General features: G+C 32.2%; 3 protein-coding genes across 8 annotated transcripts in view; 2 read left to right on the forward strand and 1 right to left on the reverse strand.

Moving 5' to 3' along the window:
• The first annotated feature begins 834 nt into the window (after positions 1-834).
• LOC134719133 (U4/U6 small nuclear ribonucleoprotein Prp3-like) lies at positions 835-34817 on the forward strand. 2 transcript variants are annotated; one of them, XM_063582104.1, is made up of 20 exons: positions 835-947; positions 4886-5037; positions 5980-6089; positions 9656-9766; positions 12177-12263; positions 13642-13763; positions 15114-15140; positions 15882-15975; positions 21842-21939; positions 22807-22894; positions 23557-23658; positions 24586-24644; positions 25199-25281; positions 26308-26451; positions 26831-26930; positions 27810-27923; positions 29692-29810; positions 31053-31139; positions 32472-32530; positions 34638-34817. In XM_063582104.1, exons 2-20 carry the CDS (start codon positions 4893-4895, stop codon positions 34791-34793), a joined length of 1905 nt encoding a protein of 634 aa, XP_063438174.1. In that variant the 5' UTR covers positions 835-947; positions 4886-4892; the 3' UTR covers positions 34794-34817. The 2 variants fall into 2 exon arrangements, with proteins under 2 accessions (XP_063438174.1, XP_063438175.1); XM_063582105.1 differs by lacking the exons at positions 835-947; positions 4886-5037 and adding an exon at positions 5132-5198.
• A 6493-nt stretch (positions 34818-41310) lies between these two features.
• On the reverse strand, positions 41311-55748 carry LOC134719134 (protein KTI12 homolog). Its single transcript, XM_063582106.1, has 9 exons — positions 55569-55748; positions 53703-53754; positions 52640-52692; positions 52167-52222; positions 50579-50658; positions 47243-47402; positions 43853-43915; positions 42953-43021; positions 41311-42307 (listed from the first exon to the last, which is right to left on the reverse strand). The coding sequence occupies exons 1-9, from the start codon at positions 55708-55710 to the stop codon at positions 42164-42166; spliced, it is 819 nt and encodes a 272-aa protein (XP_063438176.1). The 5' UTR covers positions 55711-55748; the 3' UTR covers positions 41311-42163.
• Positions 55749-61156: 5408 nt separating this feature from the next.
• Positions 61157-72089, forward strand: part of LOC134719135 (uncharacterized) — a 14887-nt gene continuing 3954 nt past the window's right edge. Inside the window, exons 1-5 of one of the 5 annotated variants that reach the window (XM_063582107.1) lie at positions 61157-61313; positions 65110-67007; positions 67984-69198; positions 69684-69906; positions 71311-71394. In XM_063582107.1, the coding sequence (XP_063438177.1) occupies positions 65154-67007; positions 67984-69198; positions 69684-69906; positions 71311-71394 (3376 nt within the window). In that variant the 5' untranslated portion in view covers positions 61157-61313; positions 65110-65153. The other 4 variants (XM_063582109.1, XM_063582108.1, XM_063582111.1 and 1 more) reach the window with 4 other exon arrangements.

Below are 72089 nucleotides of genomic sequence, written 5' to 3' on the forward strand. Positions count from 1 at the left end.
GAGCATGTACATGTAACCAAAAAAAATATGCAAGAAATGACATAAAACAGACTCTGAATTAGTACAAGAAATTGATGTAGAACTCACAAACTGAAGATAATCAGAAATACAAATGTTTTTTTTTATTCGAGTCAGATTCTTTTTATCGAAGCCCTTCAGCGCTATCAATTAAAATTATTTAGTCAAAACTTAACACTAGTATAAAGGTATATCATAACAAATTGGCAAATACAGCCTTATTACCTAAAAAAACTACTGTGTACAGAGTTACATGTGCGGTTTGGGAAGTTTTTATGTTTTTTTAGATATATAAAAGTTAAATTTATTTTGCATTTTGTGAAAGATAAAATCATTTTTGGTGAAGATCTGCCGATTCAAAATATTTTTTTTGTCGTATGCTTGAATAGATTGTTTATTCATCAATTTGGGAATCAGAATATTTTTTTCAGGAAAATACCATTACCCCTCATGCCTTTTCATGTTCAATGTTTGTTCCCTACACATTTTCCTTCTGAACTTATAATTTTATTTTAGACATAAACAATATATTAATGTAGCCTAGGACATTCGATCTGAACATGCATGAAGGACGTTAAACAACTAACAACCAATCAATATACTAGGACATTGTCTTAGTATGAAGCTGGGATTTAAGGTAGCGCCTTCCTCATATTAAAAAAATGAATTTACTTAAATATTCATAAAGTTTTACTTTTCTCATTAATTAATTTTCTAACATTATTTTCCTTATCAAGTTGCGCAAATCCCGGAACTTGCTTTTCCGTGTTGTTTTATTTATTATATAGTTTGTTGTTGTGTAAGTAATTTCAATTGGTCGAAACAAACCAGTCAACCAATCAGCGTGTCCGTTTCAAGAGGTATCGGCTAGCATTTCGACAATAACACGATCTTTTTTTCCAAAATACTGTTAAAAAATATAAAATACTGTAAGTAAACATGTCAGTGCAGCATATAATTCAGGTTGACACAATGATTTTGCCTGTATATAAAAATAGATAACTATCCAAATGCTGATATTTGTAAAACGAAAACCACAGTAACAAGTTTTCCTTGGAAATTATTCTGATTTCTGTATCTATAAAAATTATTTTGATATTTTACATTTTTTTGTATGGCCATCAATTATTTTTATATTTGACATCTTATTCAAAATACAATAAGAATTTGAGTTAATACTTAAGTAATATTTGTACCTTTCATGTGTAAACAGAGAACATGTTTCTCCTTGCAATATAAAATCATCTTTGACTAAACTTAGTCTAAAGCTTATTTGAGCTTATGTTTGTACTGTTTGTCAATATAACGAATCCAAATAAAGTTTTACTTACTTACTTGTTTACTATTCAGGGACCTCTGTGATACAAGACAATGTATTTACTGACTGAGCTCAACATGCTCAGTCAAGAAGAACTTCTCTATATTCATTGTACATGTATGTAACTATCCTGGCAGAGTTCTTCTTTTTTAACCATGATTTTATTGTTGGGCACCAATGTAATCTTAGAGCATGATTCTTTTCTCTATAATTATCGTAGTCGTTTGTCTCCTCTGGTACTTGAACCCAGGAGCCGTGAGTGAGCATGTATACATGTATCCACTGAGCTTTTTAAGTACTTCACTAGCTCAGGCTTAAATTAAAATATTGATTGTTTGCCCTTTACAGACTGACCCTATAACTTCGTTGCGCCTGAAAATCTTTTATTTGTATTTACCAGCAAGATTTTATTTTATTATATTTTTTCGTTCCTACCAAAAATCTTATATTTGTATTTCCCGCTCAAAACTATTTTATCCGGAATTCTCGGGTTTTATCTTTAACGTTTAAGGTCCAGTCCGTTTGGTATCACCTGAGCGTTTGACATGAACACTTGCATTTGAAGTTTCAAAGCATTTGTTTGAAATCGATGTTCAGAATGTGAACGCTTCCTGAAATTATGATATGATGTACGCTACTCTGCACCTTTATTCTTAAAGAGCAGGGTTCATTTACAAATAAGTTCGTTTGATACAAAATTATCAACGCGTGTACAAACTAATTTGTAAACGGACGTTGTATTCTATGTAGGGATGGCCTTTTGTAATTCACAGATCAGAAGAATGATTATGTTAACGATGCTGCTATATTATTTATATCTGATATGAATCAAAAGTGACAAAACCCTGTAAAGTGGAGAATATCTGGCAGTAAAATCGTCAAGTTGTCCAAACAGATCATTTATAAATGCGATGTAAAATACGTGACAATTGTCAGAGTTTTCAGTCTTGTAGCATTTTTATTGGAAACAAAGGCACACACGATGTTTTTAACACTCTAGGGACCTTTTCTACTAGTAATGTATGTCTGTCCAAACATATCTTATCAGTACAAAGTTATCTTTTACAGAAAATCTTAAGGTAAGCATACAAGGTAAGTAGTACAGAATATAAGTGCAAGTTCAAACTCTTCAAAGTTCCAGGCATATAAACGTTGAAGATATGCGGCACAGCTCTATATTTTAAAAACAAAATAGTACTGTGCATATGAATTAGCTTAACATTTTACATGATATTTTTTTTAAACTGATAGTCCCAGAAAACTTATTTGCAAAAACAAAAAGGACACAAATGACATTATGCAGAGTTTGTATCTATAAAATAAAATATTATACCTACCTGCCTACCATTGACAAATAATATACTGAGCCAAGTTATTTTTTTTGGGAAAAAAATAAAATATTTTACCTACCTACCTACCCTGTTTCAAAACATAGGGTCGGAAAAGGGCAAACAAACAATATTTTAATTTAGGCCTCAGTCGCTTATGCTGTTTTCACAATAAACATTTGAATCCACAAGCCAAAAACTCATTTTTAACAAAATTTTAGTTGGATTCTGTTGGCTTGTAGAGAAGAACTTCACAAGCCCAACAACAATTTTACAAGCCATGACTGTAGGACTTGTGGTTTAATGTGAAAACTGCATGTTATGGCTGGTTATGTATCTATCACATATACCAATGACCTATCAGTGATATTGTTTGCCTTAAATTACTGGAGATTAAAGGCTTTTTCCCCTGGAGAAAAATCCCAATCTGAAAAAAAATGGCAAAAAATTGTTCCCTAAAAGACAAATTTTTCCCCAAACAGAATTTGTAGAGTTATTTTTCATAATAATGTCAGTAGTAATTGTGCATGAATACAAACTGAAATACACCCATTTATATGTTTTTCGTGCCTAAAATGACAATATATCCATATTTGAGGGTCTACATGAATGTGTCATCACTGATAATAAGGGGTCTTATTTCAAATGAGGGTTTACCTCTTGAAAGGGGATCTGCAACTTGAAGTTCCAGTAAAATTTATGGTTTATTATAAATTTCCCAATTTGATCAAAATGACGCATGATTTCCAATAAAAAAAGGCAAAGGTAGTTTTCAAAAAAGCCAACAATATCACTTAGGGACAGTGTACATCAAATATGGAGTTCCAATTTTGATTTTATGAAGAAATTGCCCCAGTTGACCTGGTGTCATTCTAGAGAGATGTCAGGGTTCTTGCTAAGAATTTTTGAAGGCGAGTCCAGGGACTTATCATTTTTGGACATGGTCAGTCCCATTGTAGGAAGAAGATATTTTATTGCAATATAATTTATTATTTTAGTCTCCACAACCTTATACATGTTATAGGGTAATGAAAAAATCATTAAATTCAGACTACTTTTAAACTTTTGGTATAAAATTATGATACATGTGTTCAGTTTATACACAACATTTCTTTAAATCTTTTTTTTGACTCATTAATTTTCAAAATGGTGTGTCCAGACAGATTTTCATGAGTCTAGGACTCATGGACCCGCCTTAGTGAAAATTCTGATTTGTGAATTGAAGTTTTTTGAATTTTGACATCTGAAAAAGCACCAGTCGTTAGATTATAAACAGTATATATTTAGGTAAAGATAGCATGAAATGCAATCAAAACCTTATGGGACTGACTTGATATCTAAATGTTCCAAGGCTTATCACTACCTTTTTTGATACAAAAAAATCAAGCGCATTGATCATGTTGATCAAAAAAATTCTATACATCCTATCAGTCAACATTTCAAGAACTTTATGATTTACATATGCTCAGATATTCAAGGCAAAAAAATATTGAGATACTTGTCAAAAAAATTACAAATATGTAACATTTGCAAAGTGCATCAATCTAATATCTGTTATAAAAATAGAATGATGTCATTGTTAACATCATTTATTTATAAATTGGAGTTTTCTTTCCTTTGTCTAGAATTGCTGTTAAATCAACTACAACCAATGCAACAATTAATTTTACTTCCCACTGATAAATTGAAGTAATCTTTACCATTCAGTGCTTTCAAGCACTTGGATTATATGAGCATGATGAGGCAGGTGTTAAGTACAGTTAAGTATAAAAAAAAGATGTGGTATTATTGCCGATGAGACAACTGTCCACCAGAGACCAAAATGACACAGACATTAACAACTATAGGTCACTGTATAGCCTTCAATGATGAGCAAAGCCCATACTGCACAATCAGCTTTAAAAGGCCCAGATAAGACAATGTAAAACAATTCAAACGAGAAAACTAACAACCTTATTTAAAAAAAAAGATGAATGAAAAACAAATATGAAACACATAAACAAACGACAACCACTGAATTACAGACTCCTGACTTGGGACAAGAACATACATAAATAATGTGGCGGGGTTAAGCATGTTAGCGGGATCCCAACCCTCCACCTAATCTGGGACAGTGGTATAACAGTCCAATATAAGAACGAACTATAAAAATCCGTTTTACATTTGCCTTGGTATTTTGTTAACTGCCTACAGCGCTTACAGTGCTTTGATTATTTTGCAGAGAGAAAATGTCTTTATCCCGTAGAGAATGGGATGATATGAAATCCCAGTTGGAGGGGACTGTCAACAAATTTCTGGGATTTTCAGAGCCAAGTCTTGTTACTGCAGCATTGAATTGTATAGACAAAGGATATGAAAGAGACAAAGCAATTCGTAAGTAATATTAAAACAAAAGGGAGGTAATAAAAGAATAAAGGGACATAATTAAAGGAAATCAAAGAATAAAGGGAGATAACTTAAGGTTTTCAGAGCCAAGTCTTGCATGGCAGCATTGAATTGTATAGACAAAGGATATGAAAGAGACAAAGCTATTCGTAAGTAATATTAAAACACAAAAGGGAGATAATCAAAGAATAAATGGAGATAACTAAAGGTAATCAAAGAATAAAGGGAGATAACTAAAGGTAATCAAAGAATAAAGGGAGATAACTTAAGTATCAGATATTTGTTAGGTTTCTCATTAAGGTGTCATCAATAATTATTCATTTTACGTCATGCTGATTCCATGCCAATGTGGAACATTTATTGCTTTATAATTTGTTTTCTATTTTGAGCTCCCATGACAAATAAAAGCAATTAATTGTTATCAAATTTTTATTAGTTTTAAACTTTAAAAAAAAAAGGAAGATACAAGTTCATGTTTATGTATATCAAAAACATATGTATGTTCAAACAAACTAAAAACATACAAGGCTGACAAAGACCAGAGAATTGTCTAATTGGAAAGAAACAAAGGAAACATAAGACAGGTCTCCATAGATATTTCATTTAGCATCTGGTATACAGGGGAAAAAGACTAGAGACTAACAACAGTACACCAACACAACATATAAAAACTACATAAATATTGCTATTTTACGAAATTTTCCTTTTGATCTTGCTGACTGATAATTTCCTTTCTCAGTGAAGTCAAGTAAAATATGAAAATTATTGCTTGAAACTTAGGGGGCATGTGGCATTGCTAATGAAATTGATAATAAATTGACAACGTCTTACTAGGTAAAATAGCGATTAACAGATTATCATTGATCAATGTCGTTGATATGATCAACAATAATCCATAAATATGCATCAATGTTCTATTGTTATTTTTAGGGAAATTATCAGAAATTCTGGACGACTCCCAATCAGAAAAATTTGCAGATAAACTGTTCAGAGTTTGGGACGAATTCAAAGCTAGTAGTAGAAAAAGACAAAAGAGAAAGGTAAGCTCAGTATGAATGAGGTAAACATATTTACCTCTCATACATTTATCATAAACTTAGTCCCACGATTTTATAATTTTTTCGCATAAAATTTTGTATAATCGTCAAAAAATTTATCATTTTGTAAGCGTTGTTGTGAAAATATGTCAGCTTATTAATGAGTGTGTTTTAAAGCCGAAGTTTAACAATTGTAAACAATAAACATTACAAAGAAGCATGGATATTCAGTAAGAGCTGCATAATCATTCTAAACTACTCGAAGGAATCGAAATTTCAAACAGAAAGTTTTGAATGAATTGAAATTTTTGACGGTTACCGGAAACGGAAATGAACAACATCTGAAAATCGTAAATTTCTAAAAAGGAAAAAAATTGGGGCGGGACTATTTCAGAGCGGCGGGCGAGGATGAAAATCTATCAATTAATTTTAATTGGCCTAACAAAACTTTAAAGGAGTAGGGGCTTTAATGGCCTAAAATGGCCCCAGATTTACAAGATAATAAAAATTCTAACAGAGCAGATTTTTCTCCATAAATTATTAGAATATGAGTAAATGATTTAAAAAAAATGTTTTTATTTAACTAAAAAAGGTTCAATGACGTCACAATGGTAGGTGCAAATGACGTCATAATTGGGAAAATAAGCAAAAATACCGAAAATTTGATGGTTTTTCTAAATTTTGACCACCGCACCATGCTTGCACCAATTAGAAATTTTAACATTTAGACAAGTTAATACATATCAAACTTCGGATAAAAAATCTTTTTGGTGCAAGGTTGGTGCGATAGTTTATTTTATATTTTTCATAGCCAAGCGGAGCAATAAAAAGCTGAAATTTGCCGTCCAAATTAGACCTTTTCATCTCACAAAGTTTAGTTTATACATTCTTATACCTATAGAAACTTTTTTCTTTTTTTTTATGAATGTAAAGTTTATTCCTTATTATATTTCCGTAAGTTCATCTAGTTAAATTTCTTTAAAAAATCCGACAGCAATAGGCTTCATGTGTAAGGGAGTCAATAACAACTTTGAGGAAATTTTTTTAATTATGAAATTTTAGATAGACCTTCAATATAACAAAATCTGTACATTTCTGATGTTTTTGCTAATTATAAATTTAAAATTTGTTGTTTGAATGGGGCAATCTTCTCTCTCTGGTATTAGGGTCATATCTATGATTTATGTAACGAAAAGTGTGGAGGGGGGGGGGGGGTTCTTTTACTTAAATTTTTATTATTGGCGAGAAACACCAGCTATATTTCGAAAATGAAACTACCTATATTCTAATTTGATGTGTCTTTGTGGTTAATGTGCATAGAGAACAAGTTCTATAAAATTTGATGGTTAAAAAAACGGAAACAGCATAAGGTAGACTATCCATATTATATCCGTATAAACATGTATATATTATTATATAAGTACGCCTGAGCCTGTGACAACTCTACAACAGATTTATTCATTGGATCACCAGAAGTGATTGTGATACATGGCTTTGTACATTATGTATATACAACTCGTCTAAACATCAACCCAACAATGTAAGATCTGTAAATTTGCAAATGTATATATATATTTATGGATAATTGACCTTTCCATGCATAGAAACAAGAGCCTGAAGTCTGTAAGCATTCTACATGTCTGTTACCTTTTTAAAGGTTATGTTTTGAATAGTTTTATAATCATGCGTAAAAATGAAGTGTAAATTTTAAAATGTGACCCGGCTTTGTTGTTAAGCCCCATTTGTGGGCATTATGTGTTCTGGTCTATGCGTCTGTTCGTCCGTGCGTATGTCAGTCTGTTCGTCCGATTGTCCTTGTGTCTCTCTTTAGGTTTAAGTGTTTGGTCAAGGTAGTTGAATCTGACATCAGACTCAGACTTTTTTTGAAGTAAATTTTACTGTGTGTATTGTGTGTTTGATTTTTTTCTACTTTGCCTAGAGGTAAAGGGAGAGGGGGTTTGAGATCGCAAAAATAACATGTTTAAATCTGTCGATTTTTTGGGCCTGTCCTAACCTAAGATTTCCTGGCCATTGTTAGTCTTGCGATTTGGGCATCCATGTACTAAAGACACATTCTTGTTTTCAATAGGTTTGACGAATATATAATGAATATTGTCATGATGATCAAAGACCAAGTCATACGACGCTAAGATTAGTGAAGGCGAAAGTAAACTAGTCACATTGACAAAAACTACAATAAAACAAATAATATATATATTTATATATACCGGTATATATAATGAATATAGAAAAATCTAAGAATACAATTGTATTTGATATAGTAGCATGTTCCAGTTTTGTAATTCTATAGAATGATACGGTTATAAGTCTGGACGACTGAAATAGATAATAAAAATAAGATGAATTTGGAAAAGTCAACCCTAACGATCCTATACATAAGTCTAGAGGGGGTGGGGTTGGAAGGTGTGTACTTCAGTACTTAATTGATAGGGGGTGCCGCTGTTTTGTCACCTTACCCAGTTTTACATTTTAAAAATATTTACTTTTCATAAATTGCATAGGAAAAAAAGTTATATCATATATCTGATAGTTTTCTCAACTTTTCACTTATTCAAGCTTAAAAAGGTGTAAATAGAAGTGCCCCCCGCCTTCAACCCCAACCCCTTCTGGAAACATAACTACTGTCATGGAAATACACTGACTTTTGAAAACACCCTTTAATGCAAGTGTCTGTATCTATTTATTTAAGATAATCAATATTAAGATTTCTTAGCGCTAAATGTGTCTTGTCTTTATATTATTCTTCTTGTCGCTGATAAGTGAGACCCCACCCATCATCAGATGCACAATCTCTATATATCAGCAATACCCGGTGTTTTGTTTTGTTTGTTGCTGTTTCAATATTGCTTTTCCCCTTAATATTTACCTTGGAGTTTGTTTCTTTTTACAATTTACATCTTAAATTGCCTTTCTGTTTCAATATATTTAAAATTAAATCTTGTAAATAGAAAACAAATCGCGGTTTCCATGGGCACAGATATGTTGCTAGGGAGAAACAACAGTGAATTGGCAAAAATGTGCAATTAATTATGTAATATTTAAATAGTGTACAAGTGTAAAGTTCACTACATGCTTAACAGGTTCAATTTCAAATATAGATATATTTAAGCTGTATAATAATCATATTTGATGAGTTTAACTCCGCCATTTTAGTGGTTGCTAGGCAACAGAATAAACGAGCTAGACCCAAAATTCGATTATTTTCAGAAGGTCTATGGTATAGACATACAACATGACAAATTAAATGGAATTTGGGGGTGGGGCCAAAAATGGCCCTTATAGCCCCTAGTCCTTTTTCAAAAAATTAAGGATTATGTTATCCCAGGCATAGATTACCTTAGCCGTATTTGGCACAACTTTTTTGGAATTTGGGATCCTTAATGCTCTTCAATTTTACACTAGTTTGGCTTTATAACTATTTTGATCTGAGCTTCACTGATGAGTCTTATGAAGACAAAAAAAGCTTCTGGTGAACTAAATTATTATCCTGGTACCTTTATTAACTATTGGTTCAGAAGTTTCATAATAAATGGTCTTATTATTTGTAGGAATATGAAAGTGCTGCATCCACAGAAGAAACAAAGAAAAAAAGAAAGTTTGTAGATGATACACCAGAGGCAGTTATAAACCCAAGTCCTGGTCAGCTGACCACAGATCAGGTAAAAATGGCAGTTAAAGGAAGTTTGCTCCTCTTTTTTTTTTAAATTTTTGTAAAATATTCAGAATCCTCTGCTTTTATCCATGTAGTTTCATTCAAAAATTTTGCCCCTTTAACCCTACTCGTCTATTATTATCTATTCATAATTTAATTACATATAGTTTCAGAAGTCATAAAAATCTTATCAAAATCCTTGCTACTTTTTGTAGTTTTTGAAAGAAAAAAGGTGCCAATGTTAAATATATGAAAAATGTAAAAGTATTGCCCGCCAAATTCTAAATGGATTATATTTTGAAAACAAACGCTCTGACCCTTCATTTTTTTTCTGCTTATTTGGATTCTTTATTTGTATACTATCAATTTGTAACAATCTTTTAAAAAGGTTGTTTTTTTTAAACAGAGCAGCGAACATCCTTAATGGTTCAAAATAAATATTGAAGAAAATGTGGTATGATTACCAATAAGACCAATATCCAACATGTCCCAAGCAGGGCTTCCAAAATTTTTCTGAGCCAGCCGGACATTTTATATCTGATCCGAATTTTAATCCCTAAGACAAAGTCACAAAAGGCAATTATGGTAATCAGATGGCCATCCCAATGATTGACACTAAATTAAAATCGATATTAAACTTTACTTTGATATGAATTTGATGTTCTGACATAAACTGTTAAAATTGGCATTGCATCATTCAAAGTGTGCACATCAGCGTGCTCATATCTGCATTAGACTCTTTATTTGTGCAAAATGAAGTTGTCTAGAACTTTATTTTTGTTTTTAAAGTCACATTTTTCAAAACCGGATGTTGAATTGACAATGGTAAAACATGGACCCTAAACGGATACGTAAAATCCGTGTATGTTAACATAGAACTACTGAGCGAAGAAGCTCTTTCCACGTTATTTCTTCAACATATACTTGAAATGAACGTAAGATACAGGTATCAATGATAGTTTTAGCATTTTTGAAGAAATGTAGGATGTATAATTGAATTTCCCACCTGTGCACATGTGCACACATGTTCTTGTTCATACAACGTAGTTCTGGCGATTTTTCATTTAAAACCTTTTTAAATGATTTATCAAATCATTGTTTATAAATTTTATTTATTTTATATTTTAAATCAATTAGATACAAGCTGCTGAAATGTACGAAAATAATTGTGAATGGACCGATTAATTTATACGATGTCCGGTACTGAAAATAGTTTACCTGTCACCTGAGCAGGTAGTTTTCAGCTGTCCAACAACTAATTAGCCTTCATTAAAATTAGAAAGTATTGAAGTAGGCGTTGTTTTGATAGTAATTTTAAATCATCATGTCACTTTTATGACCGGAAATGTATGACTGTTAAAGGCAAAATGTTGGGTCAAAAGATTGTAAATGTATATGTTAAAATGACCGAAAAAGCCTTTGAAACTCAAATGAGATGACCGCTTCATGCTTTGCCCAGCCGGTCTTTTACCGGACATTATACAAATGACCGGAATATATGACCGTTTTGGAAGCCTTGGTCCCAAGTACAGTTGAATTTAAGGTCAACATATAGATTTAAACAACGACTTTTATTAGGTCCTATATTTGTTCTTTATAATATTGTGTCTCCTAAAAAATATTGCACCTGCTTTTTTGTACTGTACGAGTACAAAAATATGGCCTACTTTTAGAAAAAATGCATGTTTACATTTTACAAATTTAGCCAATTCACATTAATACACCTATGGACAAATCAAGAGATGTTTCCAAAACTGTAAATATTACCTTTTTGCACCTGGCCTGATCGCTCTTCCATATCAAAATCAGTTTTAAGTAAAACATCTAAAAATTTATTTCAGCTTTTCTTTCATTTCCACCACATTAATCTAAGAAATGTATGACATGTATGAGAAAAGGAAAGGAAAAACTATATTCTTGGACGGAAAGCCAAACAACAGTAAACAAAACACAACATAGAAAAATAAAGACATAATCATTGAACTATACATTTTTGTTTAAGGGCCAGCTGAAGCACGCCTCTTTGTATGGGGATTTCTTGCTGCATTGAAGACCCTTCCGTTGTTGTCTGCTCTATGGTCCGGTTGTTGTCTCTTTGATACATTCCCCATTTCCATTCTCAATGTCTCATATTTCTCAATGCATTGTTAACAATTTCACATATTTCTCAATCTATTGTTAACAGTTTTTCATATTTGTCAATCTTTTGTTAAACAGTTTCACATAATTTTCAATCTGTTTGTTAACAGCTTCACATATTTCACATATTTCTCAATCTATTGTAAACTCCTTCACATATTTTTCAATCAATTGTTTACAGCTTCACATATTTCTCAATCTATTGTTATCGTTTCACATACTATTGTTAACAGTTTCACATATTATTGTTAACAGTTTCACAAATCTTTTGTTAACAGATAAAGAAGATGATGACCAATGCCACAAAAATGATAGAAGAAAGAAAAGCCCAGTTAGCTGTTACCATGCCAATTAAACAACCATTGGTTTGTATTAAACAAAATGTGCTGTGCCGATGGAAAGATTTCATCCAAGGGCTATTCCAGAAAAAAATGTATGGGGGGTTGGAAGGCACATTGTATTAATAATACATGGATGATGGGTATCAGAGCAACTTTTCACACTATAATGCACTATGATTCTTAATTACAATTATATGGGTGGTGGGTGCTGACAAAAACTGCCTTCCAACCCCCCCATACATTTTTTTATGGAATAGCCCTAATGCAAATGAATATCAATACATTTGGGTCAAAAAATTCTAAGCAAAATCTGTAACTGTTTGAAAATTGAGTTGATATATAAAAAACCATACAAAACAGATCAATATTCTACTTTTATTTTGTATTTAAAATTTCCATAATCAATCAAAGTCTCATACATGTAAATGTATACTAGCACTTTCATAAAGCTGATTTCTATAGTGAGAGAGCCGTGGTGTAGTGGTTAGTGCATCGGACTACTAACACAAAGGTTCCTGATTCGATTCCGGTCTGGGATGAAAATTTCAGGAACTGAATTTTCGGCTCTCCCTTGACACCATTTGCGAGTATGGTCTCGAGGAAACGATGATAGTCCGTCGGAAGGGGACGATAAATGGCTGACCCGTGTTAAGAGAGAGCCATATCTCTTGCACGTTAAAGACATCCTTGTAGATTTCGAAAAAGAGCAGGCTAATGTCGCTACAAGGCAGCACTCGCACCCGCAAGGTGGAAAGGGATTAATATAAGTTGCAAAACTTGTTTCCCAATCCACTATAAATAAATATGTTTAAAACTAAAACTATAGCTATCTGATGCAGCTCAAATGTTGTTTGTTATAACCCATGCTTTTTAAAGCAGGGTTATACTGTGATTAGGACTCAGTCAACAACTGCTCAAGAACCACGTAACATAGTTGTGTGAATCTTTCACAAAACCTTACTCACATGGTTTTCATTTCCTCGTCTTAATTATATAGGGTTTACTTTTTGGATAACTTGGACTTCATGATAATTGCATACAATAGTAAACATTTGTATTCACCTTAACACCATCCTTTAACATAAATTTCTCAGAAAATGGCCTATGTACACCTACAAATTTCTCAGAAAATAGCCTATGTACACCTACGATTTTGTTTTGGTTTAAATTATACTGGAGGATATTTTTACCAAAGCATGGATCTTTGCCATTTCCCTAATAACAATTCATTGAAAATTTCTCACAATCTAAATTGCCATTGTGCACTTCATAATTTGTTTTGGTCTGAATTATTTGCAGTGGGGTTTTCATAACCAAAGCATGGACTACTTAATAATTGTCATTATTAAACAGTTTATTGAAATTTCTCGCATTCTTACCCATGTATTGGTATTGATTTCAGCCCCAATTATCCCGTGATGAAATGTTGATGAATGAAGCGATGGAAAAAGTTAGGAAAACACAAGAACTACAGTCACGGATTCAGAAACAAATATCTGGCCTAGGAACAGCTGTTCCTGGAATGTAAGTAGCTCTATCAGTCCTCAGTTCTTAGATAATTACAATGTATATATGCATGTATATGAAAACAGACAGTTATTGAGTTATGCTAAAAAGAATTCAACATTACTGTAAAACAACTTACTTTCCCCGATACTTTATTTTGAGTTTAGTCCTTCCTAGTCCACTTTGTGCAATTTAGTTTTGCGATTTTCAAATTTAGTCAATGTAATTATGTAAGGATAGATCCAAGATTTACGTTTTCACTACAACTTAGTTTCCTGTTATTTTTCTATTTGCGAAAATAAATTGCACGAGAAAATAAATCACTTGCGAAAATAAATCACTTGCGAAAATAAGTTGGTTTAAAATATTATATGGCCTTGAATTTGTAAAGATGGTAAATTCTACTAGCCATTCAAACTTCTTTTTATAAATTGATAAATGCAAAGTTTAATGCAGAAATGTCATTTGGATGTTTAAATTTTGTATAATTTACCTAAAATACTAATCTTGACATATATTTTGGATAAAATAGAAGCCTTTTTTTTTTAAGAAGGATATTTTACAAATATTTACATTCTAATTAAACATCTTGTCATGCTTGTAGCAAAAAATATCTCTTTTTTTGGTAAGGATATTATTGCATATTTCTAAATAGTAAAATTTTTCAATTTCAAAGTAATGATATTTTGTCAATTTGTTTTATCTTCCTTTTAACACAATGAGTTTCAACATGATTAGGATAACTCTTCCTCTGCGTCAAGTGTGATAGTTCTTGTAAATTTTGTCCTTTTACATACTGCTGATTTATTTTTGTTTGTTGGATACTTATTTTCGTGGGAACCTGTGATCCATGAATTAAAATGTTCAACAAACTAAATGTTTTCTATAGGATTGTACCATATATTTGCAAAACCATGCATGTAATCAAAAATCCACAAAACTGAAAACTAAATTCATTTTTTTTTACATAAGGCCGTTAGTTTTCTCGTTTGAATTGTTTTACATTGTCTTTTCAGGGCCTTTTATAGCTGACTATGTGGTATGGGCTTTGCTCATTGTTGAAGGCCGTATGGTGACCTATAGTTGTTAATGTCTGTGTTATTTTGGTCTTTTTTGGTCAGTTGTCTCATTGGCAAACATACCACATCTTCTTTTTTATATATAAAGAAAATGAATTAATCCACAGTGGCTTGGGTAACTCGTGTGCCTAACCTAAAGATTTATAGAATCATTTCTTTTTATTCATAATAAGAATTTAACATGCATGTACCTTAAAAAATTGAGTAAACATTGGAATTTTTAAAATATACCAAATGTATAAGCAAGTTTGTTTTTATGGTTGTAATATTTATTGTTTTTTCATTTCAGAAAAAGTGTGCCTGGTGGTTTAGCAAAGTAAGTTAATAAAATTTATAATTATAAGTTTACATCACAATGGCGTTATAATTATAAGTTTAGATCACAATGGCGTTATAAGTATAAGTTTAGATCACAATGGCTGCTTCAATTTAAATCTTTAGACTATTCCATAAAATAAGAAGCTGTTACCTTTAAATGAGGTTGTCACTGAAACACCCTCTCTTTGATAAGGGCTATTCCAGAAAAAAATGTATTGGGGGGGTTGGAAGGCACATTGTATTAATAATACATGGGTGATGGGTATCAGAGCAACTTTTCACACTATAATGCACTATAATTCTCAATTACAATTGTCTGGGTGGCGGGTGCTGACAAAACTGCCTTCCGACCCCCCCCCCCCCCCCCCCCCCCCCCCCCCCCCCAAAATTTTTTTTTTTTTTCTGGAATAGCCCTAATCTTAAAATATACATATAATGCTGCATTGCATATGACAAAATTTCCACACATTACTAGTCATTGGAATGTAACCACTGTAACCATATGTGATCCCAACTTTTGTTGATCATTGATTTGTATACATGAGGGAGGTTTTTTTAAGTGCTGAATAAAAATACGGTTGTTGCTTTGACATATTCACCATTTCTTTTCTCAATTTTATTTCATTTGATTGTGACCTTACATGGATATATGGTCAATAAGAGATGACACTGAATAAAATACATTTATTTGATTTTTAACTGATATATATGAACATCTGTCATTTTCTTTGTATTTCAGTCCCCCACCACTGATTTTAGACAGAGAAGGACGAACCATTGACTCAGCCACAGGAGAAGTTATACAGCTTACACAACACACGCCAACACTAAGGGTAAGAATAACTACTTTGAACTTTGTACATTGACATCCACTGAGCTGTGCTGTGCTTATTGTAGCTGAAGCACGCCTCCGCTGTATTGAAGACCCATCGCTGTTTTATGCTCTTTGGTCATGTTGTTGTCTCCCTGACATATTCCCAATTTCTGATCTCAATTTTAGTGTAATGTTTGTATTGCCTGCAATGAAAGTTGAGGAAAGCAAGACTTATAAAGGCGGTGGTGCAGATTTAGAGACGTCAACCATTTTAAAGTTTAAGTTATATTTATAGTTTTAATAGATCAATGATATTTTCTTTTAAAGGGAAACTTCGCAAAAAAATGAAAATTTTATATTATGTTTATTTGACATAAATAATCATAGATTTGTTAAAATTTTTGTTCAATTCTTCTAGATGAGTGATTAAAATCAAAATCAAAATCCCACTATCACTTCTCGACTTATCGCCATTTTGACGGCATCTCCGATACAAATTGTCACGTGGTGAGTATATTTGAATAAAATATCTGAATACCACAAAGCAAAAAAACAAGCATGGCATATCGTATATTCAGTATCAAAATGACTTGTCAAGCGTACAGATGTTCAACTCGGATGTAGTTCAGTGTTTCGACATTCATGCATTAGTAACATATTTTGTTGTTTACAAGTAGTATTTTAGTAAACGGTTAAAAAGGTCACAGACAAAAAGTCACAATAAATTTGTTGATAATTTTTGAATATATACAAGAAAAAAATCTTCAAATATTATATTATTTATTATATTTATTCAATTTAAGTTTATGAACTTGTTTATAAGACTTAAAATAATAGATATTTGATTTCAGTCATGCAAGGGGGTATATATTTCTTGGCACAATGAAGCCATAAAAGGTACATAGCCACTTCGGCATTTTGATTTTATAACAATCATGTGATGTCATGTATATCAATTTAATAAATTCTGTTTAAAACTTGCTTTAAAAATAATATTTCAGAACAAACCAAAAAAAGAATTAATTAATTTATACGTTTACTCGTTTAAAGAAAAATAAACTCGAAACTGAATTATATATGACGTTTTGTTTTGTGACTTTCTGTCGTAAATTCACAAGTTCAATGATCGTATAATTTTTTATTAGGTGCAAAAAAAACGTATGTGTACCAGAGACGTATATAGAGGGATAGGTAACTTCTTAACAATCCTTGTGATAAAAAAATATGTGGAGAATCATTGGAGAAACCACACTGTACACCTTAAAACCTTAAAAGTTGTTGATGGATTTTAATGAAATAATGATTTTCTTAAACTTAAATGATTCCTACATTGATAGAATTAACTATATGAGTCCTTGTGTGTACATATAAAAATGAAAATTACGTAATACATTTAAAGGTTCATTTGCTTAAAATAATAATGGTTTAAAAATTAGACTTTATTTACATGTAGTATAATTACAGATGCTGTTTAACCCCCCCCCCCCCCCCCCTTTCCCGCCTTTTCCATATTGCCCCATAGAAAAGGTTGAAAGGGTGATATGGGAGCGTATGTCTTCCCCGATTCGTGTGGAAACGGAAACTTAATAGATCTTACCACCCCCTTGTTATGCTTTTTATTTGTCTACTAGGTCAACCCAGTTGCGTGGTCCTACAAGTAAGGCTAAGCAGTTTCGGGATATAAAATGTCGACAGCTAGGCTAACGAAATTTGTAATGATTTATTGTCAATTGTAGGAGTAATTTGTCTTACTATATTTATGATAGGAATACATCTAGTGGGTGAACACTAATTTGGAAGTTGTTAAAGCATATAATTATTATAATGATTTTTTCGAAAATAATATGCAAAAAAAGTCTTTTATCTGTAATAAATTTTATTCATTTCGGGTACTTTACTCTTATATAAAAACCGACGATCTTTTGAATTATTGCCAGAGGTCGTGTAATAGTGTCACATTCAGGTATTCTAGATACTTCCTGCAGGCTAATAAACTGGTGACATTACATAATTCCGGACCCAGCTGTTTTACCCAGGTGTGCACAGGTAAAAGTGCCATCAAAAATATAGTCAGGTGTATTATACATCCTGTTAACAATGTATGCCCCTAATATGATTGAAATACACAAGTCCGTCCAAATATGAAATTAAGAGTTTAAAATTTATATCCACAGGCTGAATAATTCTGACATGTGCAAAGACAGAAACAATAACACCGTAAAAGAATCATTTTGACTTCGGCTTCAAAATTAATGTGTAGAAGATTATCTAGTACTGTACACGTACCATGTAAAATGATTTCTTTTTGAATTTTCAATTGTACAAGAGATTTACTTTTCGGGATGGATCCCCAGTCACATTAAAAAGGAGGGTTCCAACTACATGTCTCACTTCAAATGCATTGATCAGCCTAAAAACAAGGGGGGGAGTCCAACCCCGAAACCACTCCCTCTGGATCCACCAATGCTTTTGTACACAATAACTTTCATTATGTTTTGTCAGATTGTTTTATTTGCTTATCAAATGTTTCATTTAAGTTATGGTCTTGAGTTGTAATGAATAATTTAAGAAAAAGAAAACTTCATCATTTTACAACATTGTTGGGAGTAAATCCTAGAGAATTTAACCGAGAATTATGGATGACTATCTTATACTTTCTTGTCCTATTTCCGATATAAGCGGCCGCATTTACGAAATATTTTGCACTTAGGAAATTTGCGTTTACTTGTATGTGAAGAGACAAGCATGCGCAATTATGACACGGAGATGATACTTAGTTTGTGGTTGTCTCTAGATACGGTATTCGTTTGTCTTTCTGTACATGTACATTCAATAATTCAAATGAGTTGTCATTTTTTCAATATAAGGTTTTCTTACAAACTTGTTGCATTGTGTAGTAGCATGATACATTTCCAATGTTCAGTTTTAAGGTCTTGTTTGTAAAAAGGCAGAAGGTACCAAAACGGGAAGCCATATTTAGTATTAAAAAACACACTGACAACGTCATAATAAAACATAACCAATAAACGATCAAAAGACAAAAAAAAACAAAAAACAGATAAAAAACAGATCATCGGAAACTGGTTTAGGTTGCCCAACAAAAACCCCACCAACATCTCGGGAGGATCTCGTGTCAAATGATATCAACGCTCCGTGGTACTGTGGTATACCAAACCTTCATGTTAAAATATACAACAAGCAACTCTATAAAATTAGACCTCAAAATTAAATAGTTCATAAATAGGTTTATTAATACACAAATAATGAAATGAATCTGAAACATTCTGTGAAAAATTGTATTGGTTAAATGATTTTAGAACTATTCAGAGTCTGAAGTGTCACTTTCACATTCTTTGAATCCTTCGTATACCCCATCCAACGATGGAAACTCTTTTCTAATGACATTAACTACACAAGCCGGTAGGATTATTCTGTGTTTCTTGCCAAGTGGTTGACCTTTCCTGACCCAACACACAAACTGACGATAAGCCATAAGCCTGCTTTGTCTGTTAGTAAGTACGTCTGGAGCTCTCCCTCTATGGCGCTTGTATCTCAGGAAACTTATGTAGCTTGTTTCAAAAACAACGGGGTTTAGACAAACTCTTCTAAAATCTGTATTGTCAGTGACACATTCACCCAAATTCATTTTTTCTTCTAATGGCGTAAATTCGTGGCAGCAGAAACACTCCGCCGGCAATGGCATGACTATACAGTTTTTACATGAACACCAATTGGTGTCAAACTTGCGAGGATTATTTATAATATCCTGTTGTCTAGAAGTTTGTTCAGCTTCAATTTGTTGGAGTTCTTCTTCAGTGTACTCCGGTTCTAATATGTACCCGAATTGACCACACTCTTCAAAATTTGTCTCACTTTGGGAGCTGGATACATCAGAACTTTCACTTCTTTTTTTTTTTTTTTTTTTTTCCTTTTTTTTTCTATAGCACTCAGATTGTTGTTGACTTTATAGAAAAATTAACGATCACATTTAAAACAATTGTACACAATTTAACAAAACAAAATATAAAAAATAGCAGGTTATAAAAGATTTGAGTTTAAGTTTAGTTGTGAATACACATGCTAAGAAGGAAGTCAAAAGATAGAGTCAAAAATAGATTACAAAACTTAAAGGTAGTAAAATCATATATCAAAAACACAACTTTCACTCTCTGAACTAGACATTTTAGCTTATAGTATAGATTTATTAAAAAGGCTTATATATCAAACTTTTTTTCTTTTTACAAAAACAACCACGCTCCAATCATTAGAAAACAAGGAATTGAGAAAAAGTTAATTGATAAAGTTAATTTGACGTCTTTTAATCTTGGCTAAATATTAGGTAGAAGTTAAAAGTTACATTAGCTTGTGTATTTATAACAATGGTGATTCCATTGTTTGAATTCAAGGTTATCCAAACAAATCTCTGGGTATTCATGTTAGATTTTGAAGGCCTCGGGGTTGAAACCATACACTGATTGAAATACAATAGAAAGCTCATTGCAAGATTTAATCACAAAGAATTAAAAAAAATCGTTCTTATTCAATTCCGTTCCAATAAGACAAAGTTGACCTTTCAATTTTCTGTCAACATTTTTGATATTCTTGTTCAAATAGCTGAAGAATTAGTACGCGGAATTAATTAAATTATTTTGATAAGGACGTTTCTTCCTGAATATTTCGCTTTGAACGACCCAATTATATAACTGCAGTTGGTAATTATTATCTATTTCAAAAATTCAAGGTCACCGATTCTTATTTTTTTTTTAATTCATTTACTCGTGTTTATAAGGACATCATTATTTATAACTTTATTCAATTAAATTAATTAAGTATTTCTTATTTTTTAACAAGAAATATTCAGCGTTAATAATATATTTAATTAAACTGACCTCATGGAAAATATTTAGATTCCCCCGTTTATCATTCATACAAAATGTTTTTCACACCTAGAAAAGTGAACCGTGACGGCGAGTAAAGATCAAAAGATACAAAATGTTAATCTTTTAATTAACTTGAATTTACCCACGCATTCAACAGGTAGTAACTTTATGTAAGTGTCAAAGTACAATACACATTGTATTTGCAGGCCGTATTTGCACACTATGTAAATGTACTAGCAGCACATATTCACTAGACTGACGTAAAAGGTAAAAAGTACAAACATGCATTTTTAAAATACTTTCAGTTATATATGTTTGTTCAAAATATTCGTCAGAAAAAAATTCATAAAAAAATGTTTATACGATTTACTTGTATCACTTAAATCATTACAGAAAATATTAAAATATAAATCGTACATTCTAATTTCGAGATGAGCGCTGTTCCGTCTTTATTATTAGTTGGTTAATAGCTACACCAAACGTCGTCGATGCGCTTTAAATAGAGTTATAAGATGATTAACGATTAAGATTTAAAATGAGATTATTTTCACTCCCGGCATGCTTTAAGACTTAAACTACGTCACATAAGTCAGGAAGTTTGAAGAAATAAAATTAATAATTCTTAATTTTCTCCTTTATTAGATTTCATATCAAAATAAAACTTGGTGAATATGTTTTTTATGGTATTATGAACATAATAAGATGAAAAGTGAAAAATCGCGAATTATCCCTTTAAGTTGCATGTTCCAGTAACTTTGAACTAATTATAAGAAATGTTGATGTCTATAAGATAGTCTTTATATCATTTTATGCTGATGGCAAGACATTTTCCTGTGTCAACTATTTATAATTCATCTGTCTATAGATATTTCTCTTTTACAACGAAATGCAGAGTTTATTTTAGCAATTGCTTATTTGATTTCTAAGTATTAAAAATTTGTGACTGTAAAACCAAAGATTGATAGTAGCAAATTATTTTTGATAAAATCTAACCTATTTTCACAGGCAAACATCAGGGCAAAGAAGATCAAAGATTTTAAGGGAATTCTTGAGAAACCTCCAGAGGAAATAACTGAGGGCAACTTCTTTGATCCTAGAGTTGAGTATGTATTGAAAAAAGGAGATGTTTAGTATTAAAGGTGGTACCTAACACTACAGGGAGAAAACTCTGTAAAGTCAGCTGAACGTTTTAATTATGTTGTGTTGTAAAGGGAATTATAAGCTTCTCAAGGATCAAAATTGGTGTTTGTCAAACTGCTATATAACCAGTGTAATTTTTCTGACAAAACGGTTGGTTCAAAATTTTCAATTTTTTTATTTTTTTGTTAAATGGTCAAAGTCAATACTTTGTCAAAATTTTTTAAAAATTAAACGAGCAAAATCAATTATTGTGGAAATATAAAGTACCACCTTAAATTAGACGACAACACAAAGACACAACACAATAAAAGACATCCAGAGGTCAACATAGACATAAAATATTATTTTGGCCAATAAGTAAAGATGCAAGAATGATGAATGTATAATTAAACTTTACAATAAAGCTCCTCTGAAGAAGGTCAATGAAGGACTGAAACTGGTCAGACTATGAACCATTGTAAGACTCTGTTAATTGTGTGTTTTCACAGTTTACATTTTCACATTTTCACATTTCTACATAAGAAAATGCCTGTACCAAGTCACGAATATGACAATTGTTATCCATTAGTTTGGTGTGTTTGAGCTTTTGATTTTGACATTGATATGGGACTCTCTGTTTTGAATTTTCCTCAGAATTCATTATTTTTTGTTATTTTACTCTTTTAGAGCATTGCCTATACTTTTTATTTTTCATGAATTTATTTTTACTGATACACATAGTTTAAATGGTTTCATTTAACAAAATCAGTAATGTTGTGATTAGTTAACTCTATGTTAGTAATTCCTCTCTATTACTGATCTATATTTTAAACTTTATTAAATATTTACAGCGTGAAAGCTGCACAGAGACCCAAAAGAGGATTTAAATTTCATGAAAAAGGAAAGTTTGAGCAAGTGGCACAAAGATTAAGGACAAAAGTAAGTAGGATGTTTCTCTACTTTCATTTTGACTTCTAGCTGTCAACAACAAAAATCTAGAAATAAGAATAAGAAGATGTGGTATGATTCCAGTGAGATAACAATCCACTAAAGTTCAAATAAAGTGGATTCAACTATAAAGCTTAAATTTAATGAAAGAGAAATTTGGTAAAAAAACAAACAGAAGTCTACGGCTTACTTTTTCTGTTATAATACAACTAAAAGATTAAGATTGTAATAAAATCTGGAAAATTCAAACAGTGCAATGACATTGATATCAACTTCGTCAAGAAACATCAATCACTGAACATCATGAACATAATGTCCATGTATTCATTATTATCGCTATTTTGTGCATTTTTCCTTTGATGCTTTTGTGTGATAATTTTCATATCATGCTTCTTGCTTGAGATGGAAAAATTATCACTAGAAACTAAGGAGGCCACGTGGCGTTGCTAACGAAATTGACATTGAAATTGACAACCTCGTCACATCTCATAGGTAAAATAGCGATAAACAGATTATCATTGGTCATCTCAACTCGATTGCTTTTCTCACTTTCGCTGTACCAGCTCAAGCGAGAAAATCAATCTCGTTGAGATAATCAACGATAATCTATAAATATAACCAAAAGACAAATAACTTTGATATTTATATTTCAGGCACAGCTAGAAAGATTGCAGAATGAAATTGCTTATACTGCAAAGAGGACTGGTATTGCATCAGCAGCAAAATTAGCAACAATAGCTCCTAAGAAAGAATTGGTACGTTCTCAATGCAGAATTGTGACAGACTTATTGTGTGTTTTTTTGGGGGCGTTTTCATTAATAGGGTAAGGCAACAGACTTATCACGCTTTGATTTAAGAAAGCGTGACACACAATGAGCGACATAGAAGATAAGAAGTTGTAAGTGTTTGTGTTTATATGATTACAGAAGGTACCATTGATCCAAGTTTGCAATATTCCTCATTTTGATTCGGTACCACTCAGGGCTTTTTCAAACAGCTCCACACTAAACAGGACAACCTGCCGAAAATGCTGAAAATATCCAATATAAAGTCTGTCGCCATTCTACACGCGGAAGTTTTTATTAAAAATATTACCAAGTACAAAAGTCATGTAGATGTCAATATCTGTTCTCAACATTGTTTTTCCTAAAATGAGTTACTGTAAACCAACTTATTTTCGCGGATACTTTATTTCGCGTTTAGCCCTTTCGAGTCCATTTCGCGGCAATTTAATTTCGCGATTTTCTAATTAACTTGATGTTGTCAAATAACGAAAGATCCAAGTTTTACATATTGGCGACGATTTAACTTTGCGATATTTTTTTACTCGCGAAAGTTGCGAAAATAAATCGCTCGCGAAAATTAGTTGGTTTACAGTATATTTATGAGATTGAACAAGAATTCTAGGAACAGTTTTTAAAGGGAATATTTTGAGTGGTAAAATTAGGAATAGAAGAAAAATAATTTGAATTTGAAATTTGACGTTGACTTAGGAATCTGCTGTTGCTGTAGAATTATAAGGACACAAATCTCAAGCAATTGGTAAACTTAAAATATAGCTTGAAAGAAAAACTATTAACAAAATAAAAAGAGAGGAAATCATGCTTCAGTTACCTTGGTTTTTTGTTAAGTACATTGTTCAAAATGAAATGGGTTTTGAGAGACATGTTTTTGCTTTACAGAGTGAAGGAGAAATACCAGACATAGAATGGTGGGATACATATATCTTACCATCACACACGTAAGTACACATATATTTTACCCTAACACACATGTACAAGTTTTATTACACATATATTTTACTATCACATTATTAGTACGTTTATTTACACATTCATATTTCAATCGGACTTCAAATTTTATGGAACACATGCACATTGCTAAGAACTAAACCTCTTAGAGTTGGGATTAGTGTAATTAGTCATTCACTTTTTGAGAGCTATGCCCCTTATTTTGTCGTTACTGCACTCTTGATTTTCCTTCCAACTCCATTTAAACTTAAGTTTGCATCAAAAGCTCCCAAAAAATATTATTAGCAAGCTTGAGTGGTGGCATTCATGTCCTTAGACACAACATCATTGAAAATTCCACTTATTTTCTGTGCTGCTTTTCGAAAATAATAAACCCAAAATAAATTAACATATACACAATACTTATTGCCACAAAACTCAGATTAAGTAAGAATTTGTGAATCATCACTTTTACAGTTTTTGAGTAATGTCACTTGAGTAAGCAGGGGCATCATCTGGGTCCATGGACACATCCCCAATTTATTTGTTTAACCTTCTTTTGCAGGTATAATGATTTAGAGAATCTTGTGGAGTCATTAACTGGTATAACAAACCTTGTAGAACATCCAATACAGATGAAACCTCCAGGTATTTATTTGTGAGGGTATGAGGGGGTAGAAATTGGGAGAACAATAATTTAGATGACCTGTCAGAGTTTTTGACTAGTATCACAAACCTTGAAAAACATCCCATAAAGATGACACACTGCTATAAGAATGAACACAAAAATCTACCAACCATACATCCCGGTCATGTCACCAATGTCATGATTGTATATAGTGTAGAATGTGTTGTGTTTATTTGAAATAGAAAGATGTAGATAAAATTATGGATGACATTAACACATGGACACCAGGACTTTGTAAGTATACTGAATTGTTCATGACTTACGACAAATCTTAGTTTTAAGTTTTTTTGTGAAATTGACTATAGGTAGCGCTAACACTTATAAATATTATACAATTACTGTCTTTTGGTGAGGTAAATGTGTGGTTTTATTGACTTTTGAAAAACTGATATTCACTGAGGCTAACGGCCGAAGTGAATATCAGTTTTTCAAAAGTCAATAAAACCACATATTTACCGAAACAAAAGACAGTAAATGTTTTATTCCATATTCCGAGAGAAATTAATGTAATGGAAAATATTGACCAAAACTAATTGTACATCAAACGTTTTTTACCAAAATTATTCACGTAAAAGCACGTGATGTTTTGCGCGGTGAATATCCTTTTTCTGCAGGTGAATATGCTTATTTATTCAATCCCATTCATATAGAAAAACCTACTAATATTTTATCAATATGGAATAAATGTATATATCCCACAGTACTATGACAGTCTTTAACCTCAACAAGGGCTTGAATGATTTAAATGATCGGTCAGAATCATTAACTGATATTACAGAACATCCAATACATATTGCTCCTGTATTTGGAGGTGGGATATGGGGTTCAATAACTAAGTTTAAAATGAGGAAAAGATATGGGATCACAGTAAATAATCTGACTGAATGGCCACCTTTTTTCCTAGCTCTGTAAATCTGTTTTATTTTGAGCCTGGAACCAGGTTGAATTGTCTTTATTTAATTTTCTGTTGTATTTCATTTCCTTAGCTGAGCCTGACAAGGAGCCAGAAATTCCAGTCTACCTCACAAAGAAGGAGAGAAAGAAATTACGTCGCCAAAACAGACAGGAAGCTCAAAAAGAGGAACAAGAAAAAATCAGACTTGGTTTATTGCCTCCACCAGAGCCAAAAGGTGAGGAGAAAACAGGCTTTGTATAACTGCATCCTTCATACTTTGAAGATTTTATTGATTCTTTATATTTTATGCTCCTAATTGTAGGAAAGGGGGCATTAAGTTTTACCCTTGTCTGTCTGTACATCCCAAATTGGTTTCCATTCTCTAACTTTAATTTGCCTCAACCAAATATTAGGAATCTTTATTACAACAAAACACAGATCAAGTTTGAATTTTGGTGGTATCCCTTTTATCTTTCTAGAGTTATGCCCCTTTATTAATGGAAATATTGCTGAATTTTTTGTTGACCTTCTCTAACTTAAATTATCAATCCATCAATCAGGACATATTTGTAGTAGGCTAAAGCTAGTTATTGATATTTTATGTTTTTTTTCAGTACGGATGGCTAACTTGATGAGGGTGTTAGGAACTGAAGCAGTACAGGATCCTACAAAGATAGAGGCACATGTGAGAGCTCAGATGGAGAAAAGACAGAAGTTGGTATACTTTAGTTCTTAGATGAAATTCACAAAAATACTTTATAGTTCTTAGTTGAATTCAGAAATTACTAAATATAAAGATTAGGAGATATGGTATGATTGACAATGAGACAGCTATCCACCAAAATTCAAATGAAGTAGACTAATTTAAAAGTAATGATATTTTAGATACAATCGTTATAGCCAAAATAATAATTACCAAACTAAGAGTTAATAACATATTTTTTTTTATTAAACTCACCACAAAATAAGGGAGAAAGGGGCAATCAAAATGCATAGGTTCACAGTATGCTGTGACCCTATGATTATTTTACATTATACACATTATAAAAACATTATAAAAACAGAAAGGTATGTACCAACAACACAAATAGTTTTTTAAGAAAAAAAATTGGATAAAACTTTTAGATTTTATAACAAATTTAAGAACATTTTTCATCAATTTTATGTGCTTTCTTTACAAATATTCACCTTTTTTGAAAGATTTCAATCATTGATATTTCAGAAATTAATAAATCTAAATGCATTAATTTTGGTTTTCATTTATATATCAATCAGACAGAGATGTGTGAATTTTTTTATCAAGATCTATGAAATAGCCCATTTACTGTAACTTGATGTTAACATCAGATTCTTGACTAAGGACAGGTACAAGCAAATGCAGTGGTTTTAAACATTTTAATGTACCAACCTTCATCCTTACCTAAAAAAAAAGTTAAATGACTGCTTAATGCCAACATGAAGGTTGTCTCAGAATACAAATGGAACAGAACCAGACCTCATTTTGTTGTATGATTAATAAAATTACTCATGATTATTCTGTAATTACAAATTGTGAATAATTTTATTAAAATTAAAATTTAATAAATTTTACAGAGCTCACGAAGAGGCTAATGCAGCCAGAAAATTGACACCAGAGCAGCGACGAGAAAAGAAAATGAGAAAAATAAAAGAAGATACCACGCTTGGTGTTCATGTTTCTGTATATAGGTAAGACTAAATAAATGTGATCTGATACCATTATCATACCCTAGGCAACTTTCTGCTAATTATACCCCTGGCAACTTTCTGCAAATTATAACCCAGACAACTTTTTGCAAATTATACTCCAGGGTTTCTGCTGGCGGTCGCCATTTTCGCATATTGCGAAAAAATAATAATTTTGGCGATTAAAATTCGTCATTGGCGAAAGAATTTGGCGAAAGAAATATATATAACGATTTATTTTCAGCCATCTTGTTTATTTACTTTTTTCGGGTTTCTCTGACTTTACCGATCAGACAATACTCGGAATTCACCTTGAACTCGTTATGATTTTGACAGAAAATCGATAATCAGCTGATTGCATTTATAGCTATCGACATCAAAGGGCTAATTAATAAAGGTGTTGATTGTATGATATGACAAAATTATATGGTTAAATGGCTTCTGTCACATGTTAAAAAGGGATTTAGTAACCACTTTGCGACGCACGTGTTTGAAGCAAATTTTTTACGCTTCTCCTTCTTTTAATGACAGCCCAGAAAAAGAAAACTGATGTCATGAGGGAAAATGTGCAAAAGCAAGAAAAGTCTCTGATTTAAAACTTTATCATTAAATTAGATAATATAGATAATTGATTTGAGTGGGTACTTTATTAAAAAGTCGTTTCTGTGACACACTTGTTTCAAGCATATAGTTTTACTTATCTAGAAATATATTCAAAAGGTTGGCATGAGAGTACCCTTCAATGTAATGACTACACGAAGTATCAGTTTCAAGTGATCATGAAATGTTTTGTTTCGTTGTATAAACCACTTCTTATTAAGGGGAAAAGGGAGGGAAGGGTTGCTAAAAAAAGGAAAATTTTAAAAGAAAAATATATTTGTGTTACTTGGCGAAAAAAATAATAAAGTGGCGAAAAATATATTGTTTTGGCGAAAGAGGTGGCGAAAAAAATAATTGACCCAGGGGAAACCCTGATACTCTATGCACTTTCTGCAAATTACACCCCAGGTAACTTTCAGCGCATTATAGACCCTAGGCAACTTTCATCAAATTATACCCTGGGCAACTTTCAGCAAATTATACCCTGGGCAACTTTCAGCAAATTGTACCCTAGGCAACTTTCAGCAAATTATACCCTAGGCAACTTTCAGCAAATTATACCCTGGGCAACTTTCAGCAAATTATACCCTAGGCAACTTTCAGCAAATTATGCCCTAGGCAACTTTCAGCAAATTATACCCTGGGCAACTTTCAACATATTATATACCCTAGGCAACTTTCAGCAAATTGTACCCTAGGCAACTTTCAGCAAATTATACCCTAGGCAACTTTCAACAAATTATATACCTTAGACAACTTTCAACAAATTATACCCTAGGCAACTTTCAACAAATTATACCCTAGGCAACTTTGAATAAAATATATCCTAGGCAATTTTGAATAATATATACCCTAGGCAACTTTCAGCAAATTATATTCTATGTAACTTTCAACCTTAATTATTACCAGTTGTCAATTTTAAAAATAAATGATATACCATGAACATATATTACCTATAAAATAGAGAATTGTTATTTGTTTCTGTGCCCCACCATAAATCTTTATGACATATCAAGTTGGATATATGATAGTAAAATCAAGCTTAATGACACTTTTGGACAACCGTCCCCAGTAATGTCAACTGCTTTCAGTTAACTTTGTTGTGACAAACAAAACATATGGTGAATATTTATAATATTACCTCATCAAATTTATTAAACTTAATTTTCAGATTAAAAGATTTGAAAAATCCAGCAAAGAAATTTAAAGTAGAAGCAAATGCAAATCAGCTGTTCATGACAGGAATTGCTGTGTGTCATAAAGATTGTAATGTTGTAGTGGTAGAAGGGGGTACGTATAACTACTGAGGAGTAATTGCCCTTTAAAGACACTTTTACAAAATTTGTTCATCAAGTTTGCTAATATTTAAAAATCTTCTCCTCTATATATACTTCTTAACTTTAAGGAATGTTCGTTTAGGAAACTAGTTTAGGAATTGTATCCAAATTTTTGATCCACCAACAAACATGGCCACCATGGCTAAAAATAGAACATATGAGTCAAATGAAGTTTTGGCTTATATCTCAGAAACTAAAGCATTTAGAGCAAAAATATTCATTGATGAAAGATGTAAGCAAAAAAAGACAAGAAGCGATTCAGTCTCTTGGGAGCCTCTTGTTGTAACTCTTCCTACATATATCAGTTTTGCCTACCAATGTATAAATGAGCAAAGAGCATATTAGAATTCTAATCAGAAAGTTTAAAACTTTTGTATTTCGAAAGAGGATTCCTATTAAACTTTTGACAGGCTGCCATTTTGATTTGATGAAGCCATACAACACAGAATATCTACCATTCCAGGATTAAAAATGTGAACTGATACCAGTACATTTAAAGTTAATTTTAAAATTATTTTCTTTAATTTTCTAATGAGCAACAGTTACAAAAATGTCCATTTTAATCTGTGACGTTGTTCAACAGATGTCAGACGTATAATCAGACGTTATAATTTCAATTGATATGTTAATCACATGCAGCCTATTTTGTAATGGAATTAGATCATGGCTTTATTTCCAATCTGAAGAAAAAAAGAATGTCATATAAGAATAAAGAGTTTATGAAATTATAGTTTAATAGATCAAATTAAAGAATAGATAAAATAATATTAAACATACTACCTTGGATTCATTATTAATCGTTGGATACCAATTAATGTTGGTTTTGTGGGAACAGCTTAACCTGAAATTCAATTGTTCAACAAATTTTGATTTTTTTTATAGGCTTGGCTTTGTATGCAGAGATTGGTGAAACCACAAAATCCAATCAAATATTCATGAAAACGCAAAATTTCTATAATCTACAAAAATTGATACCCACAAAAATAAACAAATCCACAAAAAACAAGAAGCTCTTAAGAACCAAATCAACAAACGACAACTACTGAACATCAGGTTCCTGACTTATGACAGGTGCAAACAAATGCAACAGATTTAAACATTTAAACAGGTACCAACCTTCACCCTTATCTGAAACAACAGTGTAACATCACAACATACTATGATGGAATGTTGACTTTTATGTACTTATTTCTAGGTCCTAAACAGCAAAGAAAATTCCGTCGATTAATGATGCACCGGATTAAATGGAATGAAGACACACAGAAAAAATCAAAAGACGATGGTCAGTACTATTACAAAGAGATTTATTAATTATTGCAGATTGACCATATCTGCACTGGTACAAATTTCTAGTACGTTCAAGTAATTTGAAGGTACTTTAATTTGTTGGTATCGCTCTTTTTGGATTTTCAAATTTCCTTAGTTCCATGTTTTTTTGTATTCATAGATTTAATTAGAACATTTAAGTTTTAAATGGAAATTTTACATTGTGTTCAGAATTTAAATCTCAATCCCTAAAATAAGTACCCCACAAACAAAAGTACTTTCACAGTATCAGGTCCTTTCTGTGATCAACAAAATAATAGACAGTAAGATCAAAAGAAAAAATTACAAATTGCTGATAAATCCAAGTCTTTCGGCTTTATTTTAATTTCCCTATTCTGTATGAGACTCAATTTATTTATCTCCTTAATTGCCCTAGATAAGATAAGATGTGGTATGATTGCCAATGAAACAACTAAATTCCGTCGATTTATAATGATGCACAGGGTTAAATGGAATGAAGACACATGTGAAGACAGTCAGGAGCCTCTGGCCTTTGTTAGTCTTGTATTATTTTAATTTTAGTTTCTTGTGTTCAATTTGGAAATTAGTATGGCGTTCATTATCACTGAACTAGTATATCTTTGTTTAGGGGCCAGCTGAAGGACTTCACCGGGTGAGGGAATTTCTCTCTACATTGAAGACCTGTTGGTGGCCTTCTGCTGTTGTCTGCTCTATGGTCGGGTTGTTGTCTCTTTGACACATTCCCCATTTTCTTTCTCAATTTTACTGTAAACCAACTTATTTGTGCAAGCGTTTTATTTTCATGAATAGAAACTAACCTGAATATAAATCTTTTAAGTTAAAACGTTCCTTATTAAACTACATCAAGCATGTCAAGTAAATCAGAAAATTGCAAAGGGAAAAAAGGGAATAAATTATCCACTAGAGACTTAATCATTTAGATCTCTTTTAATGTCCTCTAGCTTATTAGGCTTTAAGAAGTTTTTGCCATAACTTGGCATCTGTTTTACTCTATTGTCTGTCGCCAATTTTCTTTTTATTTTTTTTTCTTAATCTTCTCTGATAAAACTGTAAAACTGATGATTCTATTGAAACCAAGCTTCTAGTGTTTAATCCATATAGAGTCTGTTCTTAGTGGTTATCTCTTACAATCATGCTTTGTCCATCAACTAACTAGAAAACCATATCTAAAGGTAATTTGATTATTTATTTTTTTGTATTTTATTCCCCGAAAAACAAAAATAGGTATTGTTAAACTTTGTTTTTTTGATATAATTGGTGAAAAGTATCAACTTTTTGTATTTGATATACATTTTGTGTTTTGTAGAAGACAGCGACTCAGAAGAAGAAACAGACAAAAGCAATAAATGTTCCTTAGTCTGGGAGGTAAGTTTCTATTTGTCTGAAAAAGAAAAATAACAAAAATACTGAACACCAAGGAAATTTTAATACAAAAAGTCCTTTATAATCAAATGGCAAGATTAAAAGCTCAAACACATCAAATGAATAGAAAAAAAGCTGTCACATTTCAGAATTGGTACAGGCATGTCCTTATATAGAAAATAGTGGGTAAAACATGGTTTTATAGCTAGTTAAACTTCTCACTTGTATCACACTTTCATTCAATTCAACTGTACAACAATGTGTGAACAAAGGAGTAGGTTCAGTAAGACACCGTTTTGGCCCCAAAATATAGCAGATTCCCAAAAATTGTGAAAATGTTATCTTTTAGCTATTTATTGGAAAGAAGAATGCTTCTGCTACACAAATATGGGCTGTTTTTTTACAATACAATGCACATATAACGGGTATTAATATCATTAAGTCATGCTAATTTACTGAAATTTTCACAATTTTAGCATTTTAGTTAAATTTTAGACGGTTTCCATCTTAAATGAAAGTGGCCGCATTCGTGTTCATTCATAATATTGAAATGTAAGTTGTATTTGATGATAATACATAACATATAGTAAGGTTGAGGATGAACACGGATGCGGCCACTTTCATTTTTGACAAAAACCATATAAAAAAGGAATTTTTTTTGCATATTTTATAGATTTTTCATAATTAAGCTTGAATCGGAGCATTTTTAATGACTTAATCAGTTCAAATCTTTGACTGAAACTAATTGAATCTATTGAAATAGACACTTTAGTGTTTAAAAAGTGTCTAAAATCTTTTGTTAGATGAACCTGAAAGGAGTATGTTCGATAAGGTCCTAAAATGGCCCCCTTTTTTAGCGTAAATTTCAAACTCGGATTTATCGACCAATATCACGATAAATTATAGATAATACATTGACTAGCTAGGATATAAACCATTTTGTTGAACATTTTACGTTTCTGTGTTTCATTATGACGTCACAAGTTGTACTCATGTTGATTTTACACGAAAATATCAATGAAAATGGGTAAATTTCCATAGATTATTGGACAGGAAACATAGAGCGCATACGTCGACAACAAAGATCTTTTAAAATAATGTTTGTGAGGACATTTCACATGTCTTATTTGAATCTTAAGCTTGTTGAAGCCTGCGCTCTATGTTTCCTGGTCCTTTATGTGGTTGAAATCTAGCTGATTTTGTCAAATTTCATCAAAATCCCTTATTTTGACCTTTTATGGATGTAAAAATCAACGTGTTAGAATTAAACTTTGACAAAAACTGTTCTGTTTAACTTTCTAACATGTCTTTAAGGCAACTTAAAACATGTATTGTCTTGTAACTATGAACTTTATAATTGGGGCCAAATATGGCCCTTACCGAACTTACTCCTTTGTATTGTCTTGTAACTATGAACTTTATAATTGGGGCCAAATATGGCCCTTACCGAACTTACTCCTTTGAGGCCAAAATCGGCCCTTACCGTACCTACTCCTTTGTTCTTCCTTTCCTTTAGTCTCTGTGACTGAGTGGTCTTAATACATCATTTAAATATGTCACTAGACTTAACACAGCTTTTTTTTTTTAGTCCAAACCTCACATGCGGCAGGTTATTTAAATTCCAATCTAAATTGACTAGGATTGCTAGTTTCCCTGCTGATATTGTATTCTCTATAGGCACTACAGCTATTGAACACCAATAAACAAATGCCTGCCTTGATATAGCCTTGAAAGTGGTGTTAAAAACCAACAATCAATCATTGAGTCTGTAAAATGTAGAAATACTGATTGCACTGTCTGAATATTGCACCATGTGTGCCAATGAGACAACTTTTCATCCAGGTCACAATTTGTAAATGAAAAATCACTTTAGGTCAAAGTACAGTCTTCAACAGGGAGCCTTGGCTCACACCGAACAGCAAGCTATACAGGTCTTTTCACACAGGCACTCATCTCAGAAAAATATTATCCTATATACCTTTATATAAAACAAGGTACTTAACTCGCAATTTAGAAAAATTTTAGGCGGTGACGAAATTCGGTTAAATGCTGATTTCTCGGCTGAAAATCTTATACCCGTGAGCCTCCTTAAAAACATTTTTTTTTACAGGGTACCACAAAGAACCGAGCATTCGTAGAAATTAAATTCAAAGTGTGTCCGACAGAAGCTTTTGCTAGAGAACAATTCAAAAGATTTGGTGTTGAACATTACTGGGACTTAGCTTATAGTGGTGCTATCATGGAAACCACTGGTGATGATCTTTAATTCTGATTAAATATGTTTTCTAAACATTTGTTTAATTTAATATGAAATGTAAAATTGAGAATGGAAATGGAGGATATGGCTAAGAGACAACAATGTGACCAAAGAGCAGACAACAGCCGAAGGCCACCTATGGGTCTTCAATGCAGCTAGAAAATCCAGCACCCCAAGGTGGCCCCTGAATAAAATGTTGTACTAATTCAGTGAAAATGGATGTCACACTAAACTCCAAAATATGTGTCTTTTTAGTGAATGTTCAAGGTCAGAAATATGTCAATAACATTAGCTAGAGGTATAGGGAGATGGTTGAGATCTCATAAAACATGTTTTACCCTGCCACAATTTTGCGCTAGTCTGTAAGTCTTTGCTATCTTGTGTAATTTTTAATTTTAGTTTCTTGAGAAGATCTCGGCGTTGAGTATGACGTTCATTATCACTAAACTAGTATATATATTTGTTTAGCCTTAGGGCCAGCTGAAGGACGCCCTTCCGGGTGCGAGAATTCCCCGCTGCATTGAAGGGTGACCTTCTGCTGTTGTCTGTTCTATGGTCGGGTTGTTGTCTCTTTGACACATTCCCCATTTCCATTTCCATTTTCAATTTCAAGTTTAGTCAAGAACTGAATTTGACATCCTCAGTATGAAAATGATGAGATGTGGTGTGATTAACCTTTAGACAGCACCCCACCAGAGTTCAAATGATATGATCATCATAAAGTGACCTATTTTTTTTTTAAGTGCTGTGTATTTCCTCTCTTAGGGATAGTTGTCTCATTGGCAATCATAACACTTTTTTCTTATTTCTTTTATATAGGCGACCATACAACCTTCAACATTTCATTTACTTCCTTAAATCTGATGGTTTAAAATTCTGGAACTCTTGAACAACAAAAATAAATGAATGGGAGTTTTCTACCACCAATACAAATATTCCATACCAGTTTTTCGATGAAAAAAACTAGAGGCTCTAACGAGCCTGTGTCGCTCACCTTGGTATATGTGAATTAAACAAAGGAAGCAGACAGTTCATGACAAAATTGTATTTAGGTGATTCACCATGATTGTGATGTGTTTGTACATCTTACTTTACTGAACATTCTTGCTGCTTACAATTATCTCTATCTATAATGAACTTGTCCGTGTAGTTTCAGTGGAAAATGTTAGTAAAAATTTACAAATTTTATGAAAATTGTTAAAAATTGATTATAAAGGACAATAACTTCTTAGGGGGTCAATTGACCATTTTGGTTATTTTGACTTATTTTTGAGTCTTATATTGCTGTACATTATTGCTGTTTACAGTTTATCTCTATCTATAATAATATTCAAGATAATATCCAAAAACAGCAACATTTCCTTAAAATTACCAATTCAGGGGCAGCAACCCAACAACGAGTTGTCCCATTCATCTTAAAATTACCGGGCAGATAGATCTTGACCTGATAAACAATTTTACCCATTGTCAGATTTGCTCTAAATGCTTTGGTTATTGAGTTACAAGACAAAAACTGCATTTTACCCCTATGTTTTATAAAAAATTTCGTCGTATATTGCTATCACCTTGGCGTCGTCGTCGTCGTCGTCCGAATACTTTTAGTTTTCGCACTCTAACTTTAGTAAAAGTGAATAGAAATCTATGAAATTTTAATACAAGGTTTATGATTATATAAGGAAGGTTGGTATTGATTTTGGGAGTTTTGGTCCCAACATTTTAGGAATTAGGGGCCAAAAAGGGCCCAAATAAGCATTTTCTTGGTTTTCGCACTATAACTTAAGTTTAAGTTAATAGAAATCTATGAAATTTTGACACAAGGTTGATGACCACAAAAGAAAGGTTGGGATTGATTTTGGGAGTTTTGGTTTCAACAGTTTAGGAATTAGGGGCCAAAAAAGGGCCCAAATAAGCATTATTCTTGGTTTTCGCACAATAACTTTAGTTTAAGTTAATAGAAATCAATGAAATTTAAATACAATGTTTATGACCACAAAAGGAAGATTGGTATTGATTTTGGGAGTTTAGGTCGCAACAGTTTAGGAATTAGGGGCCAAAAAGGGACCCAAATAAGCATTTTTCTTGGTTTTCGCACCATAACGTTAGTATAAGTAAATAGAAATCTATGAAATTTAAACACAAGGTTAAGGACCATAAAAGGAAGGTTGGTATTGATTTTAGGAGTTTTGGTCCCAACAGTTTAGGAAAAGGGGCCTAAAGGGTCCAAAATTAAACTTTGTTTGATTTCAACAAAATTGAATAATTGGGGTTCTTTGATATGCCGAATCTAACTGTGTATGTAGATTCTTAACTTTTGGTCATGTTTTCAAATTGGTCTACATTAAGGTCCAAAGGGTCCAAAATTAAACTTAGTTTGATTTTGACAAAAAATGAATCGGTTGGGTTCTTTGATATGTTGAATCTAAAAATGTACTTAGATTCTTGATTATTGGCCCAGTTTTCAAGTTGGTCCAAATCTGGGTCCAAAATTAAACTTTTTTGATTTCATCAAAAATTGAATAAATGGGTTCTTTGATATGCCAAATCTAACTGTGTATGTAGATACTTCATTTTTGGTCCCGTTTTCAAATTGGCCTACATTAAGGTCTAAAGGGTCCAAAATTAAACTAAGTTTGATTTTAACAAAAATTAAATTCTTGGGCCTCTTTGATATGCTGAATCTAAACATGTACTTATATTTTTGATTATGGGCCCAGTTTTCAAGTTGGTCCAAATCAGGATCTAAAATTATTATATTAAGTATTGTGCAATAGCAAGTCTTTTCAATTTCACAGTATTGTGCAATGGCAAGAAATATCTAATTTCACAATGTTGTGAAATAGCATTTTTTTTTTTTAATTAGAGTTATCTTTCTTTGTCCAAAATAGTAAGCAAGAAATATCTTATTGCAAGAGGTTTTTTTTAATTGGAGTTATCTTTCTTTGTCCAGAATCAACTTAAATCTTTGTTATATACAATATACAATGTATATTCACTTTTTACTACCAACTGATAAATTTAAATAATCTTTACCATTCAGTGATAACAAGCAGTTTTTTTACATCTTAATATTTTATGATGTATTTAAATGAGTAGTTATTGTTGCAAACTCCATTAGAATATTTTAATTGAGATTAGTTTGGGAATAAGGGAAAGGGGGATGTGATTAAAAAATTGGGTTCAATTTTTCTCATTTGAAATTTCATAAATAAAAAGAAAATTTCTTCAAACATTTTTTGAGAGGTTTAATATTGAACAGCATAGAGAATTTCTCTAAGAGAAAACAAAAATTTTAAGTTCATAAGAACACATTCAATCTGTGTCAGAAACCTATGCTGTGTCAACTATTTAATCACAATCCAAATTAAGAGCTGAATCCAGCTTGAATGTTGTGTCCATACTTGCCCCAACCGTTCAGGGTTCAACCTCTGCGGTCGTATAAAGCTACGCCCTGCGAAGCATCTGGTTAGCCATGTGGCCATCTTGGTTGGTTGGCCGGGTAACAAAACACAAATTTTAAACTAGATACATCAATGATGATTGTGGCCAAGTTTGGATTAATTTGGCCCGGTAGTTTCAGAGGAGAAGATTTTTGTAAAAGATCATGGAGATGTACGAAAAAAGGTTAAAAATTGACTATAAAGGGCAATAACTCCTAAAGGAGTCAACTGACCATTTTGGTCATGTTGACTTATTTGTAAATCTTACTTTGCTGAACATTATTGCTGTTTACAGTTTATCTCCATCTATAATAATATTCAAGATAATAACCAAAAACAGTAAAATTTCCTTAAAATTACCAATTTAGGGGCAGCAACCCAACAATGGGTTGTCTGATTCATCTAAAAATTTCAGGGCAGATAGATCTTGACCAGATAAACAATTTAACCCCTGTCAGATTTCCTCTAAATACTTTGGTTTTTGAGTTATAAGCCAAAAACTTCATTTTACCCCTATGTTCTATTTTTAGCCATGGCGGCCATCTTGGTTGGTTGGCCGGGTAACAAAACACAAATTTTAAACTAGATATATCAATGATGATTGTGGCCAAGTTTGGTTTAATTTGGCCAAGTAGTTTCAGAGGAGAAGATTTTTGTAAAAGTTAACAACGGGGCCCGGTGAGCTAAAAATAAGGTGTGATCAGATTGACAACAAGACATATTTTCACCAGAAATCAAATGATGTAGAAGTCAGCAACTATAGATCACCATACAGCGTTCAGCAAAGCAAATTATAAAATACATATAACAGACCAACATGAATAATCATACAAGAAATCTAATGGACTGATTTATGAACAAAAAAAGTTAAATATATTCAGCAATAAATGGTAATAACAACTTGTAATTGTCAAAATCATCAATTAAAGCAACATTCTTTGAGGCAAAGATAAACTAGAGGCTCCAAAGAGCCTGTGTCGCTCACCTTGGTCTATGTGAATATTAAACAAAGGAAGCAGATGGATTCATGACAAAATTGTGTTTTGGTGATGGTGATGTGTTTGTAAATCTTACTTTACTAAACAGTCTTGCTGCTTACATTTATCTCTATCTATAATGAACTTGGCCCAGTAGTTTCAGTGGAAAATGTTAATAAAATTTACAAATTTTATGAAAATTGTTAAAAATTGACTATAAATAACAATAACTCCTTAGGGGGTCAATTGACGATTTCGGTAATGTTGACTTATTTGTAAATCTTACTTTGCTGAACATTATTGCTGTTTACAGTTTATCTCTATCTATAATTATATTCAAGATAATAACCAAAAACAGCAAAATTTCCTTAAAATTATCGATTCAGGGCAGCAACCCAACAATGGGTTGTCAGATTCATCTGAAAATTATAAGGCAGATAGATCTTGATCTGATAAATAATTTTACCCCGTGTCGGATTTGCTATAAATGCTTTGGTTTTTGAGTTATAAGCCAAAAACTGCATTTTACCCCTATGTTCTATTTTTAGCTGTGGCGGCCATCTTGATTTGATAGTCGGGTCACAGGACACATTTTTAAAACTAGATACCCCAAAGATGATTGTTGCCAAGTCTGGATTAATTTGGCCCAGTAGTTTCAGAGGAGAAGATTTTTGTAAAAAGATAACTAAGATTTACGAAAAATGGTTAAAAATTGACTATAAAGGGCAATAACTCCTAAACGGGTCAACTGACCATTTCGGTCATTATGACTTATTTGTAAATCTAACTTTGCTGAACATTATTGCTGTTTACAGTTTATCTCTATCTATAATAATATTCAAGATAATAACCAAAAACTGCAAAATTTCCACAAAATTACCAATTCAGGGGCAGCAACCCAACAACGGGTTGACCAATTCATCTGAAAATTTCAGGGCAGATAGATCTCGACCTGATAAACATTTTTACCCCATGTCAGATTTCCTCTAAATGCTTTGGTTTTTGAGTTATAAGCCAAAAACTGCATTTTACCCCTATGTTCTATTTTTAGCCGTGGCGGCCATCTTGGTTGGTTGACCGGGTCACGCCACACATTTTTTAAACTAGATACCCCAATGATGATTGTGGCCAAGTTTGGTTCAATTTGGCCCAGTAGTTTCAGAGGAGAAGATTTTTGTAAAAGTTAACAACGACGACGGACGACAGACGACGGACGACGACGGACGCCGGACGCAAAGTGATGGGAAAAGCTCACTTGGCCCTTCGGGCCAGGTGAGCTAAAAAAACAAAAACGGGGTAAGTAGAGATCACACTCAAGAAATAATTTTAATTTACCTGAAAATTATGTCAACATTGTGCATTTAAATGTCAGGCTTGAACAGATAATAAAACAAAAACGATTCTTTCAAGAAAAATGTTGTCAGCAAATAACACGAGCAAAAATGGCAAATAGAAATGTGTTATGAGTGCCAATGACACAACTCTACATCCATGTAACAATGTAATATAAAAAGTTAACAATTAATATAGGTCAAAATAAGACCTTCAACACGGAGTCTCATCTCACATCAAACACCAAGCTTTTAAGGGCCCCAACAAGAAAACAAAGGGTCTTATCTATATAAAATATTAGCATTACACTTGTGACACTTGTGAACCACATCAACAAAAGACTACCACTGAACAGCAGATTCCTGACTTAGGAACAAATGGGTACAAACAAATGCAGAGGGTTTAAACGCTTTAAAATTTAATGCTCCACAGCTTTGTGTCCCATAGAAGAGTCGATGTAAGTTTGGTTGAAATTTGTCATGGATTAATCAAAAGTCCGCAAGTTATAACAGGATAATGCTGGACAACAGAATGCAAAACATTTAAACATTACTTTTAAGGTGAAAATCTTTATGCTACAAAAATTTTGAAATATTAATAACATTTTCACATGTGAAAGCTTTATCCTTGAATTGTGTGATCACATCCCACAGGCACTCGTCTAAAAAATAATTCTATATACCTTAATATAACACCTTAAGGTATATATATTGGAGAAAAAAAAATCTGAGACAAGTGCCTGTGTCACATCCCATTCCGAATAAAATAAGAAAAATGAAATGTTTTGAAAATATTTATTTTCTCTGACCATAGTTTCAATATTGCACAAACAAGAATGTTACATCACTTTGAAAAATAGCATTAAATAGTTATTATCTTATTACAGCACATGTACTTTTAACCATTCCTGTCCCAGTATTTATCAACAGATATTTTGTTCACTAAATTTCAATGGCATTTTCAAACACAGTATAAACTTGAAAGCTCCTTTGGAACATTCAGTTATTGAAGCAGGAATAAAACAATGGTTAATCAAGCATTTAAAAAAATGAAAGACAAAATAGTTAATACATTGAAATCTGTCTAAACCAAACCTCTTCTGTACTTTAAGCTCTGGTTTTGGCAGATGTTTGGTTCTACTTAGTATCATGTTCACAACACATTAAATTTCATATAACTGGACTTAAAAAAAATAATGTTTAGAGGGGATTTCAGTTTAGACAGGTTTTACTGTATATATACAGGATAAGTTATACATGCATTAAAGTAAAAAAGCATTCAAACTTAATAATGTGATTACATAATTTACCGGTAACGTAAGTGAATTGTTGACCAACTTGTTTCTTGGGAAAAGTTTGTATTGGTTGTAATTTAAAAACCTTTATTTCATTTTTTATAAAAACTAGCTGGATATAATTGAATATCCAAAAATTGATCTGAAGTTTATTTCAGGAATTAGTTTTCAAAATCTGAAAAAAATTGTTAAGCTAGGACAATTTTTTAACACCTTTCAAGCTCCAATCTTTAAACAAACTCTATGAGGCCATGGATATATCTAAATTATATAACTTAAGACATTTGTTTAGTTATCATCTTAGACAATTGTTTAGATATTGAACAAACATGCTTGTTATCACCTTAGACAATTATTTAGATATTGAACAAACATGCTTGTTATTTTGGAAGTGTCTTCGACTGGATGCATCTTTGTGTAAGTTATAAACTGTCTTTTGTGTCTCTGTAATTCTGCCAATGTATAAACACGAGTCATTTGTATCTGTAGAAAATTAAGGAAAATAATAATAATAAACATAGAAAACATATTCCTTAAAAATACTGATGTTTCTATTCACATATGCTCCAAATTTTATGTGTGTTTGTATGAACTAAATCCTTGGTTAAATTTTAAACCAAAATCACCCACATTTTGCCAATCATTTTCTATCCCTATAAATTTTTTCACACAGCAGAGAGGACACATTGATTCCAATCCAATCTTTGCTTTGGTATTTTTGAAACAAGTCAGTTAAATTCTAAAGAGCAAAACAATAGGTACTAAAGTGCTTGTGTTGCTAACCTAGTTCTGTGTACATCTTCAACGATGGACACTTTCCATTGTTGTAGACTAGAATATAACTCATGACCTTTTCAGATTTTCTCTATTTAAAGCAGTTTTCAAGATTTTTAGCCATGTTATTTGGTTGACAGGTTCATCAGACATATTTTTGAGGGGTAACTTGGTCAGATTACCACAACTCCCAGATAAAAAACTTTTAAAAAACACCATCCAAAATATTTTTATTTGTACTTTTCTCTTCCTTAGATTCCAACCTTATGACTAAGTTTCTGTCCCATCATTTCCATGTTTCTTTACCCCTGTCCACCCTCTTATTATTTATTCATTTCTGACATAAAAGGATACTTTTTCCTGAGTTCCTGGTACTGATATGAAGTCCCCTGGTACACCTGTCTTTTGGCTTTCCATTATAACCTGACAAAAAACAAGCATGTTATCATTGTTATGAGTTAAATTTGTTTCTGATGTATAAAGTACTGTGGATTCATTATTATTCATTAGATACTAATTTTTGTGGGAACAGTTGAACCACTAATTTAAATGTTCAAAGAATCACAAATTTTGGATAGGCTTGTATTTAGACATGTATGTAGACCACAACATCAAATATCCAAGAAGCTGCAAGTTTTCCTTAATCCATGAAAATAAATGAATCCACAGTACCATTTTACTTGTACTTTTTTTTTGCTTCAGTGTTTCTTTAAAGAGAATACATAGCATCCATCATTTCTATAACTGTCAAACATTCTTTAAAGATAAAAATATTCATGCTCCTAACTAAATGCAAAGTACATGAGCTAAAATAACACAATCCCAAAGGAACTCATTTCTGTAGAAGTTTTACATATTCTAAAAATATATTGAAGGAACTTAAGAATCATTCCAGCAGCGCCTGCAAATAGTGTATATATCTTACAGTTGATGTTATATTGCAGAGCTTGCATTTCCTATTTACAATGAAGCTTTTATATGAGGGTAGTAATGCCCTTTAACATCAGGCGTCAAACAGTCATTTTGGGTAAGCGTCAAATTGGTAAAAAATTCACAGTGATTCATCAAAATATCCTTATAGTGATAGGTCTCAAATAAATGAATAATTATCGTTACCGTCATTTTTGGAAAATAAATAACATGATTCGTTTAAAATCTGTCAATGTTTTTATCGTCTTAATGAAATTATGAGTTTGAATGTGCCTTTGGTATCGTTCATTGATTTTCAGTATTTGTTAAATGAAATATACTTACGCTATTAATTTCTTGTGTAATTCTGTCTAGCTCGTAAAGAAAATTTGTTGATGATAAGGGTTGCTGAAAAACATCAATACAAATTCTTGACTGAAAAATTTGGCAAACAATGTACATGTATAGATCTACAAAAGTTTGGTTTATTTGCTAGACAAGGTTTTAAGAAGTTTGCTGAAGTTGTAGTTTAAATTGACGCTTGAAGACAGTTATTGAGAATTAATTGGACAAATAACATTACAAATATTATGTCATTTTTGATTGCAAAGCATGAAAAACATTTTCATAGAACAGTGAAAGGATATAAAATCAGAAACATAAAAAACCATATCAAATACTGTAAATTCTTTTATTTTCATGGGTATCAATTTTTGTGGTTCGAGGACAAATTGTATTTTTATTGATATTTGATCTTCTGGTTTTCCCAAAGTCTATATACAAGTCAATATAAATTTTGTACTTCAATAAACATTACAATTCTTGGCTCACATGCATGTAACCACAAAATCCATGAAAGTTGGTATCCTATGAATATTAATGAATTCACATTCTAATATGACATCCTTATTACGCTTTGTAAACAAAGCCGTGTTCTAATGAGCACAAAATATGTTTGACACATGCGCACGAACTTACTGTTTATATTAACGTCACTTCCATCGTTATCCTTTAAAATATATACATTTAAGCAGCTGACATAAACTTTTATTATATTTTTTATGAAACAATATATATTTACCCTGCTTGTAGTTTTTAAACTTATCAAATATGAAATGCAATGCACAGACTCCTCGGGGAGTAAACGGGAACGGCTAAACATTTTTACGGTAATTTTGTACGCTTCGACCTATAAAAATACTGTATTTGTTCTATTAGAATCGAAATAATTCCTTCATGTCATGCTCTATGCTCATTTTAACATGGGTAGGTATTATATTTGACCACATTTTAAACCTCACTAGCGCTCAGTGTAAAATATCAACAAATACAATGCCTACCCATGTTAAAATGAGCATAAAGCATGACATGAAGGAACTATTTCTTAAGTATTAAACCCACATGAGGTTTTAGGGAATTAGTTTTAGAAAGCTGATAGCAAAACAAAACCATCATTATTTTATTGAGAAGATTAGGTTCAAATTTTCAATGTTTGTACTGGTCCGAGACCACAATTGTCGTCCCTTGATTTTCGTTGTTCACGAATATAGTCCCTAGTGTTAACAGTGGGTTACTTGCCATTAATTTTTATACCCCTTCCAAATTTATTTCTCCATGTTTAATGCCTCAAATTGTAAGTAGGGGGGTGAAATTACACTGTAAAAAAATTTGGGTCCAGAATTTTAAAGGAAAGTAGTGATTTGGTCCAGGTGAAAAAGGTTGCAAAATAGCACTTCGGAAGCTGTCAAAAGATTTCAAGACGCCCTAAAGATAAAATTGTCCATATTTTGAGTTAGAGACGATGAAGTTTTCTATAATTTTGATATAATTTGTCCCAAAAGTAGTACAACACACTGTGAAAATTTCATTGAGAAAGCCCAGGTGGGATTTTTTTAATTTTCATTTATGTTCTAAAAGAAATGCACTACGAATTAATTGTGTTCTCGGACCTAAGAGGTGCAGTCTGTAAATATAGAATCTGTACTTTGGCAACTTCCCTAAATGATTTGGTGGTGTCAAATAGCATGGAACTAAAGGATTTAAACTTTTATTCTATAGAATTTCTGCAAAAATGACCACTTTTGGCATTTTATGGTCAAAATAGGCATTTTAAGGCTTCTTCAATATTGATGCATACATGGCATCCTGACTTTCTATCTGACAGGTTTTCATGTGTCAATACTTGTTTTTCTATGCCTTTATCTAGTTCTTTCATTTGTTTATGAACTCATAATCTACAGAAAAGAAGATTATCTCAGACAATATGTACAAAATGTGTTGTATAAATGACCCTTGTCTAACGCGCTGTTTGGATGAAGTCAAAAGTGGTGTTCTTGGTACATAAAATTTGAAGTCCACAATAAAGACCTCACTAAATTTGTACCAAAAGCACTTTACAATGTCTATTGTACCTGTTCCATTTCACATAATATCTTTCTTTTCTTCTGTAGGATAGCAAGTGGTTAAATATAAGCCTGCTGAGACTAAAATTGCATTCAAGTTTTTCACTAAAAAGCCAGAAATCTTTGTATCAGACCATACTGTCTGCAAGAAAAGTTAATTGCAAGAGCCTTTTTGTGCTCAGATTTATTGTATCATGTCACATGAGTATAGAAATAATAAAAAAAGACACATTTTTTTATTTCTTATAGCCTCAATATGCATTTTTTAATGTAAATATGTGGCACGGCCTAAATTGACACGTATTTTTTTCCAGTCTTACTTGGCTTAAGACCCTTTTAAACTAATATGATATGTTATTTGTAACTTTTCTTTCCATTTAAAGTACATTGAATACATATGTAAGGATTATTTATAACCAAAAAGCTTCACAAATTTCAAATTGCTGGAAAATATTACATCTTCATGTAAGGCCCCCTTTCATTGAAAAACCTCATTTTTTAGGCCTAGGCTGATATAAATTTGACTTTTGAATAATTATGCTAAGTCTGATAAATCAAATGGGTACTCTATTGCTTTAAGTACATAATAAATGATATATTAAGGCATTTAAAAAGAAGTTTTTTGCAATATTTTAATTTTTAAAGCCCAACATGTTGATAGTTGAAATTTTTCAATTTTAACGTCAAAATTTAACACGCAAAGATGAGTATAGAATTTAACATATTGTCCATAATATATATCCTATTGTTATGAAACTTTGCAAGCAGTGTTATAATTTATTAAGCTTTGGTCATACCAAGTTTTTTTATGATTTGTCAACTCTTTCTATCCTATTAGGTCCAAGACCACAATTGTCGTCCCTTGATTCACGAATATAGTCCCTAGTGTTAACAGTGGGTTACTTGCCATTAATTTTTATACCCCTTCCAAATTTATTTCTCCATGTTTAATGCCTCAAATTGTAAGTAGGGGGGTGAAATTACACTGTAAAAAAATGTGGGTCCAGAATTTTAAAGGAAAGTAGTGATTTGGTCCAGGTGAAAAAGGTTGCAAAATAGCACTTCGGAAGCTGTCAAAAGATTTCAAGACGCCCTAAAGATAAAATTGTCCATATTTTGAGTTAGAGACGATGAAGTTTTCTATAATTTTGATATAATTTGTCCCAAAAGTAGTACAACACACTGTGAAAATTTCATTGAGAAAGCGCAGGTGGGATTTTTTTAATTTTCATTTATGTTCTAAAAGAAATGCACTACGAATTAATTGTGTTCTCGGACCTACTGATGTTAATTTATTATATGTGTTGGTTACAATTTTTCTTTTAAGTCTTACATTTTGAGTAGCCATATTTGGAGGAGGTGGTTTCCTGTTAAATAAAGCATCTTCTATCTGCTGGAATGGTAATGTGTCGTCTGCCTGTATAACAAATAATGGACTATCCCATCTCTGGTTTGGATTAGGTTCCTCAAATCTCATAAATAAAGCTTCTAATCTAAAAATATACAAATAAACATGTATCAGCCCCCTGTATAACAATTAAAAAAAAAGACAAATAAATGATTGTAGAATTAGATATAATTCATCAACTACCCAGTATCATGAAACTGAATCAAAGTAATAAACCTGTCATGCACTTTGAAATTGTAAAACTTTTGTCCAAAGAAATAAGAAGATGTGGTATGAATATGTAAGCCAAAAAAAGTGTCCCATGAAATTGCGTCTTCTTGAACTATATTTCAAAGTTCATCTGTATAAGACAAGACTTTTATGCAATTTGGACATGATTTCACTTTGAAAAAAATATCTAACAAATGTCAAATTAGAATAACTTTTCAAGGGACACTTTTACACAGACGGGGACAATATTTTATAATAAAATTCTGTCCTAAACAAAATTTCACATGTCATAAACATGAAATTTGGTCCATGGGACACCACTATTTAATCATACACATATTCAATTTTTTTTTCAAACTGAGTTTTACTCTGTGCTTTGCAATATGTTTTTTTTATCTGCTACCTTTTAGTCTTTTATTTATATTTTTCTAAAGTTTATTTGAATGTTTCAGATTTAAGTGTAGCGTACATTTGCTAAACTATAAGATAAAAAAAGTAAAGAGACAACTCTACACAGACACCAAATGACACAGAAATTTAAAACAACTATAGGTCACTGTATTATAAATTATAGTTTATGGGTCAGCTGAAGATATCTCTGCATGGAAGACTATCTTTGACCAGTTGTTGTATCTTTGACACATTCCCCTCAATCGCTCTTCTATATATATATATATGTTAGATTCAAATCTAAGATATATTTTGCTTGATTTTTTTTTTCTTCACTCTAACAGACAACATCATCTTGCTTATATACATGAAATAAGTTTAGCATTGTTTTAAAAATTAGAATCAAAATGCCTTTGACCTTGAAGGAGAATTACAAATATTTAATTTGTCTATCTGAAGAATCATTTCACGCTTTTCAGTGGCGGATTCAGAGGGGGGCGTAGAGGGCGTACTTTTTTCAAGACCAGACTGCAACCTGCCTGCTGGGTGTGGCCTTTATGTCTCCATTTGTCGGCCGTCAATCATAAATTTGTTGTCATTTCAGAATCATACTTAGTCTTTGGTTGATTTGAAACCCCTCACTTCCCTTAATTTTGTTGGGTGAAATATTATTATATCAACCAAACATTTGGATAAAAAATGCTTGTTTGTCTTTTTAATTCGTAACTGGTATTTTAAATTTAATCCAATAGCCCAGCCATACTACTAATATCATTTTACGATAGACAATTAATAGGGAGAATACAGCAACTAAAATATCCAACCCTTACACTTTACAGCAACATCAAAATATACAAGCCCCACGCCATGACCTGTTTAAAAAAGCATTTTATACTTTATATTTCATGTTTTAGCCCAAACAGGGCCACCAAAAAAAGGTGAAGTGTAAAAAATTCAACCCTCCTTTCTAAAATCCTGGATCTGCCCCTGCTTTAATTACCATAAATTGATGTAATGGATTTTAAATGATTGATAAGTTGAGGTTTTTTAAAGGTGTTCAATGAATTTCTATGAAATAACAAGGTTGCTGATCAGTTTGAGTGACAAACTTATTGTTTAAAATTTACGGTAGTAAATAAACATTTCGTATTGAATTTGATAACATTCTGAATTCTGTGTTGTAATATCAATGGATTTACAAAGATATCTAACTGTGAACCAAGATTTTCAGTATATTTAGATACCTGAACACTGTCTTACATTCAGTATATTTAGATACCTGAACACTGTCTTACATTCAGTATATTTAGATACCTGAACACTGTCTTACATTCAGTATATTTAGATACCTGAACACTGTCTTACATTCAGTATATTTAGATACCTGAACACTGTCTTACATTCAGTATATTTAGATACCTGAACACTGTCTTACATTCAGTATATTTAGATACCTGAACACTGTCTTACATTCAGTATATTTAGATACCTGAACACTGTCTTACATTCAGTATATTTAGATACCTGAACACTGTCTTTCATTCAGTATATTTAGATACCTGAACACTGTCTTTCATTCAGTATATTTAGATACCTGAACACTGTCTTACATTCAGTATATTTAGATACCTGAACACTGTCTTACATTCAGTATATTTAGATACCTGAACACTGTCTTACATTCAGTATATTTAAATACCTGAACACCGTCTTACATTCAGTATATTTAGATACCTGAACACTGTCTTACATTCAGTATATTTAGATACCTGAACACTGTCTTACATTCAGTATATTTAGATACCTGAACACTGTCTTACATTCAGTATATTTAGATACCTGAACACTGTCTTACATTCAGTATATTTAAATACCTGAACACTGTCTTACATTCAGTATATTTAGATACCTGAACACTGTTTTACATTCAGTATATTTAAATACCTGAACACTGTCTTACTTTCAGTATATTTAGATACATGAACACTGTCTTACATTCAGTATATTTAGATACCTGAACACTGTCTTACATTCAGTATATTTAAATACCTGAACACTGTCTTACATTCAGTATATTTAGATACCTGAACACTGTCTTACATTCAGTATATTTAAATACCTGAACACTGTCTTACATTCAGTATATTTAGATACCTGAACACTTTGAAATATATATTGATATTGTAAAGAATGGTGACACTTTAATAAAATAAATCTTATCTTTACAAAGATATCTAATAGTGAACCAAGATCTTGAGTATATTTAGATACCTGAACACTGTCTTACATTCAGTATATTTAAATACCTGAACACTGTCTTACATTCAGTATATTTAGATACCTGAACACTTTGAAATATATATTGATATTGTAAAGAATGGTGACACTTTAATAAAATAAATCTTATCTTTACAAAGATATCTAATAGTGAACCAAGATCTTGAGTATATTTAGATACCTGAACACTGTCTTACATTCAGTATATTTAAATACCTGAACACTGTCTTACATTCAGTATATTTAGATACCTGAACACTTTGAAATATATATTGATATTGTAAAGAATGGTGACACTTTAATAAAATAAATCTTATCTTTACAAAGATATCTAACAGTGAACCAAGATCTTTAGCATATTTAGATACCTGAACACTGTCTTACATTTCATCCGAATATCTGTCTTCTTCTGGTTTCAAACTGTTCCATTCTTTAGCCTTGTCTTTACTTATATCACATAACAACTAAAAATCAAGGAATATGACATTTTAATGGATGTGGACACACATAAATGTCTTATCTAATATCATGAAACAACTTAACATCAAGGATATGACATTTTAAAGGATCTGGACAAACAAAATAATAATCTCAAATCACAAAAAAAAACTCAAACTCAACGAATATGACATTTTTATGTGGACATACAAATATGGCTTCATACATCACAAATCACAATTCATCTTAAACAAAGAAGACAGTTTTATCAAAGACCTTGTAAGCAATTATAGGTCAAGACTGCTTCCATTACTTAATTAGACTTATTACCAGGTTTGCACTTATATGAGCACCACAACATGTACCACATGTAGAAGGACATAAAATCACCCCAAGGTTCTTGTGGGCTTTGTATTGCTCACTCTTTGGTTTTCTATGTTTTGTTTTTTGTGCTATTAATTGTCTGTTGGTCTTTTTCTTTTTTAGCCATTGCGTTGTCAGTTTTATAGTAGACTTGAGAGTTTGAATTTTCCTCTGGTATCTTTCACATCTCGTTTTTTTAAAATTAATTAATGGATTGTAAAGGATTTAATTATGTAAATTATTTGTTCACCAGTATTGACCATCACCGACTGTAACATGTTTATGTCATAAGAGAAAATGTCTGATGCAACATGCAACAATGCAAAAGCATACCCGTAGCCAGGGGGTTCAGAGGGTTCGGATGAACCCCCCTTGAAAACAAATAAGCACTGTTAAAGTCAATGTTCTGTTCGAATTGTGACTGTTTAAGTCGAGTTTGTGAGTCCAATGAACCCCCCTTGGAAATTCCTGGCTACGGGCCTGAAAAATGATTGGTGTATGATGTCTATAGTGTTGCAAATTCGTAAAAGGTCCAGTCTGTGTTTGTTTGATGTTTTTCTGTGTATAGATCTGATGAGTTAAGCCAATTCAACTGATTTTTATAGTTTGTTATTATAACACAACTGTCCCAGTTCAGGTTAGGGTTGAGTGCACACACACATGTTTAACTCCATTACATTTTTTATGTGGCTATCCCAAGCCAGGAGTCTGTAATTCAGTGGTTGCCATTGATATGTCATGTGGATATCAAATTAGTTTTTCGTAAATTATTTTTATAAGTTATGCTGCTAGTTTCTCAATTGATTTGTTTCATATTTTCGATTTTTGGGCCTTTTACAGCTGACTATATGGTATGGGCTTCTCTCATTGATGAAGGCTGTACGTTTGCTTGCATCCACTCTATTTGAACTTTGGTGGATAATTGATTCATTGGCAATCATACCCAATCTCCTTATTTTTATATACTACAGTAAAACCTGACTAAACCGAACCCTTTAGGGACATGAGATGTTGTTTTCGGTTTTGGCAGGTATTCGGTTTCATTATGTTCACAATGCATAAAATGTGATATGATTGGTCTTCAGAACAAGTTTAGATTAGACAGGTTTCCGTTTTATTCAGGGTTTGGTCTAATCAGGTTTCACTGTACATGTATACTGCTTGTACTTACAACACAATGTGGAGTTTTACATGACTTTGTTATACAGTATAATTCATATCGATATCCTGAAAAATAAAATCAAAATTTAACTTTTTAAATACAGCAAAATTTCATTAAAGAAAATTTTTTCAAATTAATAATTATTATGTTGTACATTTCCTTTATCTCATTTCCATAAATAAAAAAATGAAATCCAATAGAATTTTCTATTTGAATAGGTTTACACTAGTCATGTTGGGGCCTTTATAGCTTGCTGTTTGGTGTGAGCAAAGGCTCTGCATTGAAGGATGTACTTTGACCAATAATTGTTTACATATGTGTTTCTAACATGTCCATTGCAGAGATGTCTCATTGCCACTCATACCACATCTTCTTATTTATATTAACATTCTTTTCATTGTGATCAAACATTTATATTCAAAAATTAAGTTAGGATTTCAATTTCTCCAAAAACTCAGTAAAATCAAGACAACACTACTTACCTTTAATATAATTTAGGGAATCTAAGATAACTATATCATCTGTGTTAAGTAACCTGATAAAAAGAAAATATAAATGTTTATTAGGATGACAGACATCAAACAATAGGTAATATTTATTTTTCCTTCAAACTTCATAAGTTTGAAAATATTTGCTATTAACATGTATAATATAGACATTATATTTTGAGAATATGATATATTTTTTTTTAATTTTGATATCTCAAAAAGAATATTTTTTAAACAAAAATAAAATGTTTTGCTAAACATGCTTAAGTTGTGAAATCTAAAGTTAGTTTTCTATGTTGTGTCTTGTGTATTATTGTTTGTCTGTTTGTCTTTTTCATTTTTAGCCATGGCGTTGTCAGTTTATTTTTGATAGTTTGACAGTCCCTCTGGTATCTTTCGTCCCTCTTTTGTATCTGAACACCTGACAAATTATTAATAAGATTTTCAGTTGCTTTATCAAGTTCTTGTCTGATTTGAAATTGAACTTTCACTTCTGATATCCATGGTGCATTATTTGTGGTGTAAAGATTGTGCATTCATAATTTGTTATGCATTTTAAACCATATCATTCACCTACCATCATGACCATCTTTTTAGTATTTTCCCATATATTTTTTACTATGACATGTCTGCAATGATTTTTCTGTGTAATTATATCAATATTTGGTTCACATGTACAAAAAAATGTACCCTGATAATTTCAGAAACAAAATACTATTTAAAATTCTGTTAGAACACCATGAGTATGCTACTTATCTTATGATGAATGGTATCATTTATGGGCTGAGTGTTGCTGAATTAAGAATACTGTGGATTCATTATTATTCGTTGGATACCAATTTTTGTGGATTTCATCACTTTCGTGGGTACAGATAAACCACGAAATAAAATGTTCAACAAATAAAAAATTCTCTATGCGCTTGTATGCAGACATCGGCAAAACCACGAAATTAAATATATCCACGAACATACAAGTTTTCCTTTATCCATGAAAATTGGTACCCACGAGAAATAAATGAATCCACAGTAAGTAATAAGATATGAATACATTATTTACCTTTGTACTGAAGATTTTAAAGTTCCTCTTATTTCCTTTTCCTTTTTAGAATCTGAAATATGATACAAGCATTAATGTATTATTGTAAACTTTAACTGCCAATTTCACATATCCGCATTTTTGTTGTTGCTGTGAAATTCAGTTTTGAGACAATTACATTTCAGACTAGCATTCAATAATGATAATGAATTGACCTTAAACTTTTGTTCAGTTAGAAGACACAGTAATGGTAGCTTTGACTGGTAAAAACATGTCAGATCCAAAAGGTGTTAGGTACAAAAGCTTTTGATCAGCTAAAATGCCATACATATCATTCAAGTTTTTACACTTTCACAACACAAACTTAGTTTGAGCATCAATCTATCAGGGATCAAGGAGGGTGGTAAAGGGTTATTTCCATGCACTATGAACAGAGAATTCTAGTCAAATCGGCACCTGGTTCAATCGGCACTTGGTCAAAATCGTAACCCAGTATAGTCAAATCGGCACCTAGTCAAATTGGCACCTGGTTAAATCGGCACTTGATGTAGTCAATTAGGCACCCATGTTAGATTTGTTAAATATATATATATGTTGTGTACAAGATGTAACTTTGTACAAATTATAATTTGTACAGGGTTTTTGTACAAGTTATAAGTTTTTTGACACGCATTTTCTTACACCAGGTAATAAAAGTTTATCTTTAATCTTTAAATTCAAATTTATATACTTTAACCTAACACTCTGTGCTATTATCTTTGTCCTCACAATGGAAACGAGGATACCTGAATGGTTTAAATTCTAATTTTAATTTTCTCCTGATACCACATATATCCATAAAGAGTCTTTTTGTGGTCTGATAATGTTTTTGTATTAATTCTCACTATTAGACTGTATCATATAGTTGTGAAAATATGACAGAAATATGCGAAACAATAGCCAGTGTTACATTGTGTTTTCACTATGTACTTGATTAAAGTTATTAATTATTTGAAAAGAAAATTCATCAAAACATCAGTAACATTATGTTGAGAAAACTTTAAATGATTAAAACTTTTGTATTTTTACTGCTTGATGCTTTTTAACATGTAATGCATGATAAAATCCAACCCCCAAAATAGATCATGATCGAATTTATACATTTTAAGAATTATTTATATATATATCTGGGACTATTATGCTAGTATACTTCAATTACTAACTTAGCATAATAGTCATATTATATCAAATATTATTAGATGCTGAATTGACTTTAAATAGGTGCCGATTTAACCAGGTGCCGATTTGACTTTTTCTATGGGTGCCGATTTGACCAGGTGCCGATTTGACTTGTACCCATGAACAGATTGATGCCCGATTTATATAATTCCAAGGCTGTCAGTCAACACCAGAAGCGACAAAGCAACACATCTATTTTGAGTGGGCAAATATCCACTTTTTGATATGGGACAAGCTCTGACGTCCCACTGCCCCAGCTTGTCTGGCTAAACAGCTGTTGGAAGTCAGAGTAATCTCGGACTATTAAATACTTTATTGTCATCAGTAAGCAGATTAGCTAAGTAAGTACTTCTTTACTGACTTTAAGTCAGTCAGTTAACACACTGCCTTGTAAATGTAGTTCAGAGGTCTGTTGTTCGAGTCCTAGAGGAGTGCTGGGGGAGGGCAGTCATGCATACTTGTTCATGCAGTCAAAATAATTATGATGTAAATAAAATAGCCTTGCCAGACATCATAATTATTTGGACCAAGTCATGGGCTCCTATTTTCAAAAGCAGCAGGAAACACTATTTGAATTGCCAATGGCGTAACTTGATAAGAAATTGAAGAAACAGACATGACACTGATAGTCAACTACAAGTATATGAGGTTTTTTTTTATAATTTTAACCTGCATAGACTGAATTTCTGTCAACTCCAATACTATGGTCACTTATAACATTAACAGTTTTAGCTTTGAAATGTTCCTTTAGTTGTTGTGCTCGTGTAGATTTGCCACTGGATGGAAAGCCACAAATCAAAACAAACGGCATGTTTTGACCGGAAGTAGTTATTGAACACTATCTTCGAAACACAAACCGGACCGGATTTCAGGATCCGGAATTACACATGAGGCTCCTCATGGGGGTGTCCAAGTAATCACATAAGTAAAAATGTTTTGCAAATATAATCATATAATCATCAATTATCATTTTAAGCAACATAATCACGTTATCGAAAATACAGTTCATGATTATCAAATAATAAAGTAATCATGATAATTTTTGGTTTGGTAACCAAATAATCACTATCAAATGGCCAAGTAACCATGAACATACGAGACTACAAAAAAGAAAATATGATCAGGCTCATACATGGGAGCAAATTCTTATTACTGAATTTTACGTTTGTTCTTAAAGAGAACGTGTCGATGCTTTGAACATGACGTAACATAATAAACACTATACATAGGGCCTCTATCGAAATAATGATCCTTAATTTACACACAGGGGTTTGTTACAATTTACCATGTACTATCCATACGAACCCCTAAAAAATGGCATTATGTTTGAACCGATCGCGACGTTGATAAGTTTGACCCGAACTTATCAAGTCAACTCCCGGTTGCTGTTGAAACTAAGAAAACACTTCTAAAAGTCGCAAATACAGCCCGATAAATCGATTATCAGGTTATCTGCATAATGATATTATAAAAAATCAGCTGCTCGACTCAATTTAAACTTGAGACTTTTCTTTATCTCGTTTGCTTCGCTCACTCGATTAAAAGCTTCATTGTGACTCGCAGCTGATATTTTACAATATTAACATGCAGACAACCTGATCCTCTGATGGACGTTACATATTATAAATTATTTTCAGTGAGGTTAAAACATTGATAAGAACCGATTTTCCGATTTGTCGTATTATATCATTTGCATGATAGAAAAGTGCGTTTCTTAATCATGTTAATTCTCAAGAAAACTGTCGCCGGACAATTAATTTCAGTTGATAACTTCGGGTCAAAATCCAGTATCAGCGTCGGCGGGTAATATGTCTGAACTCAGTTGAAACGTTATATTTAGTTCGGTTTAGTCAGGGTTAACGTACTTTGGCGTCTCAAAACAGTGCTCACAGAGCAAAACTTGGGAACAGTATTAAATAAAACCGGCGTAAACATTTCAGTGTGTCCACTCTTGTTTGCTTGATCACTTGCTATACCATGTTTATAATAAATAAATACCAAATATAAAAAAGAAGATGTGGTATGGTTGCTTATGAGACAATTGTCCACAAGACTAAAATGACACAGAAATTAACAACATTATGTCACCATACTGCCTTCAACAACGAGCAAAGCCCATACCGCATAGTCAGCTATAAAAGGCCCGAAATGACAATGTAAAACAATTCAAACTAGAAACCTAACAGCCTCATACATGATCAATACATTTAGCGCGTCTTGAATTATCTTCACAGTAACGTTCAAAATAAAACATTTGGAAGCCAATAATGTAATGATATGTCTATATTCCAAAAGATCCATACCCCCCCCCCCCCCCCCCCCCCAAAATGTAAAGATAGAAAATTTGATCTTTTGTTAGTTGCATTAGTTTTTAGCTTTGTGTCGATCTGATAAGTCTAGCCTTTTAAACTGATGTTTAAGGTTTGTACATATATTACATATTGGTTAGATAACTGTGAACGTGGCATGGATTATAGAAACACACAGCAATACGCACAGTAAAACTCAGCGTTAAAGAAGTTTGGGTCCGATGTTAGCATAGATAACAGAAGAAACCAAGTAAAATGATGATGATTTATAAATAATAACATAAATTAACAAAATGAGAGTAATCAACATTAATCAGTGGTAAGATAATTAAATATGTATAGAGGATATGGTAATTTTTGTATAAGTGGGACTAGTAATACAAGTTTTCTAAATGAGGCTGTATCTATCTATCTATCTATCTATCTATCTATCTATCTATCTATCTATCTATCTATCTATCTATCTATCTATCTTGTATAAGTGGGACTACCTACCTACCTACCTACCTACCTACCTACCTACCTACCTGTATGGGTGTGAAGTCTGGGGTTTTGTAAATAATTCAATAATCGAGATTCATATTAAATTTTGTAAAATATTACTTGGAGTAAAAACGTCTACTCCTGATTTTATGATTTATGGTGAATTGGGAAGATATTCATTAGATATTTCAATTAAGTTACGAATGATGAATTATTGGTTTCAAGTTGGTAACCGGAAAACCTGACAAATTGCCTTTTATTTTGTATAATTTAGCAATTGCCAAATATGGTACAAATATTTTATGGTTAAAACACGTCAAGTCAATTTTAGACATGTGTGACTTGTCTTATGTATGGGACAATATCTTTTTTGTAAATAAAACATGGCTACATGCATGTCACCCATCAAACAGAGTTAAATAGATCAATTCAAGCAAAAATGGCTAGCAAGCCTACAGGAATCACCAAAAGCATTAAATTATCGTTCATTTAAAGATACTTTGGAGTTTGAGAAATATTTAAATATTTTGGATGACAGGCAAATATCCTTATTTGTTTAATTTCGAACTTTGAACATGAAACCAATAGAAACTGAAAGTTGGCAAAACATAGAAAGAAAAAACAGAAAATGTGTCTTGTGTAATTCAGATGCCATTGGTGATGAATACCATTACATTTTTAATTGTTCAGCTTTTGATAACTGTAGAAAACAATGTATTGCATTTTACTATAGAAATAGACCAAACACATTGAAATTTTATGACTTGATGAATTCAAAAAAATGTACAGAACTGAACAAATAATAACAAATTGAACTTTTATGGGTGAACAATTGGGAATGCTCTATCTACTTGCGTACACTATTTATTTATGTAATTGTATTGAAATATTTATAATTATCTCTATACCTTTTGTAATTTGGTTTGTGAGAATAAAGATATATATGATGAATCTCATTAGTCTGTCCAATCATTACAATGTACCCCTAGGCTAAGGATTTCTTTAATACATTCAAATTATGCCAGGGGCGGATACAGCCATTTTAAAAGGGGGGTCCCAACCCAAGACAAAAGGGGAGTGGGTTCCAACTATTTGTCCCCATTCAAATGCATTGATCGGCCAAAAAAAGGGGGTTCAACCCCTGGACCTTCCTCCCCCCTGGATCCGCCAATGTATGTGTTATTTATAAAAATAACAAGATGTGCATGGTTGCTAATGAGAGAACCCTCCACCAGGGACATGATATAAAAGTTTACAACTATAGCATGTATAGGTCACCTTCAACAATGAGCATACCCATACCGAGTAGTCATGCAGCTATAAAAGGCACAGCATTGACAAATGTAAAACAATTCAACGAGAAAATCACCGACAAAATAATAATCAACGAAAAACATATACTTTGGTTCGTTTGAATTATGAGTATCTTGATAGAACGTTATAATTTAACTTCACTATTCTTTTTATCAACCAATCAAAAGCTTTAAAATACGACAATGGCTTTTTTGTCAGCTCAGCCGAATAAAATATCTTTTACTATTCAATAAAATTGAGAATGGAAATGGGGAATGTTTCAAAGAGACAACAACCCGACCAAATGAAAAAAACAGCAGAAGGTCACCAACAGGTCTTCAATGTAGCGAGAAATTCCCGCACCCGGAGGCGTCCTTCAGCTGGCCCCTAAACAAATAAATACTGTAGTTCAGTGATAATGAACGCCATACTAATTTCCAAATTGTACACAAGAAACTAAAATAAAAGTAATACAAGACTAACAAAGGCCAGAGGCGATCCTGACTTGGGACAGGCGCAAAAATGCGGCGGGGTTAAACATTTTTGTGAGATCTCAACCCTTCCCCTATACCTCTAACCGATGTAGAAAAGTAAACGCATAACAATACGCACATTAAAATTCAGTTCAAGAGAAGTCCGAGTCTGATGTCAGAAGATGTAAGCCGATAAAATAACATATTTCTATAGAAATGACTGTTTTACCGACACTGCATGGCCGCAATATGATTAATTTGTTATTCTGTAGGTTCTTTGTGAATGAAATTTGATAATTGCTTTTGAAAAGTACTACGAAAATGTGGACATAAAAGAAAATAACATAGCCATGATATCGAAAAAAAACATCAATCAATTTATAGATAAATATGTATATATAATCGTTAAAAAAAACCATGTATAGATCAAAGTGAAAATAAAAAATTATAACCAGATAAAAAATATTGCACATCCACTTAATTAAATCGCAATAAAATATCATATCAAAACATCTGCAGTTGAAATTATTTCGTCAGAAATCAGACCGTGACAATCTTATGCTACATGCAGAGACATATATATACACATGTGTATATATGTCGCTGTCTCTGCTACATGTATGTATATTAAGAATAAACTCTCATTTTTAACTGTGTTATAAAAATCATAAGTTAAAAATCTCATCCCATCATAAATTTGAAGAAAAAAACCCAAATATAATAAAATGAATCACAAAGCTTCAAAAATGTTAGTTCGTATATATGCACACAAAAAACATGAGAGTTTTTAACTTGGCCTCCGCATATCTAAGGCCGGCAAAATACGGCACCGAGACTTGCTATTCAAGTTAAATATAAATTTGTTTATTATTTAATGATGCGACGGCAACAACTTCCCTATATCCCTTGCCGGTAAAATTCCATTTGATTTCTATAGAAAATATCCCTTGCCGGTGAAATATCATTAAAAAAATATAAAAAAATATGACACGGTAACGATGATTAAAAACATATTTTTTTAATTTTTATTGGGTGGATTTTTGAAAGCTATTTTGCCGGCTCTGATGAAAATAACTTAATTTTAATTCAAGCTGGCACAGTACTGTAGCATGTTTCTATAGAAATGATAGTTCACCGGCAAGGGATATTTTGAGGGCACTGTAGTAAAGAATGGTAACGTTACTCGTCAATTTCCTGGTTGAGATTACAAAATTGACAAAGCTTTTCACAATATTAGTATTATCGTTTTTCAAAGTTTCCAGTTTCTACATCCTTGGTCAAAGGGAGATAATCATTTTTTTATGTTTATTGCGCCAAAACTGAACACGTTAAAAAAAATAATGTCGATATATGTCATATTTTTTTAATAATGCTTAAATATGTTATCACACAAAAAAATACACTTTACGAGGTCAAAATTCTTGATAAGACATGTGTGTGTGGTCCTAAATTATGCCCAAAATTGAAATTGACAAATATGTTGCAATTCTTCTTTTCTTTTTCGAGCATTTTATATCAACAAAATTTTTACTTTGATTAGTCTTTGCAAAACACTTGATGTTCTTTTAATATACAGTTTTTATTCATTAATCATTCAAGTAAAATAACCTTTGAATTATTTTTAGCACTGACCACATGATCATAGGGGGCGCTTAATGAATCAATGTTAATGGTATTCTTACTTTGCATGTCCAGTTACATTCATTCAAACGTTCTAATGACTATGACGTAATACATTTTTGGGTGGATGACGGACGCGCTGGATTTTCCGCCATTTTGTTCCCGTTTGAACCGATTTGAAAGAAGCCAGATAAAATTACATGCATCCATATTTGTGTGTTATAAAAGTAAGAAAGGTAAACAATAATTTATTATGTTTATTCCAAAAATGTTTTAAGACAAATATGGCTCTAAAAGATGAAGCTCCGTAAAGTGGCTAAGCGATAAAATGGTGCGTGGTCGAACCCGTATCCGGCCAGGAAACTTGTTTGGCCCAAAAAGTAATATTCGAGGCAAAACAAAATCCGCATATTTTGAAGTTTAGCAATATTTACTCAAATATTTTCAAGATTGACATCTTCTATTCAATAAAATGAAGCCTCTCCGTTTTCATGGATTATCTTTACGGTGGATCTCTGCCAAAATTCTCTGACTTAAAGAGGCCTCAAAGTTCATATATCGAACGAGAACTACACTTTAATAAGTCTAAACCAAGACTGTGGTAGCTCAAAATTGTTTTTTTGGACTACTAATCTCAATCTTGAACATAGCAGCTGCTCAATATCCTCTATCCCTAACAGCATGAAAAGTAAAAGAGTACACAAAATTTACATGTCATATGTCTAAGTGAAATTATATTTCGTTTTGACTTTTGCTTGTTTTGTTCTTCAAAATAGATTGAAATTATATCAGTGATCTTTCGCAGTTTTAACTATTTCAATTATTTTTTCTGGTGGTGCAGTGGTAATAAGACAATTCCCATGATGGTTTGATAGTTTAACAGTTCATGATCATCATTGAAAGGAGGTAGTCCAAATAATCATGACGCCTGGGACGGCTTCATCCCAGAAAATACATCAAATAGCCTTGCAGGACGTCATAATTATTTGGACTAGATAGGGGGTGGTAAAGGTGGCTCTGAACACGGAAACATGTAAAATAAAAATCGCAAAAACGTTGCATGGAATTTTTTTTTTGAGAAAAACGTTGCACGAGAAACATAATTGTAAATATAAAGGAAAAGTTATTACTCAGCTGCTCTTGATCAAATAATCATTATTAATGGACATGGGAACCCTGCAGTCATCTTTTAGTATCAGCTGGTTGCATCTGTTTTGAAAGGGACAAAAGTATTCAAAATAATTTGATAGAAATTGATATTCCGGGAACAGATACTTTTAAACAATCCTTATAATTTGTCCCTGTTTATTTTTTAATTAAAGGTGTGACAAGCATGAAAAATCAGGGGTACAAAAACAAAACACGGAAAAAAAATAAGGGGAAGCATGCATGTCCGACCAAACACAAGAAAACAAGAAACAAAATGTCTAAACACTAAAATACACAAAATAAAAAGGAAAATAACCAGGGATGGGGTAATCGTAATCTGTAATCGTAATCGATTGTAATTGATTACATTTTTTCAAGTAATCGACAGTAATCTGTAATCGAAGACATTTTCGATTACATGTAATCGTAATTTAATCGATTACAGCAAAAAATTGGGTGTAATCATCGATTACTTTTCGATTACATTTCGATTACTTTAGTAAAATAGTTTGATGAAAACAACCTATTTCAGAGGAAAATATGTATGTTATCACTTTGAAGTACAAACAAAATATTATACATCAACAATACTTGAGAGTAAAGCAACTGCCTTATTTCTATCTATTGTCTAAAGCTGTATTATGAGCAACCAGACCCCCTACCTAAATTTACTTTATATCTAGCTTTTTAAAACAAATGGATGTATGTGCTTGTCAATAATTGAAGCCAAGAGCTTTAATTTTAAATAATAAAATAGATTTGAAATAATAAAATAGGTCTTAAATAAGAAATGTGTCTGTCTTTCGTTAAGTTCTTCACTACATTTTTCAAAGTGATAAGTTTATTTGCGTTATATTTCCTGAAAACATCATTTTCAGTCAGAGTTGAAATTAAAGCTTAGAATAGATAATCAGTTGATTTCTTAAATGTTATGATATACATGTATATAAATTGAATTAAAAAAGAATAAAAAATCCTTTTAACATTAATGAACCAATGGCAATGCATTGCAATTCTTTTTAGAAATAGATACATGTATCCCTTTTACACTATAAATATATTTTGTATATAATTTTATGGGGAGAAGTCAACAAATCTTGACAATATTCTTGCCTTTCCTAATTAGATGATCAAAGTCTTCTAATCAATAACAAACAAAGCTTGTTTTTATTTCAATTATCTTATGTCTAATTAAGAATGAAATTAACAGTATTTAGCCCCAGGTTATAGATTGTACTCCAGTGGCAGTTACATAATCTGTAATTAGGGTGGTTATCCAAACAAAAGGTTTAAATTATGCATGTCATTTAAAAAAAAAATTTGATCTTAAAAATTAGCTGAACTGATTAATTATTCTACTATTATTTTTATATTTCCTTAAACATTATAATTAACTATGCTAAAATATTTTTTTTAAAGAGTAAAAAACAAAAAAGCTAACTGAAGTCAGAAAGAAAGCAAAATTTATGAAAAACAATTAGTTATGAATAAGTGATTGTTGCAATTCAATGACATCTTTCATTTATGTTGAAAGTAAAAATTTCAAGATTTTTTAAATATTTCTGATCTTCATTAAGAGATATGATTTTAAAAAACAGCTATTAACTTACAATTTAGAAACAATGCTTTAAATGATGCATTTGGTAAGTTCTTTATAATTTCCACTATACAAATGTTGAGCAATATAATTGTGTTTATACATGTTATTTTTTTGGTGAAATGTTGAGCATGTAATTGACAGTAATCGAAAAGTAATGTAATTACTTTTGATAAAGTAATCGATTGTAATCGATTACATACTAAAATTTGAGTAATCGATTATTAATCGATTGCACAAAAATCCTTCATGTAATCGATTATTAATCGATTACATTTGCCAGTAATCGTGCCCATCCCTGAAAATAACCCTTTACCACCCTCTGATAGGAATTCATTACCAGGGACGAACACAGGTGTTTTCAAATGGGTCCTTGAACATCAAATTGGGAATTTTTATCCCAATTGGGATTATTTATTTTATGCATAAAATCTAAGACATGTGAAACGAAATAATATCATTTTCCTGTCAAAGCAGAAAATGTAACATTTTCAGTGAATGACTGATTTTAAGAAGTTATAGCATTTTCAATAATTATGGATGGGCTTTTGATTATGATATATATGATTCTCAGAGATTTGATCATGATGATCACCATATCACTTGACAGTTATTGGATTGAGACCAGGGAAGTTGTATTACATGAATATTGCACATGATACACTATCATCTTAGCTATGGTAACCTAGGCCTTTTACTTGTATATAAACATCTATACCAGCTAACATAATCTTATCAACAATATAAGTTATCTTATATATTATAATATAGTTTATAAGATATCTTATATTGTTTATAACATATCTTATATTGTTTATAACATATCTTATATTGTTTATAACATATCTTATACATGTATGTCTCTTGTAGAGAGTTGTCTCATTGGCAATCATACCACATCTTTGGTTTTTTATTGATTGCATTTGAATAAAAATTTTCAACTTAAAAAACCAGGATTCAGAAATTATTGCGATGTTTTTATTATTTCGAAAAATGTGATAGGGTTATAATCGCATTAATTCAAACTCACATTTTGAAATTTTTAAATGAATTAATCAGACATGACAGGGATTTTTCTCAATATCACAAAAATTTCAAATCGCATTTAAGTCCAAAAATGAAAATGACCAAATCACAATAATAATGATAATAGATGCATGCAATAATTTACGAATTTACAGTAAAAATACATGTAATAGTACTATTTAGTAATTATGTCAATATGCTGTTGTTTAAATCTATATAAATATTTGAATGAACTTAAATGCATTTCTTTTTTCTTTTAGATTTTTAGTTAATGGCTGTACAGAAATAACGTCAAGAGGTCAACATGCCTACCACCCCGAGAAGAGCCGCAGCAGCAAATAAAAAAGTAGAAGACTCAGATGGAGATTTAAAGGACCATCAGAAAAAGGATACAAATAAAAAAGACGCAACGGCTGAAGAAGTATCTGATGGAAATTCAAGAGGGCGTGGACGACCAAAAAAAGACTTGTCAACTCCTAAAAAGGATGCAATAGATGAGGAAGAGGAAACCAGTACTGATTCTACAAGGAAGAGCCAAGGGAGGACAAAGAAAGACGCACCAGTACTAGAGGCTACAGAAACACCTGAAAGGAGAGGTCGAGGGCGATCAAGAAAAGACACACCTGGGACCCCTACTGTTAAAGATAACGAAGAGTCAAAAAAAGGAAGAGGTAGACCGAAGAAAAATGAAGAAAAAGATGGAAAGGATGAAATTGGCTCTCCTAGTGATGAAAAAAGAGGACGTGGTCGACCTAAAAAAGACTTAAATGACACAGATACAACAGAGTCTGATCTGAACAGTGGAAGTGATAAAGAGAGAATTGAGGTTACATTACCAGGGCGTGGGACAGTCATAATCAAGTCTGAGCCAGATGATACTTTTCACATGTCAACACGAAGGAAGACTGGCTTTAGTTGTGAATGTGGGCAATCTTTTTCCGTAGAATATCTTCTAGAGGACCATCAGCGTAGATGTAAGAAGGCAGAGACCAGTACTCCAAACGTTGTAAAAACTATAAAGAAAGAGCCAGGATTGGCCACTTCTACACCTAAGGGCAGAACAAACAGAGAAAAGGCTAAAGATACTCCAAGGGAAAAGGTAAAGGATACTCCAAAAGAAAAACCTAAAGTGACAGCAAAAGAAAAGTCTAAAGAGACACCCAAAGAAAAGCCTAGAGAGACACCTAGAAGAAAACCAGAGTTGAAAGCAAATTTAAATCCAAAAAGTGTAAATGACAAAGCTGAAACAGAACCTAGCAAGGACCATAAACAATCTGAGTCTTCTGAATCAGAAAAAGATGCTACTGACACAGTTGAAAGCTCTGTAAAGGAAACTAATGATGACGAGAATCAAAATGAAGCTGAGGAAAAAGATGAAGAAACTCCAATGGAAACCATACTAGTCAGACCTCCTGGTGTTTCTAAGGAAATGTCTACACCTGTTTCTTGTAGTAAGGCAACTGAGGTTAAGAAGATTCTTGTTGTGACGCCTGAAGGACTGAAAAGACAAAGTGTTCCCCAACCTGCTGTTTTAAGAGTAGAAAAGAAGCCTGTTACTCCTTCTACTAGAGTCATGGTCATGCCAAAGACAAAATCAGCAGAAAAGAAAGTTGTTGTCCTCATGGGAACGAAAGAAACTGAGGTGAGCATTGATGCCATTGATGATGATAAAGAGGAGGTAGAATTAGAGGCTGTAACATATCAAGCAGTGGCAATAGAGAGTGAACAAGAACCTGTCAAAGAAATAGAAGAACAATCTTCAAATGTTGAAACTACTATAGAAGAAGTAGAAGAAATAAAAGCGGGAGAAACAGAGATTGTAAATGATGTGCAGACGGCACAACAAGAAGTACAAATAGTTGAGGTAGATGCTGTAACAGGACAGGTTATAGTGGTACAGAAGGGTCAGCAGAAAGTGGAGACCAATGAAAATATTGAACAGGTACAGGTAGTAGAATTAGAGGCAAGTGCAGAAAAGATGGCACTGCTACAGGAGAGTTTAGGGTTAATGGACATACCCCAAGAGCCAGTTGAACATGCTGTTGAGGAAGATAGCTCTGAAGTAAATGCTCCTGAAGAAAAAATGGATGTTGATCTGAGTGAAGAAGGGGCGAAGACAGAAGAACATAAAGATGAGGACGAGAGAGAGGAGGGCGAGGTTAGTACTTATACAAGCAGTGTAAACACTTTAAACCAGTTTGGCTTGAACAGAAAAAAACCAGATAATAATTAAAAATATGATTCAATATGATTGCCAATGAGACAACTCTTCACCAGAGTTCAAAAGTTTTGATTTTATGCATTTGTAGGCCACTGCACTTCCTTCAACATTGAGAAAAACCAATACTGTATAGTCAAATATATAAAAGCCACAAATGAAAAATGTCAAACAATTTAAATTATAAAATTAATGGCTTCACTTTTTAAAATACATTTATTTGTGGGAGTTTAACCCTCCATATCGGCAGTAACCTGGAAAGTGGTGTATGAGCACAACATAGAACAAACTTTTAAAATCAGTTGCAAATAAGGAAAACTCGATAGATCGGTTCTGAGCACAACAAAATGTGAGATGAATTATTTAAGGAAACGCTTTGTAATTTTGAAATGCCACTAATTGTTATTATATTATCAATTTTTGCAATAATTAAAATGTAGCAAATATGTTTTTTTTAACACAATACATATATGCTTGTATTTAATTTTTCCATGCATTTAATTGCACAGTGTTGCATGTGAAAGTATTTTTAAAAGAAAACAAAAGAAATCGTAATAAACTCTGATAAAGGCAATGAAAAAAAGTTTGTCTAGTCTGTTTATTTATATATATATAAGATATGTGTGACATGACTGCCAAGAAGATAACTCAACACCAGATTTCAAATGATGTTGATTAAATGCATTAAGCTCACTGAATGACCTCCAACAATGGACAAAATTCGCACCATATACAACATGTACAATAAAGACCCGAAACAGTTCAAACTTAAAAACTAATGGCCTGATTTATGCATGAAATAATGAACAAAAAAACAAATATGATATAGCAAGAAACAACAACCACTGTCAATACAGGCTGAGGCAAATGTTGACAGATGGATATAACTAAATATATTTTGACAATTTTATTTTAGGTGAAAGAAGGAGATGATGACGATGAAGAAAATGAGGAGGATGAGGAAATTTTAGATGATGGAGCTTTGGATGGTAAACGTAAGATAACTGACGATGAAACATGGACACCTCTGGCAAAGAGGATCAGAAGATCTCTAGCTACCCCAGCAACTGCGACGAAAAAGAGTTCGTACCGACACAAAAAGCAACCAAAGAATGCTCTATCTCTGTTATCTGAAGCTGCTAAGAAAACAATGGAGAAAGCTAAGGAGGAGAACGTTGAATTGGATCCAGTTCAGTTGAAGATTTTTGAAAGTCTGGTTTCAGTTGCTGTAAAAGATGAGGACATTGATGAGGACGATGACGATGAAGTGATGGAGGTACGAGTAATTAAACAAGAAGAATCGGCTGAAGGTATTGAACTGGATGAAGATGGGGAAGTCGCGGCTGTTATTTACAATGATGATGAAGAAGCACTGGTAGATATTTCAGTTATCGAGTCCATGGTTGATTTAGAATCAGCTGAATGTGGCATCTGCTTCATGAAATTCAAAAATTCTAAATACATGAGGAACCACCTCGTCACCCACACAGGAAATAAAAAATTCACTTGTGAAGTTTGCTCCAAAAGGTTTATGAGAAAATATGACTTGCAACAGCACATGATGAGAGTCCATTCGTTCATCAAAGCTGCTCGTGGGAAAATTATTTCTTCAGAAGAAGACCTTCTTGCCAGTAACAGTGAAGCAGACTTGAAGACCTGTCAGTATTGTCAAACTCATTTCACTACTCAATTCATGCTGGATGCTCATTTGGAAGAGAAACATTCAGAAGAACGGCCGTTCGAATGCCCTGTTTGCCAGTCTAAGTTCCCAACTCAGAAGAAGCTTGTCCGTCACAAGGACTCGGTCCATTCAGAACGACAACACCAGTGTGAACATTGTGAGAAATCCTTCAGGTTTCTATATGCATTGAAAGAACATGAAAAGACCCATAACGAAGCCAAGCCATTCTTGTGTGATGACTGTGGAAAAGGCTTTGCTCTGGCTAAATACCTACAGAAACATAAACAGCGCCACACTGCTCCGGAAGTCATGGACAAGGTTTATAATTGTAGATATTGTGATAAAACGTTTGACAATCTTCATGAATACCAACAGCATATAAGGACCCATACAGAAGCTGAGGACAGAATATTCCAGTGTGACCAGTGTCCGAAACGCTTTTTCAAACAGGTAACAAAACTGCTTATTTGTCTAAATACACACAGTTTAAACAAAAACTATTTCATTTTGGGTAACGGATTTTAGAAAATAGAATACTAATATAATATACATGAAAATATCCATATATATGTACTTGATTTGGATGTAGTATTTTATAATCTTATATACCTCCACCCTGTTTATTATCTCGCTGGAAACAATTTAGAAGCAGTACCAGTTTTAGTGACTAGATTTGGAAAGATGGACCAAAGATACCATATGGACAAATTCATAAGTTGAAGATAAACTCACAACACCATGGCTAAAAAGAAAAATGACCAACTAGCAATAGTACAAAAAACATAACATAGAAAAATAAAGACTTAGCAACATGAAACCATCAAAAAAACTTAGGGTGATCTCATGTGTTTTACATGGAAAAATCTATCTAGAATTCTGAATAACTTACAAGACTATATATGTTATTTTTACTTGACTTGATCTCTTTTTCACAGGCACATTTGAAAAGACACATTATGACTCATTCGACTGTACGATGTTACGAGTGTACGTACTGTGCCAAGGCCTACAAGGATCCAGATACACTACGGAAACACATCAGGTTTATACACAAGTCTGCTGAGGAGGACGGCAACAGGAAGGAGTATCCATGTCCGTTCTGTGACAAGGTCTTCTATAGCAATGGTCATCGTAAAAGACATTTGATTAAACATACAGGTTAGTATATCATCCATTTTATATATTTTCTGACTAATTGAACAAACTTTAATGATCACAATTACAAGTAGTCAAGAATTTCTGCAGACACATAAATCTATTTTGAATAAGAAACATAGAAAATCCAAAGTTGACTAAACAAATCAGAATTTAGTTCTAGAAAGAAGAAAGAGTACATATTAAAAAGGAGATAAAAAAAAAAGCTACATGTAGGAATATTCAAAACTCATTATACATAAGTCAAAGAAAAATGTACAAGAGCCACAACAAAAAAGGATAAAAAGACAAACTATTGTGAATGTACTTTAATTCGTGGGTATCAATTTTCGTGGTTTGAGCAATATTTACATGTTCATGGGTTTTTAAATTCGTGGATTTAAGTTTCTAAAAATACAAAAAAATTAAATTAAAGCCTTTAGAAACAAAGGTTACAAATAGTCTGGATTTAAGGAAATTGCAAAGTAAAACAGTAACATGAACAAATACTATAAATGTATCTTGAATTGTCAAATAATTCTTATCAAATTCAAGCCCAGCATGAAATTGTTATTTCCCATATGTACAAGAACCATGAGGATATAAAATGAACAATTTATCATTATTAGCATATCAATAGCGGAAATCTAACTTTCATCGATCAAAAATATTTTTATGAGAATTAAAAAATCAAAAGTTGTACAGTTTAGGTTATTGTAGATTAAATGGTATAATCCTGCATACAATTGTAATTCTCTGACCATATCAGTAGTCAAACTTACTGATAGAGATCTTTCCATGTCTTGATTTAGACTATGGTTGTTTTGTTTCGTTGGACACTTAAATTCGTGGATAAAGTCATCCACGAAAAACAAGAAAAGTGGTACCCCACGAATAAAAGTACTTTCACCGTAGAACAAAACACTTTATAGAACACTTAGAATTACATGAACCTCACCAATAATAAAGGGTTAACTCAGGTTCTTAAGAATGGAAAGCAGTTCCGGCTCCACACATTACACCCATTGTGTTGCACATGCAAATAGGAATTTTGCAATGTCACAAATGAGAAGAAAAAGAAAGATTTGCATTTCCACAATTGAAACATGCAGTTGTAATAGTGGTCAATCAAATTGTGATGTCTTCCAAAAGTTCCAAAGAGAAGACTTTAACTTTACCACTTAGGACCCATATGGTTCAATAGCTTACTTGTAAAAAAAATCCTGCAGAAAAAAAATGTACAAGAGTAACAGTTTTCAGCCAATTCCAGGTGGAAATAGTATTGTTTGATTGTGTTAGAGATAAAAATTCAAAAATTTTAACCTTAGGAATATGTGTGACAAAAGAAAGAACAAAAGGAACATCTTAAAAGTCGTGACAGCTTAAGTGAATTTCAATTTGATCATGTTTCTTGTTTTTGTTCAACAGGTGAAAGACCATTCAAGTGTGAAGAATGTGGTAAAGGGTTTACAGAGAAAAGGAGTCTTCAGAATCATCAGAGAATACATAGTGGTGAGTATACAGATTACAGGACAGAATAAGCATGATTAAGAGGGAAGGGGGGGGGTATAAATGGAATAATTCAGATGGGAGGGGGAGGGGGTACAGAACAGATCAGAATAAGGAGGACAGTAACAGGACAGAAGAAAGGGAAAAGATCACAGGTAGAGGAAGTAAAGGACAGATTTAGAGAGAGGAGTTACTTGACAGATAAAAAGTGGAGTTACAGGACAGATTAAGGGGTAGGGAACAAAGGACAAAATTTATGGGAAGCGTCAATTGACAGAATAAGGGAAGGGATCACAGGAGTCCAGAAATTACATTTTAATATAATGAATGATTTCACATGAATTGCATAGGTAATCTTTTAAAGGATACAAGACTCCTGAAATGAGTAGTCATGTAGTATGAAAACATGTTGGTGGGGGGTATAACATGTTATAAACAGAGACCAAACTATGTAGACCTTATCAACTATAGATCACCATAGTGGCTTCATCAATGAGCAAAACCCAGAGTACATAGCAATTGATACACAACAAAAAATAGCTGCGATTTTTGTATAAAACAAAATAACAAATATGATTTACAAGTTCACAATTTCAAAGTTGTTTATCATTCCTTTTGTACAAGTCTGAATGTTTGTCAACTTTTACAGCTTACATCAAAGTTTTGAAAATGAATAAAAAAGATTACATCAATTTACT

The sequence above is a fragment of the Mytilus trossulus genome, chromosome 5 (genome assembly GCF_036588685.1).
Source record: "Mytilus trossulus isolate FHL-02 chromosome 5, PNRI_Mtr1.1.1.hap1, whole genome shotgun sequence".
Lineage (NCBI taxonomy): Eukaryota > Metazoa > Mollusca > Bivalvia > Mytilida > Mytilidae > Mytilus > Mytilus trossulus.

Bases quoted from the DNA above. Each gene is read 5' to 3' on its own strand.
- LOC134719134 (XM_063582106.1), bottom strand. From the start codon at position 55,710: ATGCCGTTTGTTTTGATTTGTGGCTTTCCATCCAGTGGCAAATCTACA. The intron at 50,659-52,166 runs GTAAGTACAAGC...CTTGATTTTTAG, and splicing joins GTAAAACTCCACATTGTGTT to TTGTTATGTGATATAAGTAA. The intron at 47,403-50,578 runs GTAAGACAGTGT...GTATATTTTTAG, and splicing joins GACAGATATTCGGATGAAAT to ATTAGAAGCTTTATTTATGA.
- LOC134719133 (XM_063582104.1), top strand. From the start codon at position 4,893: ATGTCTTTATCCCGTAGAGAATGGGATGATATGAAATCCCAGTTGGAG. The intron at 15,976-21,841 runs GTAAGAATAACT...CTATTTTCACAG, and splicing joins AACACACGCCAACACTAAGG to GCAAACATCAGGGCAAAGAA. The intron at 22,895-23,556 runs GTAAGTAGGATG...TTTATATTTCAG, and splicing joins CACAAAGATTAAGGACAAAA to GCACAGCTAGAAAGATTGCA.